A 72,089-nucleotide genomic window follows, 5' to 3' on the forward strand; every position below is an offset into this window, starting at 1 on the left:
TTAAAGCTTTGTTTCTATTCCACACAGTGTGAATCCAGCCCTGCTGATCCCCTCAACACACTCACTAACAACCAATCAATATATCATGAGCCACACAAATACACATCACACCATACTTACAGGGAGATGAGTGTGTGCGTGTGTGTGAGCTCACGCCCCTCCCCTGCAGCTCTAATACGGGTTTTAATGAAGACTCCAGGGGGGTCGGATACCTGTCACTCTGAATCGATCTGGCCACCCTCAGACTGATAGCTTCACCAACCTGCCCTCCACCTGTCTAGTGTGTAAGCAGGTGCTGTGCTTAGAACATCCACTGAATACTCAATACACAACATTGGCACACTGAAATATAAAAACATAATAAAGACAAAATAACATGAACACATCTATATCTAAAACAATACCTGTATATATTATTTTAACCATCAATAGCATCCCACATGAAATAAATAGATACAAAATTATATCTCCTGGGTGTCTCCTCTTAAGAAATATGCTACAATAATCTTGTGAGATCACTAACCTCTGGCATTAAAAAGGAAAAATCTCAAACTCTTACCAAATGTGACAGTATTCAACAATCGTTTGACTTTTATATTTTAAGAAAATATGAGTTCAACCTCTGACTTATACAATCTCTGTAACTGCACACATTTCTTTTGTGTGTGTGCATGAACGTATGGTTGAGCTTTTTAAAATTATCTTGTCAATTCTGTTCAATATTAAACATTCACTCAAGTGGACCAAAAAGACACAATATCAAGTATTTTATATGTATATGCGTGCGGGTGTGTTCATCTGCGTGCTGTATGCCAATGTGTATGCATGGCGAGCTTTACTCTCGACAATTCATGACAGCAAAGCGATGGAGAAAGTCACGATCAGCCATGTCAGTGTGAATGTGGCCAAGTGTTTCTGCTCTAAAATGTCACGTGGATCGATGGGGGGCTTAAAAAGGACCACAAGCCTGATGTGGTCCACCAAAATTATCTGAATCTATCCCCCAGCTCAGTTTCTCTCTCTCATACCTCATAAGCTCAATGCCATGGGGTCTCTAAGAGCCACCAAACACACACAAGATCACATTCCGGATAGTATTAGGATGATAAACTACCTGGCACATCCGTGTTTTTGTACTTGACAAAAGGGGTAGCCCCTCACTATCATCATGAGTTAAAACAAACACAGGCTTCAACAGAAAAACACATCACACAAAAAACTCTACACAGAGGTTAAAAGAAAAAGGACGCTTTCAGACAAATAGTCAGAAGGGTTTTTTATGATTTCAAAGTGCTGAACAGAGCCTCCAGTGAACCAAAAAGAAAAAACAAAACAAATCAAAAGTCAAGAGACATTGAAAAACAACTTTTTTTTTCATTTTTTCATGTTTGTTCTTCAAAAAACAATGCACAACTGGTACCACAAGATTTGAAAAAGCTATCAGATAAAAACACTTCAAAATATTAGTTTTGTATTGTGTATATATATATATATATATTTATATATTTATAATCTGTACTCTGTTCAAACTGCTGCCGTATCGTAAAGTAAGCGATTACGCCCGGTCAGAAAATGTGTCCGAGCCCTTGTAGGGCCAGCAGTCTTTCCAAAATAAATACAAGCAGAGGCGATGAGAAAACCATGCATATAATCCATTTGTACTTTTTGTAAATAAAAAAGAAATTTTTGCAACAATGTCCTTCATTTTAATAAATGGGGTAGACATTATAAACATACAAAAATGAGCATGAACGCGGAATGTTTCATTCCATCCCGTCCTCTTTCTGCACCCCTCTCCCTCCTCCTTCTCTTATCTTCTTCTTCTCGTTATTTAAGTGCTCGAAGCCCCAATTCTACTTCTAATAATTTTAGTCTGTTATCCTACCCCTAAAATCCCTTGGTTTTTGATAATTAAAAAAACACACTATAGTAATTTCAAGTCTGTGGAACTTCGTCTTTAAAAAGTTAGTGCGCAGACTGGGCTAAATCAACTCAATTTGAAACCTTAACCATAAAAGGCGAGTCTTAGTATTAAAATAATTTAGAGTTTGAAATAGGACTGGAACACACACACACACAAACACACACACACACACACACACACACACTCTCTCTTTTCGTTTACAATAGCACTTAGTAAATTGCACTTGTTTGCAGGTTTTTGGGGTGTGATCAACTGTGATTCTGGACATTAATGCACTCTGTCGTTTTGTTTGTGTCTCGAAAGCCTCCCTCAGAAACACTCCCACGTGGTTTCACACACACATCGACTTTGTATCTGCCAACAACAGTTGATATGTCATAATCTGGCATCTGAAGCTGGCTTTTAGGTCTGTGTGTATGTGTGAAAGGACAGTTTGCTTGCACTTGTGTGTTTATGAGTGTACATTAGTAACAAACGCAACTGATGTGGATTTTGCTGGAACTTTCGGACTGTCTGCTTACTCACACAAACACACATGTACCCTCTCGCACCAATAATACTTCTCCTGACGTAACACGCTGAGCTACAGGCCTTGCGCTCTTCCCAATGAGCGTTATGTCAGTCATACAAATACGCTTCATCCCTGTCCCATTTCTACACTATCAGGCGCAGAGCAGAGAGTAAAAGCGCTTATATGATTGGTATGTTTTCTTCTCATCAGACACCTTGGAGTCCTTTCCTCTGAGGATCTGGGGACTTGTGGGAAATTGAGTTCATTGTCACTTATAGCTACTAGCTCTGTCCCCATAAGATGAGTTTACAGCCGCTTGGGCGTGTCTGAGTGAGACTGTGGGCATTCGTGGTCATCAATAGGGCAAAGTGTCCAGAAACCTATCGATGAGTGGTGGGGGCGGGACCAGGTCCTCAAGCTTCAGGTAGAAGATCCTCTGAAAGCCTTGCGTGCGTTGAGATCGAAGCTCTGACCTCAAGCCAAGCACAGCTCCCACGGAGGGTTGGGCCTTGCCGGTGGAAGCCACACCTCCTGCCCCGACTGAGCTCAGGTGATCCCGCAGGCAGCAGATTAGCTTGGATTGCAGTTCCTCCACTTTCTTGGGCTCCTTCAGGCCAGGACATTGTTCTTAAGTGGGAGAGACCAAGAAAGACAATGAGTTTACATTAAGCATAACGTCTGTGAACGTAAATAAACACACCTGCACACACAAGTATGCAAGTTCACACACATTTTAAAGCATTTATTCAGATGCATGCAGCACAATTAGAAAGATTATCTGAACCAATGAGTAACGAAATTAAATTAGAATCTAGCACTAATTCCGTTACCCCTGCGATCCCTGAACACCAGCGGCCTATTAATGTGATATCAAAATATGACCCCACAAACACACAAGCCTGTCTTCATATAATACGTTGTATACATTTTGCATGTGTGTGGTAGAGATACACTATGGACCCAATGTTTGGCTTCAGTATGTCCCATTGTGTTACCATTTTTTTTTTCAGTTTGTGTTACTATATTAATATCGCCAGTACAGACTGGATTGAAAATTAATTAATGTTTGACTTGAAATAAGTAAATAAATAAAACCGGAAGGGAATGATTTTCATCCCATTCAGTCCTTTTAATTATTCTTCAACAGTTTTATTGAAAATCCTACCAATTACTTTTTTATTAAGTACTTTATTAACACAAAGTTATTCAAGGACAGAAAGCTTCTTAAAAAGTACTCAAAATACTTCATGTATTCTTTCATATAATGACTGAAAATGTCATTACATGGAGTCAGAACCTGAACCAGAATATTTAGATTCCTTATGATTCACTCTCTCTCATTTCTCACACCTGTGTGTGTGTTGCGTCCACATGACTATAGAGCGGAAGTGTGAGGTGATGATGCCTCGCTTTGGATTTATCAGTGCTTTCAATTCTGCTTGTTTGGACTAGCTGCATGCTCGCTGCATTCAGCCTACGTCCTCTCACACTCTCACTGCTTTCTCTCTCTCCTGGGGGATGATCGATGGCGCTCTTTCACCGCAGACACTTTTAGAGGGTCAATAGACTGAGTGGAGGACTGGAGAGTTAGAGAGAGATAGAAAGTGAGAGAGAACGAAGAGAGAGAGGGGGGGGGGGGGGGGTGGAGGAGGGCAGAGCTCTGCTGAGTAGCGCTCAATTCCTCTACAGAGTTGAGTGCTGCTCCATAGGGGCCACACACACACACAAACACTTGCACACATTCTTCTGCAGTCTGTGGTGGAGAAAAGGGAGGTGAACACGGGGCGCTGGATGAGTGACTGAGTAAATTGATTGCTAGACATCTCGTTTTGTTTCATTTTTGCCACATGCTGTTATGAAAGTTTTCTTAATGCTGGATCTTGGTCTTACTTAGAATGATTTATCGGAGCATGTGTTATTTTAAAAAAATGAAAATGTTCGAAAGTTTCAATAAAAATCCTCTGGAAAGACTTCTGCTGCACGTCCAGATTATTGGCGAGAACTAACTAATGGTTAAATGAACTATTATGGCATTATTTGATTAAAAATGTGTTAAATATAAATGTAATATTAATAAGTAAATAGTAGGTACTTTTTTTTAAATACAACCCATATGTAATGCATTATTAAATGTTTCTTGTCTATTTCTGAATAATCTGAAAAATGCTTTACCCCACATTGTCACATTAAAGGTACAGTTCACCCAAAAATGAGAATTCTGTCTTTAGTTACTCACCCTCTAGTCTTTTCAAACATGTATGGCTTTTTTTCTTACGAAGAACACAAATTAAGATATTTTACAGAATGTGGGTGAACTATCCCTTTAACAATGTTTCTGTAAAGCTTGTCAGAAGATCATAAAGAGGCTGTGTTTGTGATTGAGAGTGTGTCTGTATAAAGGGCTGTTGTTTTGCCTCGCTGTTAATAATGCATGGCAAATTCATGCACCTGCTGATCCAAACACACACGCATGCACACACACAAGCCCGCACACACAGTCCTACTTGGTCAACCAATAATAAACCATCTCAACCTAAGCTCACTGAGTAAAAGCGTCACACCCTCACTCTGTCTCTGCTGTGTGTGTCTGTGTGAGTGATTAACAGGGATTATTCCTGATGTTCAAGTGAACCTAACCTCCGTCAGCACCTGCCCCACACCTGTGATCACTGTGACAACCACTAGCAGCCGGACAAAAAGGGTGTAAAGATCAGGATAGGGATTACTTAAACTTCCTTCCATAAGGTGTGTGGGTCATTTTGCGCATGTTGTGGAGCCACGTATAGTAAAAGCTACAATTACCAGCATGGTGGGGAGCAGGCAACGGTCCCTGTGATAGCATCTGCTTAAAGGGATACTTTACTCACCATCTTGTTATTTCAAACCTATGACTTTCTCACTTCCACAAAGCACAAAAGAAAATATTTAAAAAAATAATGGCAACTAAACAGTGCCGGCACCCATTCCATTTTATTGTATGGACACAAAACCAATGCAAGTAAATGGGTGCCAGTTACCAACATTCTTCAAAATATCTTCTTTTGTGTTCTGCAGAAGAAAGTCATAAGGATTTGAAACGATAAAGAGGGTGATTAAATGATGACAGCATTTTCATTTTGGATGAACTATCACTTTAATAAACTAGCTGCTTCTTCCGTGAGAGAACAGCAGGTAAGTGTGTTGGGGAGGCTTGTGTGTTACCTGTGAGCAACACCAGGGCGCACAAACAGGAAAAAGCAGGCAGGTCAAGGTTGAGACTCTGCAGGTGAGCGCTGAAGTCTCGGATGGAGTCCAGCCACTCGCCGAAGCCCCGCAGACACTGCAGCCGATGCAGGACCAGGCCCGTACAAAACACAAACTTCTCTTCTGCCAGCAATGACCTGCACAAAAATGAGACAGAGGGAGGGGGATCACTTGAAGAACTGTTGTTATTTATACTGCTTCAAGGTGGCGTTTGAAGGCAGGAGATCAGTCGGCCGCTTTCATCTTTTAATTAATCAGCTTTCTTCTCTTTCCCTTCAGAACAGGTACCTGTTTCAATTTAGCATTTGTGAACCCTTAATTCTGCGTGTAGACACGCTATCACATTGCTGCGATACACACACACATAAACACACTGATTATCACCTCTCTCTGATTCATGTGATGACGCTCCACGCTCCGATTGGCTGCTAAAAATCTGTGTTTAAGACATACTGCACGGAAACAATTACCATAGCGACAAATGAAAGCCAGCACGGGGAAGAGCACATCAAAGATAGGAATGGACCTAATTATGCCAAGCTTTCCCAATTAAAGCTTTTAAAACATTCCTGAGATTAAACTCTTTATTTCTACCTCTCTCTCGCTCACTGCTGTTTCCTTCAGTAGAGGCTTTTGGGTCAAAGCAGTAAAGTCTTCGGGGTCTCAGTGTATACCGGGGTCGAAAATGTATATGTAGTTTTAATAGTGGAATAAAACCATCGAGGAAGAACGTTTGCGCATAATTGCGCTGAAACACCCAAACACTCTGTCCCCCACTCATATCTTGTTCTGTATCCACTCATCTCTCTCTCTTTCTCTTGCTCTCTTTCACTCTAAACCCTGCAATTTAGGAAGAAAAACTTCCTCTCTTTTTTCTGTGGAGTGCTGGCTTCTGCTGCATGAACTGTTCTTCATTAGTCCGCACGAAAAGCGCACACTCGTATAGTCAAGGAGGTGTAACGGAAAAGGGGTAAAGGGAAATACAGATATTCGAGAGTCATCTCCCTAGTCGCTTTTGAAGCTCTGAGGGGTAAATAATCAAAATATGTGCTTCATTAAAGCAACCTAATGGATTTAACCCAATACATGTGAATGCATATCGTAGCTTTCCGGCAGAAACCTTTTAACTTAATTTTATCCTCATTTTGTTTTAATAAATTACATCTATTATCTATCAACCTTCGTGCTTGTCTGTGAGTTTTGCTAACATTTAACCAATAACAGTATTAAAAAGAACTTGTGATACTACAAAACCGAGCCCTCTTAAGGGTGCATGGTATTATTGTTTTTTCAAACCTGAATTACTATATTTCTTCCGCAGAACACAAAAGAAAATATTCTGAAGAATGCTGGTAACCGAACAACAGGGTTGCCCATTGACTTCTATTGTGTGGAAACAAAAGCGTGAATAGGTGAAAGTGAATAGGTCCCGCCACTGTTTGGTTACCAACATTTTTCTAAATATCTTCTTTTGTGCTCTGCAGAAGAAAGTTAGTCATTCAGGTTTTAATTGACAATAGGATAAGTAAAAGATGGCAGAATTTTCTTTTTTGGGTGAACTTTCCCTTTAACACCAAGTTATCTTCACAACAAAGCAGCCAATTTCATGTTTTACTTCATATTTTGTGTTTATCTTCAGTTCAAAATTCAACATACATACTGTTAGTCTGTGTATGGAAAAATCTAAAAACATATTTATGTAAACAAGAGCAAATGTGGACATCAGAGATTTTTGGAACAAGCTATAGCTTTGCTATTCTAAAAAGCATTTAGAATTCATCAATAAGCTAATACTAGTAAAGACAAGGAGATATAATAAGAAAAGAGCGAAATAAAGAATACAAATGAAAGTCATTATTACAGAGAAACTTAACAACATTACCCTCAAGGAAAGAAACGTCCATATTGCTCATAAATTCGCGTCAGAGCAAGATGGTCTCTTTGCCATCCATTCAGTTATTCATTGGCGTCCATGTGCCATAAAATGTGTGCATCTCAATAAGCGCGTGTAGCGTGTGTGTTTATGAAATGTGAGATTGTGTTTTTGATGTTTTGTCTGTTTTCAAAACGTGTCAGAAAAGTAATGAATAATAATGAGAGGAAAATGTGTACGTATGCCCATATCGTTAAGTCTGTGTCTTGTGAGTTTGAGAGCGTATGTGACGTAAACCCGGATGAATCCCCCCACTTAAATGAGTCAGAACCCAAGTCTGCAGCTCCCTACTGAGGCTGTGACGCCACCACCCACTGCACTCCCTACCCGCACCTGCTTTAACACCATCAGAATGAGTGAGAGAGAGAGAGAGAGAGAGAGAGAGAGAGAGAGAGAGAGAGAGAGAGAGAGAGAGAGAGAGAGAGGAGAGAGAGAGAGAGAGAGAGAGAGAGAGAGAGAGAGAGAGAGAGAGAGAGAGAGAGAGAGAGAGAGAGAGAGTTAGTGCACTAGTGCTAGTTGAACAGGGAGCAGCTGAGCTGACACAAGAATCCACTTCCTGTTAAAGCAACATTAGAATGTCACTGACTCACAACAGATACATCCACACACACAAAACTATACAAAAACTATAAACAACAAATCACTTCTTATATGGATTTGAGCTGTACAGCAACGTTAAAAAAATGCAAGGCCAAAACAAATGTGCCATAATTTAACAGTAACCCAACTGTTTCTGACACACACTGTCGGGGGGAGAGGGTTAGTCTAGGGTGGCTGTTAAACTTAAAAAACCAATAAGTGAATTCCACTAGAGCATCCACACAGTGTCCATAGAAACCCTTCAGTGCTGAATAGAAATAATACATACGAACACACACACACTCATGGACTCGCTGTGACATAAATAGTTACTCATAGTAAATGCAGTGTGTTATATAATAGAAATCATGACGGGGTCTTTATTCACAGTCATAATGATACTTTACACCTCATACTAATTTCTGATGCAGAAGGAAACAGACTTTAATGACATCAATAACAGCATGGGAGAAACTGGTAGACAGATGCCACAAAATATTGAAATATTTTGAGAGATTTAAAGAGTTAAATATTACATCCACTCCCTAAAAAGGCCATTCTGAAAATGATTAAAATATTATTATTTACATGTTTGCATTTAACTGACACTTTTACCCTAAACAAATTTACACTGCATTAAACCCAAAATGTTGCTGTTTGCTGTCTGAGCTATAGGAAAACATAGGGTTTATTTTTATTTTTACTTTACAATTAAGGAAATACATTTATAATATCTCTATGTGAGTACCCTGGGAATCAAACCCAGACATTTTTGTGCCACTAAAATGCTTGTTGGAACACATACAAATCTGTGAAGTTAAGTATTACCTGTTGGCGAGGCGAAGCACGAATAGCTCAAGAAAAGCAGAGTCAATGAGCAGGTTCTGGTCATCATGGTGAAGCTCAGAGAATCCAGGCAGATGCTCGGCCCAGCAGCGAGTCACCTCAATGGAGCCTGTTAGCACTCTGTAGATCATCTGGATCTGCTGAGACTCAGACAGTCCCACTGGCTCCACCGCGCTGAACTACAGGAAGAAAGAATCATCATTCCACACATATTACCAGACAATTTATAAGAAAATATAACGCAACATCATTTTATATTAAAAGGATAGTTAATCCATAAATGAAAATTGCAACAGCAAAAGGATTTTCAAAACACACACACTCAGGTACCTGACTGTAGTCTAGTTCTCGTGGTGTAGAGTGAGAGTAGGCCCGAACAAGCGCATTGAGCAGGCTAAGAGGAGGTGATGGGGGTGAAGACTCGGTCTGAAGTGGACTTTTTGGTTTGGATGGCAGGCGACCTCTCCTCCCCTTCAGGTTATCTGTGCGTACCACTGTATTAAAAACGAAAAACATGTTTTAAGAAAATGCTATAGAACCTTAAAGTAAGTATTTACATTTATGAATGTGAACATATATGAGCCATATTTATCAATTAAACTTTATTTCCTAATCTTTTAAATTAGTGCTAGTCAAGTACCATCCTGTAGATCCACACATTTTGTGTCTAGTGTACGTGACACTAATTTAAGGTGCTGGTGTAAAGTTCGACATAAATATGTGCTGTGGGTCTCTTGGACAGGACATAGAAAGCACTGAAACAATTCCTCTCAAAGAATGTTGGATTGACCAGTAGAGGGCAGTTGAAATCTGTGCGTTTGGTAGTTAGAAAGAGAGGACAGAGAATGTCAGCTATAATAAGAACAATATATGTCCATAATGTTCCTCAGCCTGGATGGGAAATAATTACTAATGTGTGATCTTTTTGAACCACACCACATTCATATATATATATATATATATATATATATATATATATTCTATAAGAATTAAATGTCCCCATAAACACAGGCCTGTGACTCTTCTGTATAGCTTGTTATTACCGGCTCTGAAGCTGCTGATAGGATGTGATTGCAGAAACAAAGTACAGCCGGTAAACACCTCCATTATAGCTAATTCATACACAGACCTACTAACCAACTGAACCAGCTATGCATCAAATCCACATTAACGCACACCGGATCTTGATCATAGTGTGCACGCCTGTAGGTCTTAAACGATTAGAGGAAAGAGTGTCTATATCCTTTCTGTCAGACACTAACTAGAGGTCCAGCTGAGGTCATATGCACCCGGGCCCATTGTGTGATAATAAACTTGAGTGGCTTATCCAAAATGCATATTAGATTTTCACTTAGATTCATGTAGTGTCCCTTTGTATATGTGTTCTGATTTAAAGGTATATGTGTGTCTTGTGTGATGTGTTCCTTGTTTTTATATCCCGGTGGGGACCTAAACTTGAATGCACCAACTCATGGGGTCGTCCCCATGGGAAAGATATCTTATAAATCGTTCAGAACAGAAAAAAAGCAAAAGGTTTGCTGTGATCTTTAGGTTTAGGGGATACAATATACAGTTCGTACAGTATAAAAATCATTACGCCTATGGACTGTCCCCACGGAGATAATAAACCAGACCTGTGTGTGTTTGTGTGTTACCTTCTTTCACCATGCCTACACTGAGACACTTTTGGAAACGGCAGTATTGGCACCGATTTCTTCTCCTTTTGTCCACGGGGCAGTTTTTACTGGCCAAACACACGTACTTTGCATTCTTCTGCACCGTCCTCTGCAGCCACCAACAATATACAGGGAAAAGAAGAGAGGGGGGGGTGGAATGGTGAACGAACAGGTCTAAACATTTTATTTAGTTGGATTCCTTTACGGCTAAAAATTAAAAAGCTTGCAGGTCAGATTTTAATTACAACGTGAAAAAGCCCCAGCCCCATCAGGATAATTAGATAAAATTAATTTCCCGACATGCCTTGCCCGCAGGAGGGACACTTTTATTAGCGTAAGCCACTGACAATGAAGATCAGCGCGAAGCGTGCTGAGGCCGTTCCCGCGAGACATCCCGCACCGCGTGATAAAATTGTTTGTGAAACTCGCGGGTCAGCTCACGGCACCTCGGGGTTTTGGCGGACCGCGTCTTTGCAATAGCCCCCCTGGGAGTTGTTTTCTCCTCGGCTGGATATGCGCGATTATTGCTGACCTTATTAAAACGCAATCAAAACGATCTGCGAGCACTCCCGCCGTCGAAACTGTGGCGAGGAGGACATGTGCATGACTTGCGCTTCAAACATCAAGTGCACGCGCCAAGACAAAATATTAAGCGCTTGCGTGAGACCGGTAAGTTATATGGTGGTTAAGGCAATATCCAAAACAAACAAAAACAACGTTTTAACAACCTACAACTGCGGTCATTTTAACAACAGTCAAACTTAAATCAACAATACCGATTTCATTGTGCTGTTATTCAATTAGCTAGACTGCTAGTAGTTAAAAGTTCCAAAACAAACCAGAAAAATTCATCTTCCCATTTATTTTTCACAACTTTTTATGTATATCACGTGGTGGCAAGTATCAGTGAAGTTAATTTTTTAATGGCATAACGTGGCATAACTTTACACTGTAACGCATGAGATCAATGGCAACAACACCGTTTCATTATTTTCGCTCTCAACTTGTTATAATGTCTAAGAATGTAAAATACTAATCCGAAATTACTTGTACAGCCAATTTGATTCAAGTTAAACACTTGAGGCAATGCTTTATTCTCACTTTATTTGAGTTACTTTAGGTTATATAAAAGCACTTTTAATAAAGTCGATAAAAGCAAATCGTGATATACAAACATGAAATCAATGCACCTGCTCGGAAACTGGAATTCTACCATCAGGTGAAGCTAAGACACTTGCACCCACACAAGCCATTAATCCATTTGCACAGTCTCTAATAGTTCACTTAAACTGATTGTTAAAAATGTGAAAACTACCCCCATAAACACAATTGCACCAACGCTCATTTGTTATATGTTACATTTACAGCTAATAATGAGTTAACTTGATTCGAATTTGGATTTAAAACATAGTAAATTATTTTCACGCGCCCCATGAATATCCATGAATGTTATCGGAGTGAAACCGTCCTTACAGATCACACTGTGACAGATTTTGTCTGCCAGTCACAGCAAGTGTATACGGTCCACAAACAAGTTTAATCGCATGAATAGACATCTCATGGTGATCTTGAAATTAGATAAATGGCCTCATGGATGGTATAAGGTGACTACAACCTCGCTCTGTGTATTAATGTTTATTTATGCTGTAAATGATATCACACTGCAAACAGTGCAATGATTGTTATGGTTACAATAATGTATTTCTTTAATTTCCTGACTTGTTTAAATGGTAAAAGGGCATGTGAGGTTATAATTTAGCTGTAATTATCTCTCACTTTCTGCAATGGACACAAATTCGAAGAAAACTATGCAATGTATCTGTACAAGGACAATAGAGTGCTTGATTTGACCTGACATTGTCTATACTACAGTAATTTTCTAATACACGTAAACAGACACACAAAGTTGCGGTCCAGTGCACAGCAGGATCCGTAGGGTCAGTTAAGACAAGCAGTTGTGGATTCATGACATGTAACATGTGCTAATGGCCCTGTCGCACATTAAAACCCCTCCGGGAACTTATATCCCCCTCCGCTCGTCCTCTCCTTCCTTAATCAGAGATGATCAGACTTCCTCTCTCTCTCACCCTCTCTCTCTTTCCTCTGGGTGTGTAATTAGACGTGTATGTATGGCTGTTCAATAGAAGAGGTGGAACTGGGTCATCATTAATTGGTTAAGTGTGTGTCTGTTGCACACCGTCGGTGTATTATGAGACCGTGACTTCTTCCTGCTTTTGCGCTCTGCTTAAGACAAAAACCATATGCATGAACAAATCATGCTTTCCTGTTTATTATTCAAAACTTCATAAATGAACACATACATCTTTGTTGCAACTGATTTCATTAGTGTAAAGCTTGCCAAGTAAAGTGCTTGAGATAAGTTGTAATTCAGTTTTGCTACGGCAAGAGCTGTTAAACTTTAATTCCGATGAAGTGGGTTGTGGAGGTTTGGTGAATGAGCGTGCCTGTCCTGGCCCTCCATTAGGTAAATATTCAGAATAAATATTCCCACTCAGAGTGTGTTATGAGTCACAGAGCAAATTATGAACCAAAGAAATGACGTGAAAATAAGTGGAGTGAGCAAAACGGAGAGAAAAGATGTCACATGCAGATATTTGCCACTTATTTGTCATTTTCATTTTGACACAGCGGCCGCCATTCGTATTCAGATGGAAAGTAGAAGAGAGCGAATTGTGAATTGATTTAGTGCTTATTAATGAACGTAAAACTAAATTGCGACGAGGCGGGAGTAATGAGAATATAAATGCATTCCCCATTTTCTTGAACTAATGTACTAAGAATCGATGTGCATATTGAAAATAATAAGGTCTAAACTCTATTGTATAAAAACACATTTATAAAAAATGTTTAAAGTGTTTGCTGTCTGACAAAGGATATACAATGCCAAACAATGCACTTCCCTGCATTAAAAACCACCTGCTAATATTTATATTGTGAGTTAATGAGTTGCCTGAGATAATTAAATGGTTAGAGTGTTTTGTGAGTTGGTGGTGAGTAAGAGTGTGTGTATGCATAAAAATAAGTACGCTGATCGTCAAAGACTTGCATGTGTGCATATGTCATTGTTTGTGGATGTCATTTGTGTGTGCCAGTGTTGCAGTAGTGGCTACAAAGCCTCAGGCTTACCAACCCCTGCTTTTATTAATTACTAAATAAAAACTAATTGTGAAACTAATTGAAAAGAGGCATAATTTATTTCTGCACCAGACCACAGGCCATTTTCAATTATTTCAGCTCTGCGACTCTCCTTCACTTTCACTCGTCTTTCAACAATTTCCTTTTCATTCTAATGCTTTTATTAACTTTAACTGTGTTTATACGATTTTCTTTATTAAACCTTTATAAAGAAAAAACTTTTACCCATAAATAAATGGAAATATTTAAAATAACTAGTACCAAAGCCGAATTATGAATTTTTCTTAATAAATATGTTAAATGCAATGTTTTTTAAATACTATTCTTATATGCAATTTTTCAGTAATACAGTGTATGTGTGTTCCTGGCCGTAGCTCCAAGCTGCTGTATTTTAAGTGTGCGCCGCTGTCACACTTCTCACTGGTCACCGAGGGAAACGACCCTCACAGGCGCCGTGGCAACCGCCACTCAGACGATTTGTGAGAGCACTCAGACACACACACACACACACACACACACACACACTCTCAGTAAAACAAGCAAGCACTTTCATGAAAAGGCTGAGCAAACCTATGTCACAATGGTACATCTCTGAAACTGAAACTAAACATTCTTTCAGGCATTGTACAGGAAAACAAATTATTTTGCGTGCAGCTTCAAACACTTATGTCATATACATCGTAATCCCCCATCCCCCTAAAACTAAATGCACAAACACACCCAGCTAAAAAAATCACTATTCACATGGTGGGCTTCAACCTTGGTTCAAACACATGTTGAGTGTGTAGCAATGGTTGGTTGACCCTGAGCTTCACACTCAGAGAACGAAGTGTGATGGTTTCAGAGCTATGGGATGCTCTTCAGCTGAGAGCTCCTTTCAAACCACTAACAAAACTAATGGGCACTAATAAATACACAATTTACAAACACTACACTGACCGCACTGCCATGAAGAGAAAGGAAAAAGAATACTGACCGACACAACCCTCTTACACTCCATTTAATGACAGACACAACAACACAATCCTAACGTGCCATGCAATTGAGCACACACCGAGGAGCACAGAGCAAACAGCAACAAACACCATTTTCATAACACAACAATTATACTATTCTTTAAAAAATGCACCATGGGAAATCCAAATGAGAGGTTTCCCATCTGGTAAGTGTTTCCCTTCTGTTTCATCGAAGCTTGTTCTTTCACAAGTTCATTCAAGTTTAGAGGCCCGGATATTTTTTAGTCAGATGGTTATACTGTATGCTCTCCAGGTGGAATAAGACAGTGACTAAATGCTCCTCGCTTGTGTTCCTCTTTTTTACATCACCACAAATTATTGTTTGACTCTTCTAGTTGGAGATTAATAAGGATTATTCTAATACGTATTGCGTTTATGATTTTTGTTGTCTTTATGTTGTTCCAATTGCTTCCATTGTTTACCTCATTTGTAAGTCGCTTTGGATAAAAGTGTCTGCTAAATGACTAAATGTAAATGAAAATACGTATGCAATGTCATTCTTGTGTAAATATTAATAATAAAGCTGAAAACCTTTATCTATAAAGGGTGGGTACGTAAGTATTTTCCCCTCTGATTATAAGCGTATATTCACTACAACACTTAAAGACGTCCCTCTTGTTCGTACAGGGATGTCGAAATCTTACCTTGAAGAAGCCTTTGCATCCCTCACAGGTGCGCACACCGTAATGCTGGCAAGCTGCGTTGTCTCCGCACACCGCACAGGTCCCCTCTCCAGAGCTGTTGCGACTTGGGGGTGATGGCAAACTCTCCCCCAGGAGTGGGGGGCATGGGCCCATGCCCAGGGAGCGAAAGGCCAGGGCACCTGGCTTACCCATGTTCAGTGGGTACATGTGCGAGTGTGTATGGGAGTGTGCGTGTGTGTCCATGCTGGGTGGCACGTGTGACGATGAAGAGGAGGACGAAGGAGAGCGTTCGGGGCGCAGCGGGAGGCCGATGGCAGTGTCGTAGCCACTGTTGGAGGGTGGGGCGGTCTGCTCGTAGAAATGAGGGAAACGAGGGGTCTTCAGCGGGCCTTCAATCAGGCATGGCTGGGGTACAGGGGGAAGACTGTGTTCGTCCCATAAGAAAGAGCTGCTGGACGGGCCAGGGTGAAGTGGCGTGGGGGGGGTTGAAGGGGGCGACTGCTTAAAGTACATGGAGCCTCCAGCTATTGCCTCATCAGATGGTGCCATGGGTGGGTAAGACTCTTCCTCCTTCTTGATGATAGGGCGTTGAGGAGGGAGTTGATAGAGGCAGGACGGTTTGGGCTCAAAGCCCCCCTCAACAAACACATTAAAACTGGGGAGGGAAGTGGTGGCTGCCGCCGCAGAGATCTCCCCCCCACCAAGCTCACACTTCGCGTAGTCTGTCGCCATGAGGTCAGCGCTGTAGTCACCATGGTAACCAAAGGACTGAGTGGAGTAGCTGGACCCGTGAGGTCCAGGGCCGTACTGGGCCTGAACACAGGGCATGTCTATAGAAAAGGAGATAGAGACCAAATGACTAACATATTTGGCTTCAGGTGTGAAGACGTTAAGCATTTCAGCATTTTCTGTGAGTACCAAGTTAGTACATAAACCTTTCACCTGGAAACATGGGTTAGGCCATGGGTGGCACACATGCAAAAAGGTGCATGTCCATTCCTGGCCTGTGTCATTTGGAATAAAAGTTTGTAGCACTTTTGAACTAATTCTACATACAGATAGCTTGTCTACTTGGCAACATTCGAAATATGCATAGATTACGCATTTTGCAAAAAAAAACATGCCAAACTGAACAAAATGTTATGTTCAGGACAGACAAAAAAAAACAGTCAACACAATGCATAATATTAATACAAACTTTGAGTTTTTGAAACCATAAGTTTTTGGAAGCACTTAAGTGTGCCCAATGCACCCGTGGACATTTAATAAAAATATTAACAGCAAATAGAAATGCCCTTGTTTCTGTTCATCTGCTGTATTTCTGACCAAGAACTGCGCTCCAGGAATATAAAATCGCCATCGTTCTCCTATGTTATGTAATATACAACGGTCCGCGTAGATCCAGCGGTTTAAGTGCATCTGTGCATATCTACCCGAGTCATGTGTGAGTGTCCTTTGTTTGCTTATTTTCCCTAGGTGGGGAAGTGTACATAGACCCGACGTCGGATTGACGCTGTCGTATAGTGACTCGGTAATCCTTGCCCCTCTAACACGTCATGTGTGTTTAGTAAAATCAGAATGCTTATAAATTATAAACGCCTCTTTACCTGTGATGACTCGGAACGGTGTGCGCGCGTCCTGTTTCCTACGCACACAGGCTATGCACACGTACTCATATTGGCTTAAAATCATCACAATGAGAAGAATCTGTTTAATTTCAGTGAAATCTTAATTACTTGCAAACTAGACACAGGGAATCACATGTACTCAAACATTTGTTAACTCAAACAAATGAACGTTCCCTCTTAGTATTGGTTGTCTTTTTCAAGAGTTTTTAAAAGATTTTAATCATTCTTCTCGATTTTAATAGGAGTTGTTATTTTAACTTTGTCGCCCTCCAAACCAATGTATTATGTTTTTAACTTTACATTTGTACAGTCACCTGTTTAAGTAATAATTTTTGAAAATAAATCAATAAAAATCTCTATTGTTTACAAAATATTAGAGGTAAACATAAAGCACATATTTAGAATAAACGTTTTTAGGTATGAGGTGGTGTAAGGTGCGACCTCTTCATCGTAATAGAAACGAACGGAGAAATGGTTTGATGTCAGTCTCGTGCTGGATGGAAGACTCCAGGAGTGAGTCAAACTTTCTTGCCGACAACAGAAAAAATATAATGTGTGTGCACGCGTTGCGTGTGCACTTCCTTCCAAATTGTATAGTACTAAACATACCAAAGTTTCTTATTTATACCTATATTATATACCTATACTTTATACGTATTTATATATATTAAGTAACAAAAATAATATCACGTTTTAAACTATTTGTATTGCATATACAAACAATGTGTTTTAATAGGTTGGCAATTTTACAAAAAAAAGGTATTGTGTCAAAACAATTGCTTTTAAATACTTTTGTAATTTAATGTACAAGGCAGTTTAATACTACAATGTGACACACGTCTTTATTACTGTTACACCTTTAAGGCCGACATAAATTATGAAAACCAATCCCAAAATACACTCACACAATCTCGATTTAACTCTCTTATACGCTCACCATCTTTTGTGTGTATTCGTTTGTGGTTTGTTTGTACACGTGCAAACCCAACAACATGTCGATAGATCCATCTTTTCATCGTGACACGGACAACTCAAATGAAACGCAGCCATTACTTAAAACTCCAAATGATTAAGAAGGTCTAGACCACATAAAGTCATAGTGAAACGAGGCTTTATAGTTCTGTGTGTGCGCGCGCATGCACAAGTCAGAGAACCTCACACAAATACACACGCAGGCTTATAAAGAAAGCGCTTTAGATGGATGAAACAGTTTCTAACCTCGAGATGTGCATTTTAGATGGACAAAATGCAGCTGTTCCAATAACTGTGATCGCTTGTTCATTGTCAGAGTGCCATAGATCTAACAAACAAAACAAATCAACGACATCAAATAATAATAATAAAAATTACACAACATGACGCTTTAAAGTATTAATGTGTCTTGAATCAGTGGGACACAGAAAGCACAAATATATTTGTGCCAACCACACTTTCACTTTCCCTACATCAAGACAACACAGAAATTCTAACAGTAGCACACGAGGTTGCGATCGCACCATGAAAAACATTGGGTGTTATGATAGTATTGGGTGCATGTAGAAAAATTCAAAGGCTATAAAATACAATATAGAAGACGCCTCTCGTCGGCCAGTAAGACGATATCCAACCACTCTGCGGCACTCATGTTTCTAAATGGTTTCAAGGAGTTTGCTAAATGTTACACAAGACAGTGAAATGGTTTAAAAACAGTTAATATTCCGTGTTTTTTTGCGTTTATTTCCTGCACAAATAGACAAACATACAAACAAACCCATTATGTAACCTATAGCCTACTTAAAAAAATATCTTGGCTAATTAAGTATAGCCTAGATATCTCTTCAATCCACGAAGTCAGTTATAGCATGAAACATACAGACCAGACCAACGGTGTTGTATTTCATTTATTTATTTGTCATACTATTGTAATATGTATTTTAAAACATTACTACATGGTACTAAAGTTTCAAAGTTATAAAAGTCATACAAGCAAAAATGTTACCAGTCTTGACCTTACGAAAAATTGCCCGCAAAATTAGCTACAAAATATTTAGGAATCTTTTGAGATTCAATATGTAAAATGTGATGTTCTTAAAACTCGAAAAAGTAAGGCCTAATACAGTAACAGATGTATGATCTATATAAATATAAACAATACTCTCTATTATTAGTCTACAAATAAAATATATTTGGTAAAGCTCTTTAGAGTAGTATAAGATTTGTTTGGCATGTGGTACCTGTTTGGCCTTTTGCTCGCTGAATTGTGGTTGGTTTCTCGGGTGGAGGCTGCACGCGTCTGGGGTTCGGGACAGCTTCAGCACACGCGGCGGACGAGTAATCCGGTAGCCGGGACTCAATCCTGGGCTGCAGGCGCTCTTCCGAACCGGAGTCTAAAATGGGAAAGACGATTTAGTTCACCACGACATGTACAAAGTCACACGCACAAACATTGTTCTTGTTCAATGCCTAAGATAATGTAGATGGTGCAATAAAGATATTTACGAATCCTTTATATTTTTACACCAGCATGCAAACTAATTTAAACATGGAATTAAGTTAAAAGAAGGTTCCACTACAATGCTAAGTTTTTATTCAAAAGTAGATATCATTCGCATTCAGAAATTAAAAGTGTTACAAAGATACATCAGGTCGTTTAAATTCATTAACTGATATTTTGTTACACGTTAAAATAATTCACAATAAATATCAAAAACAATGGTCCGTGTGTGTCAATATTATAAATATATTCCAAACACACGGTCCTCAGAAAGTTGCACAACACAAATCACACATGATATTTTGGATACTTGGTCTTCAGAAATAAGCAACGTTGACAACAATGCTAAAAACCTACAACATTTAACTGGACAGCGATTGTTATTCAAAGCCAAAGAGAAAGCACACGAGAACATGCATGAAAGGACATACAGGCTATCACACATACAGAGCAGTCTGCGAATGCAATATTACATTTAATCTTTAGTTTGTCTTATTGTGCTGCACGCGAGCTTGCATGATATTAGATCAATGCTCAGCGTCTACTTAAAGATTTTGCCTTGCTGTTTGTGTTTAATAGCTGAAAATTATTTCTGCACTTAAGAGTTACAATATTCACCTGGGCACTCGCCGAAGTCGGACTATCCCCGTCCTCTGTCAAATGAACCCAAGCGCGCTACCGGTGAGTTTTTAAAAGCAACTAGCGCCCCCTCCCTGACAGAGGCGCGCTCACACAAAGCCAGCCCTCGCCAAAATCTACATTGAAGCACAAGCCAACAGTTTATCTCGAACCCCAAACTCTGCTAAATAATCCAGTGTATGATTTGAAGCCAGACAATACAGGCAGTGATTTGTTAATTGCATAATGACAAAAAATGAGATTTTTTTACTGGCTTTATAAAAGTTTGTTTAAACTAGTCTACTCTAGCTCTGAGTAGACCTGATTTTTTACTTTTTATAATTCCATAATTTGTCTTAGTAGGGTTATGTGTAATTGTGACATCGCGTATTTTAGTGTGTACGTCTGGAGTCGCTGGTCCGCTAATGCCCCGGTAACCTAGAGAACCGCGAGAGAGCACTGAAGCACGCGCTTTGTAAGAGGCGCTCCGTTCTGCGTTCAATAAGCGCGCAAGATAGAGGCTTCAGCAAAGACACAAAGGAAGGGACAGAGTTGAGATAAAGGGATGGAAAAATACAAGTACAGTAAATTAGCTTGGAGAACGGTATTTGACATCCGACGGGGACAGAGACCTGAGGGTAAGATGCAGAGATACAGCTTTTATCCTAAATCGCTTTGCAAGGCTCTGTACTCCCTGACCCGATCTCACGTGCTCTAGAATAAACATTTTATGACAAGAGTCGGATCATTATCCTAAACAATGTAAGAATGTATCATAAACCTTTCGAGGACACACCAGTCATCATTTATTGACAGTATTCTAATATGCCAATAAAAGAACAAAGCTGTTAACTTTAAGCAAAGTAATTCAACAAAATGTGCGGATAAATACACATTTGTTTTATTTTATTAACACTAACATAAAGCTCACGCCACATATATATTCAAGTTTTAAAAGCTGTTCTCCGACTATGAGTGAATCGGTGTCACTTCATACCATTACCAAACATTGGAATGTAAACATCGCACAGATACTCCGAAAATGCTCAGTCAGACTGTAACTTAGTCATGTCAAAGCCATGTAACATTGTGTAGGCTATATACAATAAAGATAAATATACATTCTAAATAACTAGATTATTTTAAATAACTAGATTATTAAAGGTATTTACATGTTATAAAGTGAGCATATATGTAAGTTATTTCAGCATGGGTTCGCGCGCGTCCTTCGCGACAAGATAGAATGAATGGAGCTAGCTTTGCCGTTTCATTCAAACGTGGAAAACGCAATACAGATGAGACTATACAACAAGACACTTTGTCTTCTTAATGTCATTACTAATACAAACGAATAAATGGACATGCACATGCCCGGGTCCAAATTTTGAGAACAATCTCTGGAGCGCGTGCCACTGAGCCCGTCTCTTACGGGCGCATCTCACGAGACTCTACCGGCACCGCGCGAGCTTTCAGCGGTTTTACCAGGGCAAAGAAGTGACATCCCATTTCCATGACAACCAGAGAGAATATTATACATTTCGCAAATTAAAGCCGGTTTCAGTCCATCCATCTACTACAGAGACATCGCAAACAACACAGTTCGCAGTTGAAGAACATTCAACAGGTCATAGGCGGACCAGAAAGTTTTCAGTAACATTTGCCTTTTCAAAAATTAGACCGGATGAAAAATCACAAATCAAAGTACAACCTCACAGTTCACTGCGATAACATATGCGTAAACTTTTTCAAATAACAATTCCACTTACTTGTTTTCTGTTGAGATTCCGTCTTTACATATGTTTTAAAGCCCTAATAATTCCTTTTGCATATCCAGAAGAATTCTGTAAAAAACTAAAAAGTGTTTGAATGAAGTTGCCTTTTGTAGTCGCAAAAAGTTGATTATCTTTCATTCAAATATGTTATTGGTCTAATTTTCCTCTTAGCTAAGAAGAAAAAGTACTCCGTGGTTCTGTAAGCTCCACTATTACAGTGTCGGCATTAGTAACGGAGAGGATGCGCTGAGCTGAAGTTGCAATGTGCCTTTGTTTATGTGGCGCGCTGAGCGAGAGAAAGTCCAATAGCAGATTTATGTGTGCCTGCCTTCTACATAAGCGAGCTTGGTATGCACTACGTCAATGTGACGCCATGGGAGAGGTGACGTCGAGCCTGCGCTGTAGTGCTCCCCCGGCCTCGTACAGTATACACATAAGCCGTACAGTCCATGCCAGGGAAAGAGAGAGGGGAGGAGGGAAGATCTTCTGGTTCATAGTTAAGAGTTGGCTAAAATGGTGCGGTAGACCCGGTTCAATTTGACGCTTGCTGGAGAATTTCTCACCACAGTTGACATAAATTCGAGTCATTTCCGGAGAATTTAACATTTAACCACGAATTTAGTTAGAATATATCTAGAGTCCCACATATCTATCAGCAACTGCAAACATATATCTTTTCCACACGTCTTACATAAATGCCACCCTTGCGTGTGGATTTTTCACGATTAAATCCCCCAACTGTGTAGTACTACAAACATTATGTATGAACGTGTGTGCATGTAAACTTACTCCTAACAAAAACACTGGAAGACAACCTCTAGTGGATAAATAGACAGGTCTCCTTTTGTTACCGTCTTAACATCCTTTACTTCTAAAAATCAAGCAAATAACAATGCAAAAGAATGACAAAAATATACAATTTCAGTTCAAAGGTGGCCAGATTAAAAATGCCTTCGGCGTGCCTACTAACCAAACTATCGCGTATAGTTAGGAAAAAAAATCAACAATGGCCAATCACAAGACGCGTAATTTCTTGGCCACGTTCTAATTCTGGCCAATGATCAGCTCTCGGAGGCGGAGTGAGGGCTTGACGCACTGAGGCGCGTGATTGACGCAAGCGATGTTACTAAATTTAGCAGCGGGCGGCTCGGCGGTGTGAGATAGCAGATCCTTCATTCATTGCGCCGGGGCGGGTCCGTTTATTTTAGACATTTGATTGTGTTCCAGCCAATCCAAATATAGTCGTAGACAGGTATTTTTAGCGGAAGCGTGTCCCCGTTACCTCTTGCCAGGGAACAACCTTATGATATCCCCATATTGTAATGGGGGAAAGTAGACTAAACCGATAGCCGCTGGTTATTTCAGAATGTTGCGTTTTAATCGTTGTTTGTCTCTCCGTTCGTAGCATGTTGTTTGTTTGTGTTATCTCGCGTGTGTGACGGAAAGGCACTGTAGTACAGGTTTGGATGTCACGGGGACTCGTTTCGTTTTTTCTGTATTCTACTTTCTTGTAGGTTGCACAGCTCGGTCTTAGCAATTCAGTAGTTTAGCCAGACTCGCCACAAAACATGCTGTTGTTGAGAAGGAAGGATGTCGGGTTTAAAGTAGCTGAAAGATCAGGTAAAGGCTGTATATGCGAAAATCATCACATATTTATACAATCCCAGTTCAGAGTGGTCTCTGCCATCAAAACCGTCCACTTTAAAAGGGCAAGCCGGCGTGTTTGTTTGTTTGTTGTACTTCGTTAGTAAATATGTTGAGCGTTTCCATACTGTATGTAGTCCAGTAGCACGTAAGGGGGTCTTTAGCGGTGGGAGACATGTTCCGCGCTGTGAAACCTCGGGGCTGGGTATGGAAACGGTGTGCGAGGAGAGGAAAACTCACTCGCTCCCCTATGCGCAGTTACTTTGCCGTCACGGGGAATCCCCTCTCCTTGACCTTCGCCCGCCTTTTGTGGACGCATCGCGGAGTTAATCGCGGTCAAGTGTTATATGCGGCTTGAGGTGTTTAAAGACAAAACGTCTGTTAGATATCGCTCAACACGCTTTCAGCGAATAAGACGAACGCATTTGATTTGTATAACTAAAACCAAGTAAAGACTACACTAAAACACAACAGCACATCTCACATCAATCGAGACAAATGTATTAACTACACCGCCCGTTTGCATGATGCCTACACCAAGTACACGAGTGCTTGAATTCTACCAACTTAATACTTTATAAAAATAAGTGATGTATAACGTTCTTTAAAGCAATACTTGAGTAAAAGTACAAATATCTTGCCAGAAATTTACTTTGGTAGAAGTAGTGAAAATAGCGTTTAAGAATTTGATTTGAGTAAAATTCTTTAAGTAGCCTAACATAAATATTGTACTTGAGTATCAAAAGTAAATACTTAAGTAGATATAATATAAAAGGTAAAGTAACTCTGAAGCAAATGTTGTTGATAAAAATGCATTTTTTTTGCATAAAGATCAAAAACTTACTTTGAAAATGTATTTGAAAAAAACTTTGAAAAAGCTCAGTAGTTTTATCATGTTGCCAAATTTCTAAACTATCAAAATACAAGTTCAGAAACCACATCTTTATTACTTGACTTTATATATTTATAAAAGGAAAGTTCCTTCCCACCCCCAAAATTATCCCTGAGAACAAAATCAGCAAATCTGTCTTTCCCTTTACTTCTTTCTTTCCTTGCATTTCCCTTCCAGTAACAACCTAGTCATATGATAATTCATTGAAACTGAAAAATGTGCTGTTTATCTTTAAAAGAAGCAGCACATTAAAACCTTGTGTTGAAATTAACCGCGGAGAGCAACTTTTTGGACTTGCACGTTGAGCTTTAACCAATGATTGGTTCAGCATTGTCATGGTGACCGGATTGCCGACTTACTATTGGAATTCTGTTTCCATGCTTTTATTTTGTAGTAAAGACTATGCTTATGGGAAATGTATCAGAGAAAAAGTATACATTTTGTTCAGGAAATTTAGTGGAGTAAACGTAAAAGTCTGCAGAAATATAAAGGTACATTACAACCCTGAAAATATTTTGGCCACTTGCATATTAAAGTGCATTAGTACTCACTTTAGAAATAGGATCACAAGCTGCTCTGCCAATAACCGAATAATCTGAGTCTCCAGTGTTGTTAACGTCGTCCTCTTGGTCAAATTCTGTCAACTTTGAAGTTGAATCAATTTTCACATATGCATATAAACATTTATTTATTACCTGTGTGACTTTTTGTCTTCTGCAAAACAGATTTTAAACTCCTACTCCAACTGGTTTCGTGAGGTTCTGTATAATAGAAATGTCAGTGATTGGCAGATATCCAAATAGTTTTTACAGCTCTTACTCACCATAAGAGACCTCCACATCTGAGGTAAAATGACGATAGTGACATGATAACTGCCAGGTTGGAGCATTTTTATAAAACAATTAGTAATCAAATAGAGTAGAAATGTTTCAGGTAAAAACAAACATTGCCACAAACTATTAAGTCAGTCAAATATTCACCGTTCTAAAAGAAGTACTTCAGGGGCAATGGGCTGTGTTATGCTATTGTATTAGGGAAACAAGAACAAAGAGGTCATGTCTGGTAATAAATCAATTCTTGTTGACTCAAATGTGTAAGTATTTCTCAGGGTATACAACATTTTTTAATCAAGTTAAGGAGTTAGATGGTATGGAATCTTGCAGGGGCTACAACCCCATGTTTGTTTATTAATGTGAGTCATTCCTTCAAAACAAACCAAACAAACAGCATCAGAAAAGGGCAGTTTCTAGGAGTGTATATACAGTAAATGAGATTTTACACGTACAGACTTGCTACTAGATGTACAAGGAATGAGAGTGAAAGACCAACAAGGACTATTTTATAAACTTATGACTATAGGGTACAACAACACTTAAAGCCCCCAGAAAATGTAACTTCGATCCCAAAATATGTTTTTATTAATTGGTTGAGAAGCAAGAACATTTATTGTAGTCAGAACAGTCAATATGTCCCACACATAAAAAATATTCTTGAATGTAAGTGTCTGCCAAATGCATTGATGTCAATAATATAAATATCATCATTCATTTAGAAATATGCAGTGGGAAATCTTGTGTTGCCATTTAGGAATTAAAGCTAATTCCCACGGATTCAACAAACCCAAACTCGTTGTGTGAATTAGCTTTTAGAATCTATTAGTGTTTCTATCTAGCTTAAGTAGTTTAAGAATGATTTGTGGAATTTTATAATTCATATGTATGTTCAAAAGCCAAACATAAAAAGTTGTATGATCAGATGTAGTTAAATGGTGAATAAGAAATGGACCAAGAGGATCATTCTTGGAATGCATCCTATGCATTGTCTTATACTCCATAGAGAAAGTTGTTTGCATTGTCTGCAGATTCAGATACTCTCCCACCATATTCTGCTCCTCTTAGATTCTGGTGTGTGAAGTGTGTAGGTGGTTGCATGCATCTTACCCTCTTACCACTCCCCAGTATTTGAGTTGCCCCCACTGCGTGACTGATAGTTGGACAGGTGTTCATAGGTAAAATGTACAGACTTCTTTTGTTGTCAGCATGTCAACAGTGTGATAAATGCTGTTTGTTGAGCACCGAGTATCATTATTCCTGCACGCGAGGACGTATTAGGCTATGTAGTGTATTATAATAACTTCTGATATTTTGTAATTCTGTAACTTCTGGCTTTATTGCGCACACATATATTATATGTAAATAACACAGTATTTGTAAGTTATGTTTCTAAATCATATTCCTTTTTTTATTTAGTTTAAGAGATGTATGACGACAATGGCTTAATATTTTAGACCATTGAGTACAGTGAAGTTTTTATGTCAATATAAAACGGGATACCCCTGTACAAACTTCCTTGGAATGTATGCATCGTAGTTTGCTCTAAGCTTTTCACGGAAGCAGACCATGACTTTGTAGGTTGTCTGTTGACCGGGTAAATCACCTCCTGAAAGACAGGACACTGTGAAAATAAAAACATTTTCAGATTATATCTCAAGAAGAATGTTGTTGTCGCATTGTAGGACACCTCACAGAGACTCCCAAACACCCACACATAGAGAAAAGATGTTGAGAAAGAACTGATGACTTCTTGAGTCATGAAGCAATGGTGTGTGATACAGTTAAAATGTCAGTGCGTTGGTTTTCTTTAATTCTTGCCTTTAATAGTGGGGCTTGACTTTCCTTTAAACAATGTGATCATTCACGCAAGAAACGTCTGCTGCAAGTGCAGATGGTGATGATATTGCATTAAAATTTTTTTTCAAACTGCATGATTTTAAGCTTATTTGCAGTTTGGAATAACTTTAGGGCAACATTTCTTCATTTACAACATTTTTATTATTTCATAAATTAATAATTAATATATTTAGAGTAAACTGCTTTCGTTAGTTAGTTTTGTTAGTTTAATTATTTTTGTAAGACGATGACAAAAGACAATTATCTTGTTCCAATATGTGTGATATGGAAAAACATTATTTTTATGAATGAATGAACATTTCATTGCTATGCTCACACAACAAATTTATTTATGTTACAGAGCTTTCACAGTACAGAGGAAGGGCTAAATAAAGCCGATAAAGAATACAACTTTATTGTAAAAAACATTCTGTTGCAAAACTGATGGAAAGTTTTTGGAATGTTTACAGTTTATCTACCTTTAATATGTCAAATTTGTCAATGTTATTGACGGTTTCAGTGGCGACAACATAAATAAATCTAATGTGGCCCAAACCTTCAGTAGACCCCCACATCAGTAATTGTTGGTAGTTTTATTCAAAATGATAATTTAAGTTCTATCTCTTTAGTTGTTTCAAACCTGTATAAAGTTCTTTGTTTGGTTCAAAAGAAAAATATTGGACCAATGCTTGTAACCAAGTTTTTGGACCCCGTTGACTACCCGAGTAGGGAAAATTACATATTCAAATTCCCCAGAACTGTTTGCTGTCATAAAATAATTTCTCATGGCTTTTCTGACCTTTCATCGAAGTTGTGAATCAGCATTAACATCTTGACATTTAAATCTGGGGTCAGTCACAGTGATACATATTCACCCGCCAAGGGCGTGTTGCTCACAGTTTTGCCATATTCATAGTTTTATTGATGATCACACAATCTTAAACATTGTGTGGGTTTAGACTTTTACCCATCATTGCCATTGTGAACTTCCAGCAACAGGTGAATACAGACTGCTCTAGGCCCATTGAAAATAAAGCAGACTTCATCATAATTATACTGGAATCACCCTCCTTCATTATGTCAAAGTTCCATTGGGTTTCATACCAAAAGCCTGACACACCTGCTTACCGACACGTACAGTGTTAAGCAATGCAAATGTGTGGGATGTTGTCACTAGTTTTGACATTGCGTAACATTCGCTGATCATTTACCATCTGAAGGATTTGCAGTAGAAGGGGAGCGCACAGGTTGAATGACTATGAAATCACCTTCCTCTTTTGTGATACCTAAACCTGCTTTGTGAACAAACGTTTGCCTTGAGGCTTTTTAAGAAGATACAATGTCTGCCACACACAGACACGCATTTTTTTGTTATATGAAACCCACACGCATATACTGTGTTTGTGACATTCTAACTATTAAGTAAACAGCAAATACTTTCACCCTCCTACTAAATGACTCAAGCTCATGTTCAGACAGGGATTCCTCAAATCACACTAGAAGATATAGGTCACCCAAAATTTAAATTCTTTCATTTATTCATCATCATGTCTTTTAAAACCTGTATATGACTCTTTCTACTGTCGAACACAATAGAAGATGTCTTGCGAAATGTCTTAGTGGTGTCTGTCTAATGGAAGTCAATGCAGGCCAAATTAGTTTGGTTTTCCAACGTTCTTCAAAATATATTATTTTGTGTTCTGCAAAAAAATGAAAGTCATGCAGGTTTGGAATGACAATGTATTAATTCATATAGTTAAGAGAAAATTGTATTTAAACTAAATGATTTTGCACCTTCTTATGTGTCTGACTTATTAAAGGAAAATATGCCAATATGATGCTTAAGATCTGTAAAAAACAGCTGTTTGTCGCAGCCTAGATCATGGTCAAGGCAAGATGTGATCGTGCATTTGCAATAATTGGAGCCAGGATATCAAATAGTCTTTATTGGCGAAAGCATCAAGTTACGTCTATGAGTTTAAAACTCAGTTGCAATCATATTTTCTTACTTTGGCCTTTTAAATCTTGTATGTACATGTATTAATTTATTTTATCAGTGTTCTTTTTTATGTTTTTCCCTCTTCCTTGATTTTTAGTTTAATTGACTATGCTATTTGTAAAATTTGAAAAAAAATTATTGATATAAATAGGCCTATACAGTACATCTGTAGTCAGATAGTTCACCCCAAAATTAAAATGTAGTTATTATTTATTTAGCCTCTTTTCATTTCAAGACTGTGTGACTAGGAACAACGGCGGTACCCATTGATTTGCATTGGTTTTGTGTCCATACAATAGAAATGAATGGGTACCATCTAATGATGTCAGATCCAGGTAACTTGATTATCCATGGGCGATGTCAAGCACAAAAATTTCCCAGTAGCATAGTGGTGGTTGATTAAGTCTACATAAGTAAAATTGATGTGATTGTGACTGTTTCCTTCAATATTTGATGTGGTTGCACTTATAGGCCTGTTGAGTGTATGTATGTTTACTGTATGCTTTCTAACAGGATATGATTCAGAAGTGCATGGTTTTAGAGTAGAAAGACGATCTCTTATCCAAACATTTAGACAGAGAAGTTGTTGTGTATTAAATAATGTTATTAAGCATTGCAGCGTCATCGGACCGTGGCTACACTGCGTGTTAGTTTCCCTTAACGTGCCTTCCTTCCCCAATAAACCAAATTTAACCCAAAATTGCAACTGTTTACAAAATATCCATAAAATACCATAAAAGTAGGCCAGGAGTTGGTCATTACAAAACCACTGCTCACTTAAGGCTTGTGTGTTGTTTCCTTTACTATGTAATATTACATGAAGACGATTAAAAGAGGCTTTCATTGCATGAAAAAGAACAGATTGGAAACTCTACTATAAAAACCATCTGATTTTGTTCCACGGACAACAGAAGGTCATATGAGTTTCGTAAGACAGTAGGGTGAATAAACGATTACAGAATCTTCATTTTTTGAGCGAACTATTTGTTTAACGTCAGATAAGGGTTTTGTGGGAAAACTCACTTTAAAAGCACACTGTACTTCTTCTGTCTTGTGATCGCTTGAGGTTTTGAGATGCAATAGGCTCTTTATTAAGTCCTTCTCTGTCAATGAGGAAGGATTTCAGTTTATCTCTCTTTTTAGCGTCAAGAAACAGAGAATACTATGTATAAGCAAACTCTTCCCAACACAAAACCCTTTCTCATGTATGTGGAGTTGAAAAAAAGCATTATCAGATGTTTCCTGTGTTTGGTGATACGATGGGTTCTTCAGTGCCGGATCAGTGGAGAGCTGGATGGCTGCCAAGTTTGAATCAAACCGATCTCCTCTCTGTAAAGGGAATTCCCCATTTGACTCCATTAAAACACTCAATCCTAATACAAAGCACACAGATAATCCACTGGTAGTATTTGCTATTTATTGAATGATCATGTACTCTAAAATGGTTGTTAACAGAGTTATGTAATGTTAAAATGTTAACAGAGATTATAAGAGATTTACCATTTTTAGTTATATGCTCCGTCTGACCGTCGTGAAGTGGGGTAACTCAAAACAGGTCAAACTCATATTTGATTACTTGAGATTTATCGGACTGGACCCTCCAAAAATCCTCAGGTCTGACATTGTTTAGGTCATTTTGGCTAGACAAATCTGTCTTGTCTTTATGAACAAATATAATATAACCTATAACCTATATAGTATAACCTTTTTACAGAGAATGGTGTAAAATATGTCACTGAATGATTCCATTGAATATAAAAAACGTAATGTAGTAAATATAGCATGTAGTACATTTTTATTATCAACATGCATGCACAAACCTGTGGTCTCTCTCTCTCTCTCTCTCTCTCACACACACACACCACTAAACCTAAAGATCGTATTAAACCTTTTGCATTTTTAGATTTTACAAAAATATTGTTCTGTACAATTTATAAGCTTTTTGGCCATGGGGAGCTCAATTTTGGTCCCCACCGTGACACGATTCCCCATGTGTTGGTGTGGATTCAGGTTAAGGTCCCTACCAGGATATAAAAACAAGGCCACAAAAACACACGCACACACACGCACACACACGCACACACACGCACACACACGCACACACACACACACACACGCACGCACACACACACACACACACACACACACACACACACACACACAGGAAGCTCGACACAGCAGGGCCCTTGTCTGTGATTTGGCTCCAGTGGTTTAGAACATGGTATAAGAGACTTAATCCCGCATGAGCACCTTTATCAACACTCCTACACTTACACTTCGGTTTTACTCTTTTATTTAACTTTACACCTTCCGATTATCACTGATTTAAAATGGACGGGAAGAAAAATACATTTCATGAATTATGAATTTCTTTGTTCTGTTGAACGCAAAAGAAGATATTTTGAAGAATGTAGGAAAGCAAACAGTTCTGGACAGACTACCATAGTAGGAAGAATTACAATTACGTAGGTTAACTATTTGGTTACAAGCATTCTTCCAAATATCTTCCTCAGAACAAAGACATTTGTACAGATTTGGAACAACTTGACGGTGAGTAAATGAAGACAGAATGTTTATTTTTGGGTAAACTGTCCCTTTAAATTTCAGATTTTCTGGACTGAATTCGATTTTATTTAGCATTTTCAGAACAAATTAAGAAAGAAGAGATATATGTCTGCATACTGCTGTGATGCTGTAGTCAGTGTTGGCCAGTAGCTGTGGTCAGGGTCAGCTTTGATTGGTGGCTGATGAATGAATTCAAGCTAGTGTGGGCCAGCCGAGCGTGCAGCCCATGGGCAGTTTAAGTTACAGGTAATGTCTCACTAGGAGCTGTCTGAGTTATTGGTCTCTCACAATTGTTTCACGATGCTTTATAATGTATATAGAATGAATCATGCTAGCAACTCATAAGTGTTTCTTTTAATAAACATACACAAATATAGATTAAATGGGGTCAAACTCAAGAATCAGAGAAAGATCAGATTCTAATGAGACTAAGATTCCTTTAACAGGGCTGAAGAATTGAAAGATTGTGGACTCCTAATAATACCTATAATTGGAACATTTGCTTTTTCTTTGAATCAATGGCTCTTCCAATATGAGAATGTACCTTGTAGTACACTTGGTAGAGCATTGTGCTGGCATGGGTTCGATCCCAGGGAAATGATAATCATCCCTCAAGTTTATTTTAAGGTTGTTTTTATCCATTATTTTTTGTTAATAACAATACAACACCATGTTAATGTTATGTTCATATTCAGATATCATATTACGCTAAGTAAACATCAGTGTACAATGTGTGTCTGTTAATGGAAAAACAATGGTAAATTGTTCTTTTTTCCATGTGGAGCACTTTGATGCTCATGGAAGTTCCTAAATGGAGGAGCGTCTAAAGAAAGCCAAAATGATATCTAGTTACACACGCTCTGTTTCTCACATATGCCCACACTCAACGCCTTTGAGAGTTTAGGAGGCAGGAGGGGGTCATAGAGATTGTTGTCATTGATTGTAGGTCATTACAGTATTAAGTAAGGGATAATGTACAGGCAGACAGGGCTTATTTTGCTTATAACACAGCTACTTGCCGTTTACATTCGTTTTAAGGTGAGAAACGACGTTTAAATGTCACAAACAGGCAAATTTGGTTTAATTCTTTGAAAATATAATGTCATATATCTTATGAAAATATATATATTTATTTTTAATTAGTAAAAAAAACTGAGGTTGTCATCTGGGAATAATTAACCTGCAAATGCCGTGACTGGTCAATCAGAATCAAGCATTCCAACGAGCCGTGTAATAAGCACAATTAATGTGTTATCAGGACAGAAGAGAAAAAGGAAACCAGAATTAAATACAAATATGAACGTTTCAGTTGCTGGTAAATTTGGAACGCGAGTTGTAAGAAACATTACGTCATCCTTAATTTGAAAAGACACTTAGTAAATAAATAACAGTGACTTTTGAAAGCTGCCATTCAAACCATTGCCTTTAATTAATAAGTTATAAATAAAATAAGTACATATTTCTTGAATAAATATATAATTCCTTAGTTCACCTTCCATCGGCAAAAAGTTAATTTTGGATCCCGTCTGTATCTGTAATACACACTGGAACATTCAAACAAGGTGTTGTGGCCAACTACCAACTTAACTTATCAGTTCATCTACTACAGAAAGCCTATTTAAATGTCCAACATTAACCAAGACGGATACAGTCTGTTTTTAGACATGAAAATATTTGCTTGCCTATTTATGTTTAATAGCCTTGTAAAATGGCCAAAGGTGAACAACATGACAACATCATAAGCACACCGCAACCTACGTAACAGAGCGCTATCTGGAAACAGAAACAGTATTAAAATCACCCCGGAATAATATCAGGAATGTCCAGCAGTCCTCAGGTCATATCAAATGTGCCACCACTAATGAGATCCATGACCATTTCATTCAAACCTCTGATGTGTTCTGCCCGCCATAGAATCGAGGGATGAGGATGACTCTGTTTCAGCAACTGTGATGGATCAGGCTGTCTCTAAATATTGGCTACTCACTGTTTATATTCTGAGAAACTTAGTCATGCTCTGTTCCTTCCCCAGCAATTACATATTAGGGACTTAATGTTTGTTATAAGTTGAATAAATGGAGCGGGTTTGTTTAGATATGCTGTCAAGTGAGTAGTGAGCGAGAAAGAGAGAGTGAGCGTAGAGTTTGGAGAGTGTGTTATTTAGGAGCTGTTTCATCAATTAAAAATGTAAGGAATGTATTCAGAGTTCTTCCTTTCTAGAATCTACCCTATGCTGTTAGAAATAAAGATTACCTGCTCTCTTCGTTGACTTTTAGACACCCTTAGATGACCACAAAGGATGTTGGATGTTTAACCATGGTTGTGTTCAGATAAGAATAGGAGACTAATAAATACTGTGCAGTAATCACATACAAAATGACACTTTATAGTGACTACTTCTACATCTAAATCAATTGGCACATTTCCAGATTATGTTCTGTGGCAACAGATAGACAAGAGATTACATTTCATTTTGCTGCTTTAAAGGCTTACACTCTTCTGCCTAAATGCTGATACAACGTTGTGTGAAAACATACAGTATGGGTCAACGTAAGAGTCAATGGAGATGTCAAAATATACTATATCTCACTCCTAAGTGCAACAAAATATGAGCAATCAAGAACTTTCTCTCTGTTTTAATATTTCTGTTTTAACACAACTTGATTCTTTTTCATATTTACAGTGTTTTTACCGCCAACGTTGGGCAGTCCATTGTGTTGGGTGGGTGATGCTTAAGTTACATCTCTGTCTCTCTCTTCATGTGATGAAAAGTCTCTAGCTCATGCCTTTCACTTTCCCTTTCACTCATTAGTCGCCATGGTGAATCAAACTATCATCGCCATGACAACTCAGGCCTTCAACAGCCTGCTGCTGAAGCAAACACGCAATGGTCTCCTACGCACGGCTGCCCAAAACGCCGCTTTGTGTGTTTGTGAACGAGAATGTTTGTGTGTATGCATATGTGTGTATGTTGATACACAAGGGGTGTTAAAGTCTAATTACAGAGCTGTGATTTATGCAATAGCGCAGCCTTGTTTACAAGCTATGTGCTACGCATTAAATTTGTCATGATTTTACAACATCAATTTTTTGGAGCACCTATCTATTAGAACACCTTTTTTTACATATGTGTATGATAGATATTTACAGATATAAATGATTGTTTTTCCTTTTTTATATGTTTTTACAAATCATTCTTCTTTTGCCATGTACGGCCAAATGGTTCCTTTTATGGATGTCACAAACAGCCTTCCTCTGTCTGGTTTACCGCCTGACCCCTCTTCCCTCACCCTTCATGTGACCAGCGTCTGTATACCTGTAAAAAAAAAGGAAGCAGCCGGTCATGAGTCTCCACTGACACACCCACGCACCTGCAGGTTACCTACGCATTTTCAGTCTCAGTCACAAGTTAGAAGGAACTGAAATAACTCTCCCTTAAACCCAGACAACTGTGAACCCAAGAAAAGTGTGACTCATAGTTTTAAAAAACAGGTTTAATTTATAAATATGTAAGTGGTTATTTAATATTAATTGAAGGGTTGATTGACTTGTTTTATGCTGAGCTCATGGGTTAAAAGGGAAAACATTGTAAAAAAATACATTTTGTTAAAATGCATATGCACATATTTAAATGTGAGTTTTTAATTTAGGCCATTTGTCACAATGCTATTTAAAATCAACTGGTAAAAGCTTTCTTTTATGCACTTATATTTTAACCTATAATATTGTCTATACAAAATCAATAGGCATGTTATGCGTCACCTATCCAACTACACACATCTTCAGTTCCCCTATCAGAAATAAACTTAGAACCGAATATAGACCCAGTAAAACAATGCGCTCCCTGACACAACACCCTCTTTCTGCATCTCTCTGTCACACAAACAGGCAGTTTCTTGTCTTTTGTGATGTGCAGCCCATCATGAATGCAGCTGTCACACTTTAGTTGTTGTGCATGTATTTATGTGAAACATGGAAAGTTGATTGTTGCAATGGTTAAATTCGTAGGCGGTGAGGATGGCAGCTGGTGACTCTACTGTACAGTTGCCAAATGTCTACATGAGTGTGTGCGTGAGGGGGTGGGTTGCGCACAATGGAAAGTGAACTCTGTCCACGTGACGTTTTTGGTGTTTCCTACTTTCACCAACCAAGGAACTGTAACCCATGATGATGAGAGAACCATTAACATCCCTATCTCTCTCACTCTCGAATGTTTGCTCTCTCTTTCTGTTTCCCTTTCCCTCTTTTATTATCAGTCTTGCTCATACCTTTTCCTTTCACAGCATAGCTCTGCCTCTCTTCCTATCGCTCTGCTCCGTGCGTCACATGATCCAGTGATGATAAACCATGTTTGGGCGGAGACTCTGTTGCTTTTTATGAATGAAATGTGTTGTTTACGCTGACTGAACTATTTTTGTGCCTGTGTGTGTGTGTATTTATGTATTTATGTACTCTATATACTTATATATATACCTATGTGAGTGTGTTACCGTGTATGTGTGTGCTCAACCACAACTGCTTCCTTCTCCTTTTTCCTCTCTGCTGATTCACTCTGTGAATAACAGCCCTCTGTTAACTTTTGACACATTCGCTAGCACACACAAGCACGCACGCACACACACGGACACACACACACTTTCAAACAGTCACACTGACAGGTTTATATTCTGATTTCTAAATTTGTTGTGTGTTTACTCATTGGGTCTATGTGTGTGATAACGCAGCATCCTGTTTCCAGTGGGGGCTTGTGTAACATCGCACTGTGTTCCCAGTGACGTGTGTCTGTGTGTGTATGACAGTTAAAGGATATGTATTCCACTGTGAGAAAACCACTGAGAAGATCTGTATCTACCCTGAAATATTTCACTTTCTCCTCTCACGCACTTGACTGTGCAGGTTCACAGTTACAAAACGCTTTTAAGCTGTTTTTAAAACTTAAAAAAAATCTTATTTGTATATTAAAGTGATTTCATTATATTAAAGTTCACCCAAAATAATTTTTTCTTATAATTTCAAACCTGTTTGACTTTTTTCCTTCCGCAGGACACACAAGGACATATTTTAAAGAATGTTGTCAACTGGCACCCATTCACTTGCTTTGGTTTTGTGTGAATACAATAGAAGTAAATGGGTGCCGACGGGGTTCAGTTACCAAACTTTCTCCAATATATCATGAGTTGTGTTCTGCGAAGGAAAGTCAAACAGGCCAATCAAGAAGGTGAGTAAATGATGACAGATCTTACATTTATGGGTGAACTATGACTTTAATGAGTTGACACAAATGTATTTGGGACAGCTGCCAGGACACACAAATAAACATGTTTTTCAAATACAGGCTAGTTTGCATATACGGTCACACGCACATAGTAGGTAAATGGTTCTAGTAAAATATACTCTAACCAAACCTAACCTATATGTAGTGTTAGTATGTCTGGCATATATGAGATGGCAATGCAATAAATGTTTAACCCATTTGTCAAGAAGATTATTTCCAAATCTCTATATATTTGTTTGGTTGAAGACAGAAAGATATTTGGACAAATGCTTGTAACCAAACAGTTCTTGGCCACCTATGACTACCTAAGTAGGGAAAATGACAATATTCAAAAGAACTGTTTGTTGTCCTGCATTCTTAAAAATATCTTCTTTTGTGTTCAACAGAAGAAAAAAGTACTTTGGGTTAATAGCTGTTTGGTAATAAGTATTCTTTCAGATATCTTTCTCTGTGTAGATTAAAACCAAGACATTCATACAGATTTGGAACAACTCGGCGGTGAGTAAACGATGACAGAATGTTTATTTTTGGGTGAACTATCCCTTTAACACTCATCCCAAGCAGGTAACGCTTGTAGATACTGTATATATTTAAAGTCACAGACCTGTCCTGATTTTTGTGTGTGAATCAGACCTCTCATTTATTCTAATAAACTATCACTACACTTTCAACAACACATTTCTGCCCACTTATCACCATAGATGACCACTGAAGAACTGTTGTTTAGAAGAAGCAGAAGAATCTAGATTTATAAAGAGTTCATGCACATTGATTTTCAGACAGTCCAACCATAAAAACTGTGTGTGAAAGGAAGCAAAAGGAGAAAGGAAGGGTTGTGTATTCTCGTTGTTCCTCGTTTGTTCTGGTGGAAAGACTATCATCGTCAGAATTGTGACTCACAAAACCACAATGCCCCTCTCTCAGAGTGAAGTCAGCGATACCCCATCAACAAACGCGCACGCACAAAAACATACACATTTACGCTAATAAATAAAAGTGCAGCCAGATTCTGTGGAAATTGTACAGATTGTTTATTTGTTGTCATGGTGGCCAGTGTATGTCTATGTTCATACAGAACATGGAAACTAGCAGTAACACATACTCGATATCTCCACCGACCAGTATGTAGGACAAAGCTGCCCGAAAATGGCAATACTCTATTGTCCATTGAAAAGGTCCTGTGTTAGCTAAATGTTTCAGGATGCAAAAATACAAAGAAATGGAGTAGAACTGTGATCTGGATTTTTACAGAGTGGTCTACGGAGCAATTCTTTTCTGACCTTTCCAAAATGCCAGACAGAGACGATAAGAAACACACTCAGAATGTTAGCGGAAGTAACACAGGCGTATATCACGTTTGTGGTTTATGGCGTTCATATTATTTCACTGTAGTCCGGTTGTGGGACTAAGATGGTGAGATGGCTACACCTGTTCTCCTCAACTGTGTTTTAAATGGGTCAGTGAGAGGAAAAGATTTTCACTTCACTTTAGACTGCTAAATCCTGTTCTGTACAAAAAATGTTATTCATAGGAGTGACAACCACATTTCTTACATTTACATTTAGGCATTTAGAGACGCTTTTGTCAAAAGCGACTTACCAAATTGAGGAAACAATGAAGCAATATATCTTAAACAAACCGTTCACCAAAAAAAAGTAAGTGATCATTTACTCGCCCTAAAGTTGTTCCAAATTTGTATACATTTCTTTGTTCTGATGAAGACAGGAAAAGACATTTGGAAGAATTTTTGTAATCAAACAGACAACTATCATAGTAGGTAAACTTGCTTTATAAATCTCTCTGTTGACAGCTTTCCTACAGAATGTAGGAAAGCAAACAGGGCACATTCCTACTATGGAAGTCAATGGTGGCCAAGAACTGTTTGGTAACAAGCATTCTTCCAAATGTACTTTTTTCTTTGTTCATCAGAACTAAAAGTAGTTATACAGATTTGTGGGTGAGGGTGAATAAATGATGACAGAATTTAAACTATTTCCATCTCGATGCGCGTCGCCCCCTATTTGCGCTGCTACATTTCAAATAACGAATATGCAGGCGGAAAAGATGCAAAATGTGAATCGGGCCTAAGAAGGCAACGATAATACAAGAAGGGCTCTAACAAGTTACCAGGATTCACAAGAATGCTAGGCAGTACCTGAGGTATGAAGATTCGTTTTTTAAATCATATATATTTTTATTAGCTTCTTCAAATGAGATCACTTCTGTAGAAGAACTATATATATATTATTTGTGTTGTTATTGTCTTACCCTCATGTCGCCTGGACCACAAAGAGAGAATTTCTGAAGAAAGAAAGTTTTAACTGTCTTCATGCAAGTACAATCGAGCTTCAAAATAGACACAAAAACATCATACAAGTCATCTATACAAGTTTTTGTGCTATAATCCAAGTCTGCTAAAGTCTGAGGGGAAAAACAGAATAAACCAGCACATCAGAACATGTACATTTGATTAGGAAAGAACTACAGAACATAATAGAAATGGGGTCAGTCTGAATGTGTTTATCCTTCAATGCATCTTTCAATGTAGAAATCCAGATCTTCCCGCTTCCGCTCCTTGTCAATGAATGTTATGGATTTTATGCACAGTTCCCTTGATGATAGCAGATCTGATCTAGTGGACTGCACAGAGTACACACAATGATGGTAATTTAACCCCTGCCACGACACAATTTACAAAGTTACACTGTGACTGCAGCATATTCAGTACAACGCAAATGAAAAGGGATTTATAAAAGGAGGGATGATAGAAAATACAGATGTCAAATGAAAAGTTGCCTCTAGTGTATTGTGCTGGAGGGAGTATGAGAGCTTGGACTTCTTCATTTCTCCTTCGGGTATATCTGAGAGAAAGCGAGACCGCGGGATATGTGGAGAGACAAATAAAAAGTTATCAAGAGTGAGACAGTGCTTGGTGACTGATGATACACTCCCGGATGGATTTATTTTAAGAGTCCTATGTTCTGATTTACAGCCGTGCGTTTGCTGATGATTCTGTCCTAAAACAACAGCATAACCAATGCTGGGTGGCCTCTGCATACTTACGCAGAACTTCTCAGAATGCTGTGCGTACATATGTGCGTGTGTTTCCGGTCGTAGCGGCACAGGGATACAAAGAGGCTCATTCAAGTCCAATGTGACTGATCTGTTGGTTGAGATATCGACAGAGTTCACACACCAGACTATCACCAGAGTTTGGTAACTACGACCACGATGGAACGGGAAGGTTGAGAATGTTCCATAACTTGGTTTATATAAAATAAGTCAGGTCAGGCGAGGTTACACGCTTGCTCTGTTCTTGTTCCCTGTGAGCGGCCACTTGAGGCAATGTATTAAGGCGTTGAAAGTGATGTAAAGGTTTTGAAAGAAAAATAGATTATGGAAATGCCACTTGTGTTCATATATGTTCTTACGCATGCAGAAGAATGACCTCTTGTAACCTGGAAATGGAAAGATAAAATCTCATTGTGTGTGCATGTGACACTGGTAAGCTGCTAATGGAATTCTTGGTCAGCAGGAGGAATAAAGAGGAGGAAATCCAGTCAACACCGAGTGATGATGTGGGGGACACTTTATGCTCTGTGACGTGAAGTCTGGATTAGGATTACACAGAACCGAGTTAACACACACACAGGCTGATAAGGGAATTCCATCTAGGATTATAAGGCACATAAGGTGGAAGAACGTAAAACAGACCTTTTTAAATGCTTTTATTAAAATAATTTATTAGTATTTGTCTTTATCCCTGTAACAAAAGACACATTTACCTAAGAATACATTTTTTGCAAGATAATAAGATCACTGTTTAGGTACCATATCTTATATTTTTAAAGTAAAAATAATCTTTAAAGTGATGTTAAAGAATCTTTTTGTAATTTATAATTTGATGATTGAAATGATGATGTCCCCTTATTTCTATTTGAAGCAAGGCAAAATATATTTTACTATAGATTTTATTTTACAATGTTATTTATTTTATATTTCAGAATCATCATACATTATAAATATGTATTTTTTTGGTATATTTTAACACAAAAATATTTTTAATTCATAAACTGATTAAAAGATGTTTAATGCTAAAATGTTTTTTACCTTATTTCACAAAACCTCATGTACACACTTGGCACACACACATTGACAAGGACTTTCTATATCGTACAATTTCTAAATTCCTAACCCTCACAAACTTAACCCTTCACACATTCTGCAATTTTCTGCAAGGAAATTTCCCCACAAGGACAAAAATGACTCAAATTACTATATTTGATCGAACACAAAGTGTGTCATAATGTGTGCATATGTGTAGGGCTGCTCGATTATGACACAAATCATAATCGCGATTACTTTGGCCAATATTGAGATCCTGATTATTTAACACGATTACTCATTAACCTTTAAAATAACATTGAAAATAAAAAAACTTTAATCTCTGAATTTGACTGAAAAATAAATGTAAAAAAATAGCACTGCTGATCCACTGTAAAGGAAAGGTGTGCGCTGTGGATTTATACTACAAGAAAAGAGAGGATCCCTGGAAAATGGAATGTGGCCCAATAATCATTTCCCTCGATCATTTTCTTTTTGAAATTGATGAAGGCCAAAATTGACGATTTCCATTAATTTTTCGATTAATTGCACAGCCCTACAAATGTGTGTACTAGATTTGCACATACGCGCACACACTGATAGTGTTCCCGTTAGGTCAGGCTACCCCAATAAGCCTCTTATGGCAATCCTCAGAAACGCACTCTTCCTCCCTTGCTGCTATATGCAGAACAGTCCGATGCACTCGAACACAGTGAGAGAGAAGCTATTAGGCAACAGGAACGGGGGAACCCGCAGCTGAAACAGTTTAACTAGGACTACCCTGAGATCCCTGATCCACTCATACGTCACACCTAAACACCCTCACTCCTAAGGCCGCCTTAAGAGTCTTTCCCCGTACGCACGTTCAAGTCTATACAGGGACACCACTTAGGAAAGGATTTGAGATGGAAACTAGGAGTAGAAACGGAGAGGGCAAACGCTCACGAAGGAGTTGGATGCGTGATGTCACTGAACCTGTTCTGAGCTTCCGGTTCTGTGATGTGGATATGCTCATTTACATTTTACTACTGGTAACACCTTTTCCAGTAGATCTTGGGTTCGAGACACAAAAAGTCATGGTACTTATGCAGGCACAAAAATGCTTAATTCAATGCTAGTGACCTTATGTTGCGCATTGTTTAAACTAATAGGTTAATAAATCGAGAGAAAACACATCCCTTTTCTTTACGTCAAAGAAAGACTAAGCCAAGCACAAACACCTGGTTGTCAACCGTACTCAGCCGCCTAATCTGCATTTGGAGCATGTTTGTTCTGTGTTCCAAGCTGGTAAATCAATCTGCTGTTGTTTGTGTGTTTACAGATTTGTCAAGAGGAAGACACAAGATGTGATGTAGGCAAGATTCAAACCTCTGCCCCATGAAGACAATGGCTCTACAGTATGTAACATGCAGCACCAATAGAACCACAGCTCCGATACTTCCTGTTGGTCAAAAAGGTCAGGTTTTGTTACAATAATTTTTGCAGTATGATTTTCGGTATTTGGTTATCGTGGCCAAAATAATTCATGGTAATAATACTATTGCAATACTGTAACTATTGTTTGTTAATGCTGTTTAAAAACTATCACTCAAATTCAACTTCATTGTTGTTTACTTTGTGTTTTCTCTTTTATGATTAATAAATCATATTCTAAAGAGTCTAGGGAGGTTGAGAGACAGAGAGGTTGTAACCATTGTATTCATTATTAAATAGTATCAGAGTATCAGATGGTGCTCGATTTTCTATGATATTACACATTTATATATAACACAAATATTGCACAATATCAATAATCATGGTTATTAATGTTACGCTTATTGTCAGTATCTATATAATTTGACACATCCCCGGTAAATAATGTGACTATAATACAGAATTAAACAGTTTTTTTCATGTATTTTTAAAATACGGTACAAAATGCCAAATTACAGAAGAATTTACAAGAAAAACATGAAAATCATGTAATTTTACGTGAAAAAAAACATTTAATGATTTTACTGGCGCCTCAGTTGCCAGATTTCTTTTTACAGATTTTCACGTATAGTGTTTTGAAATTCTGTAAAAAGAAGTCCAATTACCATTTTCATAAGCTTTATAAAACAATCAATGAGTAAATTCTTAATACAGTATCCCCACAATGTATAAAATGTTGGTCTCCATGAGGTAAACTGCTTATAAATCAAACTAAATCATGGTTATGTGAAAATGTAAAAATGCTGAAATGTTTGTGTAAGGTTTAGGGTGAGGGGATAAAATATACAATTTGTAAAGAATGAAAATCATTATTTTTATAGAATGTCTCCATAAAACACAGAAACCCAATGTGTGTGTATGTAAGAGCTTTAGATGGCCCAGGTCTGTGTGTTAATGATAAGCCAGAGTAGCTCTGGGTTTGGAACGAGAGGCTCATGTAGCAGAATGGGAATGGGCCGTGGGCTCTGGGTTCTTCTTGTAAGTCAGTGTGACTCAGAGCTCTAGAGTGTCTCTGTCTCCTTACCATCTCTTCTCATAATCTTATTAGACCAGCCCAGCAGCACATATATTAATAAGACACACTTCATACCTCTCTTCCTCACCCACAACCTTCAGGCTGTTTTTATTATCAGAAATGCATTTCAAATGTACTATTGTCTCATCTACTGTATTACAACTTTAAAGCATGAAACATGTAATTATTTTTAGCATTTAGAAAAAAAAGAAAAATGTGCAGGGGAAAAAGTGTGTTTTACATCTAGTGAGCCACAAGTTATGGAAAGTTGAAAGACGGAAAAGTTTATGCTTTTCTTGTATTTCGTAAAAATAAGAATCACTCTATAAGTCCCTCTTTCTCTCTCTCTCTCTCTCTCTCTCTCTCTCTCTCTCTCTCTCTCTCTCTCTCTCTCGCGCTCTCTCTCTCTCTCTCTCTCCACATCTCTCGTTCTCTGTCGGTCTCTCTCTCTCTCTCTCTCTTCAAATCTCTCGTTCTCTGTCTGTCTGTCTCTCTCTATCCCTAAGGAGAGTGAATGAGATGATTGGTTCTGACAGGCCCAGTCTGAGATGGGGGAGGAGATTAGAGTTGGGGATGTTGTTTGGGAGGGAGGTAGGGGTGATGGTGATTTACCGATCCAAGTGGTACGTTCCCCCTAGGGGAAATGCCCTGTTCACTTGGTCCAAATACGCACACTCAGTCAACCCACCCATCTTCACTAGACGAAGTCCCATCATCAGGCATATTTAGAGACAACAAATCAAATTGTTTTAAATGTAAATATTAAATTTTTAAATATTTATTCCACCTCAGAATGACTTGTAAGTTAATTTATTGTGGAAATGACGTTTGTACATATTGGTGCTTTCATTTCTTAGCGGACCATATTTGTATTGATCTCTGGAACACACTCTATTGACTTAAGTTACAGACAGCATTTTTGGTTGTGTTTGTGGATGCACTTGTGATTGTGTGTAAACAAACCCACTGTATGGAAAAACGCATTTTGCTTTGCTGTTCCATGTGTTTATTTTCCATTTGTTACAGTCTACTTTACGTTCACGTCTTAGTTTATCATGTTAAGAGTCTGAAGATGGATGGAAAAAACTATTCAGGTCAGCTCTAGTTTTTCAACATGTGTTATGATTTTAAACACCATTCATATTTCATTATGAACTTTAATGTACGTAATAACTTTATTTAACCTTCTGAAAATCTATGTTTTTGTTTTTTAGTAACACAGAAGCTTTTATTTTCCACTGTTAGGGAGAACCAATACATAGAAAACATAGCTAGAATAACATCTATAAGATTTCCAATAAAGCTACATGGTTTTAATGGATCTTAGTGAGGAGTATTATTGAAGAACCTTTTTATTAAGAATGAAATAGAATTTCATGTCTGGGTCTCTCTCTCTCTCTCTCTGCCATACAAACACACGCACACGGATAAATACACACATACCTTGCTCAAGGTCAACAGCTCTGGGTCGACAGTATTAGTCAGACATTAAAGATGAGTAAAACTCGTTGAAATAATCAGCACTTCATCTGGATTAATCCAACATAGCCATATGCCCTTGCCAAAACTCTCATTATAACACTGCTGGAAGCCAAAGAATGTGCACTTTGTGTGTGTGTGTGTGTGTGTGCGTGTGTTTATGCTTAATGTACGCACACATGGTTTTGGTCACTCTCTAAATGTGTGCAAAGTCAGTTCAAGTGCAAAAGGTTTGTACGAGGTATATGTTTGAAATACAGAGTATATGATCATGCATTACTGTTTCAACCATGTGTGTGGTTATGTGTACACTGATGTAGCTGTAATAAGATTATGTTTAGTTGGCAGGAAGACTACAGTGCCACCGGGTCATATGAGGTGATTCGACAGAAAACATCTGAGAGTGTTTTAAAGCCAATTACACATATGTTAAACATGAACGCCCATTGACAGAAATAAAGTGCATACATTTGATCAGTTATCACTGACTAAATATTTAAATAAATAAATATTTTTATTTGTTTTTTGTCAGGTATACCAAGTTGTTAATTTTTCTTTAGAATTCAAACTTAAAAAAAAATTGATTATGCCATTTCCAGTGTATGGTTAAATCTTACAGTATACTCCAACAAAGTCCTTTTTGCCTTTTATCCCACGAGCTGTTCGTAATGCCTGATTAAAGGTTGAATTGGGAAAATAGGTGTAGGCATTAGCTAATGTAAATTATTCAAATTCAATGTCGAGATTTTGCATCACTTCCGGCCATAGCTGCATGCATCCCTTCTAGCAACAACCCACCAAAAACTGTCGTGGGAAGAAAAAAGGGTCAAGAATAATATTCAAATATTGAAAGTGATGATATCAGTCATTGGACACAGGTAAGAGTTTACACAATAAGTCCATTTAAGCCGTGTGTTAAATCTTTACGAACCATTAGCGTCTTTGAACTTTGTGAAGAGCACAACATTTGGTGTGCGCCTAGAAAACAACATTTATTTAGTGTATTTTACAACCACTGGATGACACAGCTTATTTCTCCAGCCCTCTGTGGGATCCCACACAAAAAAAGACATCAAACATTAGAGTTGCTATAACATTCTAAATGCTTGTCACTTTGGTCTGACTCTCAACTGTTTGTTACTGTATTTAGCGCAGTTAAAAAACTGGACTGGCAGTTAGAGTTCTCTGTGAATGTAATCATTTATGTAGGCTACTACTGAAAGTTGTTGTTTACAGCATTGAAGCAACTAAGACATTTAGGCTGCAGGCTACAATGCTTTTTGGGAAGCAACACCCATATGAATTACAAAACCAGTTTTCTCACTGTTTGAGCAACTGGGCACTTTCCCTTCAAATGTAGCAATGCACATAAGATGGAGAGAGATAGAAACCTGATGACTGGAATGCGCTGGCTTCTGACAGCTGTACTGACTATCATACCTTGTGTTACAAGCGTGTGTGTCCGTCCCCGCAGCAGTGTTGTGTCAGGGTCTTTGCTCATCTCTGTAATGCCCAAGGCTTCAGCTCTCACTCACGTCTACAGAGAACACACAGAGACACGCATTTACTTCCGAGGTCTACGGGCCTATAATATGCAGCTGCACACCAGCGCTGCTTTGACTGACAGTATAATAGAGTTCTTCTGTTATTTGTGCTCAGCCTTTGAATGAAACGTTACGGTTTTTAATGAACCCCAAACACTCCAGAGACGTCAGCCTTCAATCTCAATATTACAGCTGTAGTCATATCGGCACTCATATTCAAGTTTTTAATAGCCTAGATAAACTTACTTTATATGGATTGCGGTGTAAAGTCATGCGTTTTGATGTGGACTATGCATACAGTCATTCCACACTGAAACGTGAAAAATATTCTCTCTTGTCTGTTGTGTTGGTGTGTGGTTTCCTTTTCGTTTCATGATTAATATAGAAGACAAGAACAGTTCAAGGTAGAATTTAGTGGAGAGGTTATATAAACTTAAAGTTAATTTATTATCATGTAGAAGACACGTTCAAAATAAATTGTAATTTATTTGAACAATTCCTAACAGTTCAACTTTTTGGATGACAGAAACTGAATGCAAAACGCCGTTGTGCGGTTATCAACATTCTTCAAAATATATTGATGTTCTGCAGAAGAATGAAATTTAAACAGACACGTTTTGGGTGAATTATCTCTTTAAATACCCATATGAGCAGGATCTTCCATTGGCCTGGGTAATATAAGAGAGGGTTCTCAAATGTGTGAGAATGTAGCGATCATTTTACAATGCGTGATGAAGCCGATGCGTAATAGGTTTAATCTGGTGTGGCTCTCATTCCTCAGGCATGTTCAGACGCAAACCCATCACTTACCCTCATCTCAGGAACGGGTTCAAACTCATACATAAATCAGAACTGGGATCTTTATCCTTTTGGATTTGAATGTGTGTTCATTCCTCATACCATACTAGGTCTTGTTGGCTTGAAGAACAGTGTCTGTGTGGGAGTTGCCCCATAATTCTGAGCACAGGGAATTCCTTCTGTATTCCTTTAAGAGTGCGCAGCTACACTTCCTGATTCACGCGAGCAGTGATGCTGATCTAGTAACCTTTGCCAATGTGTTCATGCTCCAAGTAGGAACAATTCTGGAATGCATGAGGTATTTGGAAAATGATACACAGGTAAGCAACTTGTGAGTTTATGTGATACGAGGAGTCAGTGGATGTGACGTATTAAAGGCCTCTAATTTACAACATGTAATATAAATCATAGGAGTCCACAGAATGTGTCTGTGAAGTTTCAGCTAAAAATACACCACAGAACTTGTATACTGTGCCCTACAAGTCTATTTTTGCCTGTGAGGAAAAACAGGCTGTTTTGGTGTGTGTCTCTTTATATGCAAATGAGCTGCTGGTCTCCCTCCCTTTACAGCAGAAACCGCAGGGTTGTGCAGGTGCTTCCAACAGCACAACTGAACAGAATGGCCATTAAACGTATGAGAAACACTGTCTCATATTTAAAAATCAAACACAATGTTTTGTATAAGTGAGAGTACATAAAACAAAAACGTTAAATCCGGCACATTACTCTTATATGTAACAGTTAACATGATAAATCATATCTATAAAAAACTAAAACATGCACCCTATGAGTTATGTCTTATACGTGCATATTGTTTTTATACGTGAAATGCACGGGACAAGCTCGTTCAAAAGGACCTTCTTTGATAAGGAGGGCCGAGGAAAAGCTAATGGTAATCTGAATTCCACAGGAAGATTTACAAAGACGTTATTTTCTGGCATCTACAACTTCTGACACTGCTGGTACTCTGAGTGAACCGTGCTGGCTGCGTGATAACATTTGTATCTAGTTCAAAAAGCTTTCGCACACAAATATGCAAGCATTCACACACACCCCTTAAAAGAATCTGCTTTGATCTTCAAATTGTCATCGTTGTAAATTAAGTTGTTTGTTGTTAAATTAATTTTACTAGTATTTTACAATAAGATACATGAAATCTGCTAAATAATTGCAATACATATTTCTGCATAAAAAATTTATAATAAACCTTTGTGCTTGGGAATCTTATAAGATTATGTAAACTGTTGGCTACACACGATAATTTATTGCAATTTCAAATTATACTTATATGTCTATGTGGCTAGCAGTGCGTGACTAGAGCCATGAGGGAACGGCGCAAGGCCGGTGATGCGAGTGAAAACGAGCGCGAGCACCGGTCTCACATCTCTCACGGAGGAGATCCGGAAGCATAAGAGAGGAGCGACAACAGGGAAGGGAGAGAGGTCCAGGCCTGGACTTTATGTTCTGTTTGATTACGTTTATTATATTTAGAAACTGTATATCGCCCAATATATTGATTATCGTTATATGTTAAATCACTATCGGTTATTTTATCGGCCAAAATGTACATATCGGTACATCCCTAAGTATATTGCATTTCTGTCGGTAGAATTACACATTGGACCATTTTTCGATTTTATATGTTTACCTTTACACGTTGTGGAGATTTTCCATTGACATAAATAATTTTGCCCCAGAAGGAGGGCATGTTTAGAATATAAACCCATACAGGTCAGATCAAACCACAAAAACATTCCAGCCTGGGCAGGTGGATTTTATGTGTCACTTTAATTTCAACCATAATTTTCAGTCACATACTCTTCTACCTAAAAAAGCACAAAGGATATAATGGAAACTCCACATCATAACTAAAGATACTGGTACATTAATGATGTAAGCATTTGTGTAAAACCAATATAGCTGATGTGGACAGATATACATGAGGATAACATTTTTGTTTGTTTGGGCTAGAACTTAAATTATATTAAGTTAAAAGTGGTGTCTGTGTAGTATTTTATTTTTACAGATGCCAACTAACGAATATCTTAGTTGATGCCAGAGATACTAAGATCAATCTGTCCATATAATGCACTGTAACCATACCCCTGTATTATGCGTGTGTGTGTCTGTGAGACATTAATAGCTCCGATGATATATCTAGCACACTGCGTGTCGTCTCAACTCCTGATTCCTCTTCGGCTTGGGTGGAGGGACTGGGTGTACTTTAAGAACCCCAACCCCACCCGGCTCTTCCAGCAAGCTGACAAATTCTTCTATGGCATCCTTGGGTGTGTGTGTGTGTTTTTGCAGCAGGGATCCCTTGTGACTGTTTCCTGAGTCCAGTACTCAAAGAACATGCCAAGGGTTTGCCCTGCCTTAGGGATATGAGGTGACCCTATAACATATCTTGTGCCACAAACACAAAAGCTGCAGCTTTATATTACCAAGCATGCTTTCAGCCTCTATTCATTGTGAAAGCCACACACTCTTATTATGTTAACAAAGCCTGTGCTGGCTGCTCTGTGGTGCGGTGCCGGTTCAAACCTAGCTTGCAGTATGTCTTCTGCACCTGCTGTCCAATGTAAAGAACTATATATAAAAAGTTGTCATATAGCAGCAGAAAACCTTTAAAGGGATAATTTTGTCATCCTTGCGTCTTATAACCTGTACGTAAAATTTCCTAAATTCATATACAAATACATATTGTATTGCTTTAAAGTAAATATTTTTGTGATTTTGACCTGTCAACCGTCTTCATTTTCTGCAAATAAAAGCAAATATATACAATATTTAGATATTTGATAGAAAAATTGTTAATAGTTCACAAAATTAAACAAATTATAATTTTACCTACACACATACAAACTCAAAACTCGACTGAAATACACGAATGTGAAAGTTTGTGTTACCAAAACGTTCACGCTTCACCCATTACACAAGGTATATTTCAAAAGAATGAGCTTTAAAGCCGTACAATCGCTGCACGCTTGAGAGAACACAGGAGCGCAGGTATAAAGTTATCTTGTAGTTTTACATTTCAAAATCTTCCACAAAATCTCCAGGCCTCCATTTTATAATACCCTCTTTTTTCCTCACTAATCTAAAGGAAAAGCCGACTAAGATGTCACCAACATGAAAGCTGCATGTGTACACAGACGGATATTACATTCGTACGTGTGTCGGTCACACAATAAAGTGTTCCGTCATAAGGGGGTGCTTTCGTGGACGTTGAAACCCCAAAACTGCTTGTAACCGGGCCAGAAAACACTGTGGGCCACTGCTTTGGGATGTTTTTCACATCTGAGTTCAGCGTGAGTTCAGCTCCTGAGAGAGGAGTGTGATCGTATCCATATGCGTCTGAATTTGTAAGAGGGCTCTCTATTCCCCAGACATTGGTGAAACGTATCGCTAACGGTGCAGCAACGCTAGCCAAACTCTTTTCCCCGAGTCTTATTTTTAACTCTACCGCTGAGACAAAGAGTCCAGTCAGTGCTGCCTCTGAGAACCAGGCCACAGGAGCCCGACCAAGTCTAGCTGCGTCACACTCTTGCTGTGCGTGTGTGCGTCCTGCTCGAGAGCAGACGCGCAAACGGGTCAGAGCGTAGGAGTGGAAAGTGAACGAGAAAGGCCTGGCATGGAATCATCGCCGTGGTGAGAGCATCAGGGGCAGTGGGCCATTGTGATGATGTCATTGATGGAGGAAGTGGTTTGGGAGTTCAGTGATACAACACAAATGGCAGACGTTATACAAATGCACAAATACACCCCTGCCCAAGGGTTCTATCGCAAAATGTAAAGGCAGCGCCCAACCCAACAGAGGATCTCACCTAGAGTATGTCCTCCACTACCTGAGAGAAACACAATGTTGCATACATCACATCATTACATAACCAACCATCCAATGCACTTCCATACAAACACACACCATACAGGGCACTTGTTTCCTGAACCCCATAATCCCCTTTGGTAACCGTTCCTCTGCCAACTACGCCCTCACTTTCTTCCTTTCCTTTCCTTTCTTTAAATTTTCCCCTCTTTTTCTCTTTTTTTCCAGTCCGTAGTGACGCACTCCTCACATAATGAAACTGTTAAACAAGAGGACAGGCAGATTGCTCTCTCTCTCCCTCTCTCTCTCTTCCAGTCTGTGTCATTCTCTCTCCCTCCCTTCCTCTTCGATTCTCTTTCAGGGTGAGTAAAACGATAGTGCTGCTCTGTATTTGTGGGCTGGCTGCATTCAGAGAGAGGCTATTTTTAGTCTTGGCGGAACTATTTGGAGGCGCTACTTGTGTCATCAGCACCATGCCACGCGCTTGCCATCATATGGGCAGTATTTTTACCCAGCGAGAGAACACTCGTACGCTCCCAAACTCCGAAACTCATGTTCAGGCTCACAAGTGAACAAGCATGTGCAGACAGACATGAGTATCAGCATGAGAGGAAAACAAGAGGGCAGGGGGAGTATGAACTTTGTTGGTCCCACCAATTGATTGGATGACCTAGTATGAGACTCTTTCTTGGCTTTCTTTACACACAATCTATTATTTACAAATTTTTCTCCTGTTAGTTATTTTCTTTTTGTCTTTATCGCATGAGGCTGAAAAGTCATGAATCTTTAAGTGTTTCTAAACCTGTAATTCATCATCTTAAACAATGTGATACAATGTTTCTGACAGTCTACTCTCTATGTTTGTGTCTTTTGCTGGTCAACCATGAGCTGGAGCTCCTACGTAGTCACTGACTTTTAAACCACAGGAAAACTGTGCAAGGAGATTTCTAATACAATGTTTTTGAGGTGAAGCGTATACAAAACCTATAATTGAAAGGACGTGTCTGTCTGGGTCTGTGTGTATTATGTTACGGGATATGTCGGTGTTACAGGAGTCAGCCAAACGTGACAAGAACATTCGAGAGGATTTGTAAAGACAAAGTAGCTCAGATTCTGATACATAATAGATGAAGAGCAATAAGCACAACAAAATCCAACATCACATGACTCTCCCCATTTCATACAGTCTCACCCCTTTACAATATGTAAATACTGTAGAAACATATTTTCTATTTATATTTTTGACCAAAGAAACTGTTCATTGAATAGTTTGTGTTTTCTGGGAATTTAACCCATGCTCTACCAAATGAGTTAGAAAAACTAATAGACCCAGCTGTATATAAACAGTATGAAAGGAAAAAGGATGACAGAATTTCCTTTAGACCTGTACAACCAGACTTCAATCTCGCAGTGTCCAAAATAACGTTTAGTGCCACGAATAAGATGAATGGATTAATGTAATTTCATTTTTATTTTGTGTGAACTGTCCCTTCAACACCATGTCTGCCAAATGAATAAATGTAAATGTAAATGTCAGATTTTAAAGCCCTTATGAAAATGCTTTTTAGCGTATTGGTTAAACCATGGTTACTTTATGTAGTAAAACCATGGTTATTTTGTGGTAACCTTGATTTAACTATAGTAAACATGAGTTTGTAGTCTCATTTGTATTAAAACCATGGTACATTTTTGTAAGGGAGAGGCTTCTTTCCAGGCATAATTTCACATTCATATACACATGCATGTACGCATATAAACAGATACACTTCATAAGATCAGCTTACATTTGGCAAAATGCACGCAAGCCGAAAGTAAATTTGTAGGTGTATGTGTTTTCATTACGTTTACGTTTCTTTACGAAAGCTGAGGTCATTCGCAATGATCGTCTAGTAAAAGAAAGCCAAAAAATAACAATGAGAAACCTCTCGGGCCAGGGAGGCTTCCTGTTGTCAGATGGACAACTGCCCAGACTGTGGTTCACGGGGCGTCACAGCAGCGACCTGCTGAACGTGTGCATGATGCTGTGATGACGTGCTCTGAAGTCAGATGAGAAAAGTTGTGTCAGAGAAACGTCACAAAAAGTATTATTAACTGTCGTCTCACTGCTGTGGTCAGCACACGCATGTATGTTTGCGTGTACACTCGTCTGTGTGAGACAGTGTGTTTTGATCATGTATGTCATGTAGAGCCAGATTTTTCCCATTTGTCCCACGATAATCAGGTCCAGCTGCTGTGGGCGGAGCTTGTTGACCAGCCCAGCTGTGACCTCACAGCAAAGTATCATCTCGGAGAGAGACGCAAGAAGATGTTGAGATACAAACTCACACACACTGGACATTCTGGAAGCGAGTCACGACATTCCACGAGTCCCTGATGTGCAGTGGTCAAGCTCTTCAAGGGTTACGTGTCTGTGGAAGTGTGGTTAGCCACAAACGCTGCACCCATGTCATGCAAGCAGGACTACGTTGTATGGAAGTCATAATGACGTGTGTAACCTGTTCTGCAGATTATCTCAACTCCAGTGTTGCAGCACTGTAGTCTTGGACTTGTCTCTGGGGTACTATGAAAATAGAAAGATACGGCAAGAGTTGTTATGTTAGAACTTTGAGTAACTGGTCCTACTCGCTCCGCTCTGCACAGGCTCGAACCAGTATCAGTCCGGATAGGAGACGGGCGCTCTAAGGATTAGGCCAAAGACCTCAGCCTCTAGCATCTGTCGCAAGAGCATCTCTGTTGGTCGGGGACTAAGGTTTACTTTGCACAGCTCTCTCTCGCTGGCGTCCGTTACACTCACCCTAATAAACCTCATTTCCATCCGGGTCACGGCACCCCTGTGACTGGTCCTACTCGCCCCATTCTGCATAGGCCTCGAACCAGCGTCTGTCTGGATGGGAGACGTGCGCTCTAACGAGGATGCTAAAGATCGCAACCTCTAGTCTGCCGCTAGAGCGTCCCTGTTGGTCGGGGAGTGAGTTTTGCTCGCACAGCTCTCTCTCGCTGGCCTCCATGGCATTTGTAGCTAAGGAACACATGCATATACTTGTTTTGTCAGGGCAGTTTTATTTTGCATATATTTATGCACTTTTCCTTCCTCGAAAGCATTTTAAAATCGGGTCAACTTAAAGGGACAATACTTGAGTAAAAGTACAAATATCTTGCCAGAAAATTACATTGCTAGAAGTGAAAGTAGAAAATAACTTGAGTTAAAGTCTTAAAATGACATATAAATATTGTACTTAAGTATCAAAAGTACTTTTTATATTAAATCTTAAGTATTTATAGTAAAATTGAAGAATAGCTGAAGGGATTGTTAACTCAAAAATGAAAGTTCTGTCATGAATTACTCTCAACAGGTTGTTTCAAACTAAAATGTATTTGTTCTGTTAAACACAGAGAACGATATTTGTAAGAATGTTAGCAATTTTCTGTTCTGTGACCAAATCATACACACCATAGTAGGAAAAAATACGTTTCTTTTGCTCTGTTGAAAACAAAGTGAGATATTTGGAATAATTAAGGAACACAAACAATTCTGGGATACATACATTTTCCTACTATGGCAGTCAATGATGTCACAGAATTGAAAATTGCTAACATTCTTCAAAATATCTTTCTCTGTGTAATTTATACAAGTATGAAAAAGGGTGAGCAAATGATGACATCATTTTTATTTTTGGGTGAGCTATCACTTTAATAAAAAATTGAAATTTACAATTTTGAAAAAGCTCTGTCTCAAGCTCAGTAGTTTTATTTGGAACAACATGTTGCCAATTGCTAAACTATCAAAATACAAGTTCAGAAACCACATCTTTAAAACTTTACTTTAGAAATTATAATTTTATTAAATAGTTCCCTCCCACCCCCAATATTGTCCCTATAAGAAAACAACTTGTAAAAAAAATCAGAAAAAATCTGTCTTTCTCTTTACTTCTTTTTTTCCTTGCATTTCCCTTACAGCAACAACCCAGTCATATGATAATTCATTGAAACCGAAAAATGTGCTGTTTATCTTTAAAAGAAGCAGCACACAAAAACCTTGTGTTGAAATTAACCGTGGAGAGCAACTTTTTGGACTTGCACTTTGAGCTTTAACCAATGATTGGTTCAGCATTGTCATAGTGACAGGATCGCCGACTTGCATATTTCAGTTCTGTTTCTATGCTTTTATTTTGTAGAAACGAACATGCTTAGTAAAAGCATACATTTTATTCAGGAAATTTTGTGGAGTAAAAGAAATATGAAGACTCAAGGAAAGAACAGATACTCCCAAAAAATACTGTATTTAAGTATTGTTACTTTGTTACATTACAACACTTTTCAGAAATGAAAATTCTGATGTTTGAAAATGAAAAGATTTTGATGTTTCTCAAAATCTTCCCTTGTGTTCAACCAATCAGAGTCATATACAGGTTTTCAGTGACACGAGAGTGAATAAATGATGACAAAATCTTTATTTTTGGGTGAACTATCCCTTTAAGGAGTCTGTTTACTTACTGCTAATCACAGTTGTAATTTTAACTATGTACATATTTGTGGAAGCCGGTGAAACCTGATAAGAACACAGGTTTGCCAAATTATCAGATCAAATACATGCGCACACACTGCGCACACATTCATCAGCGAATTAAAAGGTGGTTGTGTCTTATATTACCTTCCCTGTTTGATCCCTGTATTTGTTTACAAAAATGGAAAAGATAAACGAGGATATACCTTCTCGTAAATAATCGTATCTCTGTGCATGTGCACTGGTGCAAGGCCTAATTGTTTTACCGCTCTGAGTCTGTGTGTGGTGGTTTGCTCTTTCCATGTCATCCTGCATGTGATGCATATTTTATAGGTAGGGAGACCCTAGCATGAGGTGACACTTTCCGGAGGCATGCACTGATAAACTCAGGACAACCGCCAGCTTTCCACAAGAGCTTCATCGCACAACCACACAGTACAAATAAATAATTACAGACAAAGTTTGTGTTTCCTGCAGCCGCTTATGCGCGTGCAAATGTGTGTGTGGTGTTTGAGAGTTCCATGCAGGGTGGAAAGGTGAGAGAATGTTAAGCAGCAGTCAGACAGGTCTAGCATGTCGTCTCTCTTTCTTAATGTTCCCAGCCAAGTCACTTCATGCCCAGCCACTTGAGTACAGGCCTGAGCGGTGGGGGCCGGGGAATCTGCTGCAGGATTGAACAGAGTTGAAGTACATTAGATTGAACTAAAACGAAAAACATTTTGTGATTGACGCACTCTCATGCTTTACGCCCTCGTGTTTTACCTAAATAGTTTTCTCTGGAAATGTTTGAAGAATTTTGCTATACAGCTTTCGTTTTGGCAAACAATCAAGCTGGCCAGACTGTTTTTAGCGAATACTTTTTTCACTTACTTTTCTCCACAATTTTTTGTTTTTTTAGAGTGACAGCCTCTGAAAACTAAGAGGAGCCATTGCTGGCAAAAATCTACCTTTATGTTTGAAATGAAAATATATCAGCATATTGGTTTGCTATGAGGTCGAATAAATGCTAAATGTTCATTATTGGAGTGAGCTTCAGATGTTCTTTACATCTTCTGTAGCTCTTTCCCAACACCACAGACACGGGTAGTTCTTTAAAACTGCCATTTATTTCTCTTCTTTGTGGCGTTGCGCCTTTACGCCATTATACAACTTACGCCAAAAGTCAGAGTGAAATAAAACATTTACAATGCCTTTTACAATACTTTTTCATGAAATATTGCAGTGTTTATTGTAAATGCTTTATCAATATGGGTCGTTATCTTTTTTTAATTTGTGTGCCCTCATAATCTTAAATTAAAATCCTTCCTGCAATGACTATCCATTTTAAATGACGTGTGTTAGACGGCGTGGGCTGAGCATCCGTTAACTCCTCCCCTTCAACTGTCAGTCTGCTGCTAGTTCTATTTCAACATTAGAGCCTCATCCGCTCTTCCTTTGTCCATCACGCCAACCCTGAAGTTGGTCATCAATTAACATTTGTATCTCAAAATGCATTAAACAAAATTAACAAATCATGAACAATGAAACATATCATACATCATTATTGAACACAAGAGCACCTGCATCTTCCCAAGTAAAACAATGTAAAAGAACTTGAGCCGTTAATAATAAAAATGATTTTGTTGGAAAAAGTTCTGCATCTGCTGAGAGAAACATTGAATTTGTCTTGATATTACTGTGAGACTGTTTTTGACTCTTCTTTAGTTGAGATGCTTTTTCTCACGCAGAAACAAATCACGAAAGGCTCTAAACTAACTAAAACGTATTAATTCATAATAATCTCCTCTACAACCTGTTCTCGAAAAAGCTTAATTATGCATCGAGGGCCACAGGCACACACCCATACAAACACACAATATTAAAATAATATTACTGCCTCCATCAGGGTTATTGCATGCCATTCTTCGTCGACTCTAAGCTATCTATCTTTTAAAAGAACAAGGTAAATGTGCAAGTTTGCATTTTCCTCGCCCGTTAATCATTCAAAAGCGCTGTGTGCAGCCGCGGTTAGATGGCAGCTTGGCGTACCCCTCCCTTTACTAGCCCCAGAGCCTCCACTGTTGCCCGCAGCCAGGACATCAAAGTAATCAACCTCACCTGACCAACCACACCTCTCAGCTGAACATGACCAGCACCTTTTTATTTAAGCCCTGAAAGCAACATTCTGTACTGGAATTATAATGGGCATAATTCAGAGATCAAAGTTAATTGCAGCAAAGTACCTGTCTTTTGATTCGAGAGCCGCTCGCTTTGGAGGTGGGAACTGAAAAAAAGATTGTTGTTTTGAAATGTGAATATCAAAGGATGTGTGATACAGGAAAAATTGTGATTTATTAAAAAAACCATTAAGAGGAGATACATCACTGAAAAAATGGTTTGTTGGAATTACTCAATTTAATCATGCACATCGGTTGCACACGATTTATTTCAGTTTTTTAACACACCTTTTCTTGCTATTTAAAAAAAGTTAAGCTTAAATCGTGTTAAATCGTGTACATGATTAAATCGAGTAATTTCAACAAACCTTTTTTCAGTGTTATGACACACCATGATACACTGGTGTAAATGTTTATCAGTGCATTTAAAAAATGCATAAAGTCTCAAATATCTAATATAAATCTATGCATTTGGCTGGTGTTATTATTGTGTTATTAATTCTATATGGGATTTGATCGCAAAACATTTGTGCCCCTTGTAGCCTTGTTTCCTGGATCATTTAATATTGAACTTAAAAATGTGCCCATTTTAAGACACTATTTTGAAAGTTTAATAAAATAATGACACTGTACAATAAGGTTACTTTTGTTAACATATGTTTATTGTTAAAGGGATCGTTCAGCCAAAAAAAAACATAATTTCAAAAATCATTCCAAAATCCCGAATTGTTTGGTCACTAATATTCTTCAGAATATCTTCTTTTTATGTTTTGCGGAAGGAAGAAAGTAATTCAGGCTTGGAATGAGTTTGGGAAATTATATATATTTTTTAACTTTGAACATGAACAAATGTAATTGTATTGACATTAACCAACATTAACAAGGAATGCTTAAAATATTGTGTATTGGTTCATGTTATTGTGTGTTACCAAAAATATACAGTTTATGTGTTGCTTTGTCATGCGTCTTTAAATGGATGAAAAACAATTGTCCCTATACCTCTTTATTATAAATGTAGGCAACATGTCTTAGCCAAGCAGTTTGTTATGCATGCTGTGGAATTATTAGCATGTGCGTCAAGTTTAGGTTGTGCCTTTCCTCTATCAATAAAATAAAATGAAACAAATAGCTACCACATTTGTTGAATGAAAACCCCACAAGGGAGCATTATTCATTTGTTAAATATGGAAGACAGCTGTGTTTTGACTTCAAGAAATTACAGATACAGTTGATTGTTTAGACGTTCCAGAGGGCGCTGCTTATTTGGCAGGATGTGTATGCTGCACCAAATCACCCTGACAATGAAGATGAACTTGAAGAAAGTTTTTTGAGAGAACACAGACACACAAATGATTACTTTGATGTTGCTGAACGCTATAGCCTTTCAGTAGTATTAATACTGGTTTGATACCCAGAGAATACATAAAAAATGTAAAGCTGAATGAATTCCTAATGTATAGAATTCACTACAACAAAGTCCTAGGAACTCTGGCCCAACGGAAAGATTAAACAAAACGTTGAATTACTCAAAAAGAACCATGTAAAAACAAGTCCGGAGTACGCCAAAAGGCATAATAGTGACCCAGTTGCAATGTGAGAAATACTTTTCAAAAGCTTTTAAGACCACATTCAAAGCAATATGTGTGGCGCGCCTATAATGATGCCATCATCATAAAAACACCATTGCTTCAGTGAGGTGTGATAGCAGCATCTTTCAGAAGGACAATACTCCAGCCGTTGAAAGCAATTTAACTGAAGCTGAGCATTAAAATAACCTAGTTAAAGCTCTGATCTCAATCCAATTTGTTGAACACCGTGGTCCACAAGCGTAATTTGACTAATCTGCAAAATATGGCGCACACCTGCCTTATATAATGGGTCAGAATCTGTGCAATGCATGCTTCAAAATGTGTGCTGAGATTTTTTAAGTTTTACCGTACCATGCTTTCAAATAGTAAATGTTTTCAGATTATTTAAAAAATGTTCTCTGGGTGTTATGAAGGGGAATAGATTTACCTCACTCTTCATACCGGCTGAGCTTTACCCACTGAAATGTGATACAAAACAACTGGGATAAAAAGAGAGAGAGTGAGAGAGAGATGTACTGTACCAAAGCTGACAAGGGAGAGAAAGGACAGACAGCAGGACACATTGTGTTACTGGTGTTTGTCTGTGTGAGAGACATGACAGTGACACCTTGGTCTTATGCCCATCTCCTGCTCTTTGACATCAAAGGGGATGATGGTTTGGAAGGAAATGCAGCACGCATGCATAATCCCTGAAGCATTACAACAGTCAACATATGTCTGGACAAATGAGAGAAGAATGAATATTAGAGACGTCTTTATTCTGTTATTTAACCCTTGGTGTTCATGTTTTGGTGACTCAGCAATTGCGGGTATAGTGGGCCGACAGCATTAATTGTTTTTTATAAGATTTTATGTAAAAGTACTTTACAGATGTTTACTTTATCCCGATTACAAGCAACATAGATTGGAGATATGTTTTATGTTTGTCATCTTTTTTTTTGTAAAATAATTAATGAATTCTTTATTTATATTTATTTATCTTAATATAATTCATTAAATTATCTTGAATCAATATAAGTGTTTAAGGGTTTGGTCGATAAAAGCAATTTTTCACCCTAACAGCGTTTGGTCGATATTTTGAAAACAGTCAATGATCAAGGCCGATATATCCTGTCAATCAAAACAGCACAGGAAAATGCAATGAATTTGTGCTCTGTTTATAGAATATGTTAAGAAACATCACCAGTTTGATGTTTAATTGTAATAGTCATTATATGAATTACCAACATTCAGAAAATTCTGAAAGATTAATTTAATATTCAGAATCGGTATCATATTGGTAGATATCACTCTCTATCTAGAATCGGTGCATGTCTAATTTATAGGTATCTTTCTATTCCACTTGATTTAATTTTTCATAACTGACATTGTATTTATCTTTGTAAGTATAAATGTTGTACTTTTTATCAAAAATTATACAGGGACCTATCTGTAAATGTTTTGGCAACACAAATATAGTTTTGTTGAAAGTACATGAAACTGAAACTGAGAGAGCGAGAAACTTGAGTACAAGTTTGAAAATACATTTTCATAACACCTTTGAAAAAAAGATCTTTATCACTGATGTCAAACCTGGTGTGATGCAGTTTGAGGCGGAAAGTTTGAATGTGGTGTGAATGAGATTTTACACCAATAACAATGCTTTCATTTTCAATTTGTTCCAAACTGAAGGATCAACTTCATAGTGGTGTTTCTGGAGTTTTAAATCCTTGGAATGATAATGTGTCTGGGAAGTAAAAATTCATAGGTAACAACATTTGTACCTGGCCTCTGTTACAACTTTAACACTCACATGCTCTGTCCTGCCCTTTGGCCTCCTTAAATTCAAACTGAAAGTATGTGTTGTCTTGTGAGATGCCATCATGACCCCACAGGACCATGTGTTACAAATACCTCAACCTTGTGTAACAGTACTCAGTAACTCTTTGGAGCTCTCACATGAGGCAAGCCCCTCTCACGTCTCACCACCTGACTGTGGTCCTCAAGTGTACTGAATGCAGTAGTGGAAAAAGCGTGCCCTAAAAATAACTCTCACACACCTCATGGATAGAACAGAACATGCATGGGAGGCTGTGGGGGGATAATATTAGAAAGCACATACAGTAATAAGAGTAGCTGAAGCCTACCAAACTGTCTCCCCATCCTGCCCCATTTTAATCTGTGATCTGTGTAACTTGGGATCTCCTCGTGCCACCAACGTCACACAAATGTAGTCACAACTCCTCTTCAGGTCACACGTAGGCACACATACACACACTGCATTCCAGCGACAGTCACACGCACAGCATCCTCACTGTTGGCTGTGCTACATCTTCAGCGTTGAGTTCACGACTATTTCTGTCTGTCTGGAGCTGGAAAAAAGCAGTGTAGAAGGAAATAGAAAGCACGAGAGAAAGATCCGTGGAAGGTGGGGGGTATTCGGCCCTCTCTGCCAACAGAATCACATTCAGCCAACTAACTGTCTGTCAGGGATCCAAAGTTACAAAAGGTCCAGATGATCCGCTGGGTTTGATTTAAAGAAGCAGAGCGCCAGCTGACTTTTGGCCATTCGCCAGCTTTCAAATGAAGAAGTGATGACACATTATCGCTGTACATCAGATGATGATATTGAGCTCACTGGCCTGCGATCATTCGCTCGTCTTCTGTCAGTTCATGTGGTTATCCTCGCTAACCTGCGTGGCTGTCAGTCTCACCCTCATGAATGATTTTGACAGATTTGATCAAAACTGTCATTTATTTATGAGTTCTGGCTGTGAGCCAGGCTGCTGCTTGGAAGGGTTACAGCAGCGTTTAGTTTGTCTTACGTACCTGCACAGTTAGAGCAGTAAATCTTAAATACTTTTGACGGGTAGCATACCGCATATCAATCAGGATTATTAATATGATTAAAGTCACTTTATAACATAAACAATCAACACTGTGGGTGTAAAACTGACCCATTAAGCAGAATATATGTCATTTACACAAGGTTAATATAGTTGACGAAAAACTATTCCACTCAATTTCTGGTCATTGAAATCAAATACAATATCTGTGTAATTATTAACTAAATGATTATTAGAAATGTTGCCTCAACAATTAACTGAAATAGGTTTGATTTACTAAAATGATTAACTCAACATAAATAAATAAACTTATACTAATTCTGAAATCAAATTAGCGACATAAAAATGACAAAAGCACATGCTAAAAATGTAGAAAACAAAACTATAATAACTCTGATTCACCCTCATTTATAAATCTTCACATTACGCACATTGGGAATAAAAGGGACACGGCAATATCTTCTAACATGTGACTTTAAAAAGTCACTGCTTCATTCTTTGAACATATGTGTGCTCTTAACTTTAATATTGTGGAATTACTAGGGATGGATCTGTGTGTGCACGTGTCCCAAAGGACCTTTGTAGCACTAGCCTTAGTGTAGGATCGATAGCGTCTGTCTCTCCATTCTACGCTTTATCAACCATATGATCCATTAAAACCAGCCACTCTCTACCACCACGCTTCCCTACACACACAAACACACGCAACCATGATTCTGCTCTTCTCCCATCATTCCACACCAGTTGCCTGCTTTGGGTCCCTGAGGAGAGTGGGCGATTCCAATAGGGCTCAAACTCAGTGAGCCATATATTTTAGCAATACCAGACAAACACACATGATCGCAAATGGATGAAGATAGAAAATGAAACAGAAATACACCCAAACATCAGAGACATGCAGATCAAAGAGACAAATTAAAATGGAGGGCAGAAATTAGCTTTCATTTTGACTTTTAGTGCTCATCATGGCTTTGGCCTGAACCAGAAATGAGTGAAGGTGTCATAACCACAAGGTGTGTATTTGTAAATGGGCGATTCTTTAATGTGAGGAACTTATTGTTGCCAGGGATGATTTTAAAGAAACCTCTACTGTTACTTTGTTATTTCTATTTATTTATTATGCTAGTCAATGAGCAGACAAATAAGTTGTGTTTCTCATGCATGTTTCTTGCAGACATATGAAGATTTATGGTAAAAAGAATTACACACACATCACTGTATGTTATGTAGGGTATATTGTACAGGCAGCCAGTCGTGATCAGGACCCAATATGTGACGTTCAAATGTCACGAACGTGCAATTTGGTTTAATCATTTGTAAATATAATGTCATATATGTTATTTATAGTTCATTGGTAAAAAAAACCTGTCAAAAAGATTCGCTGCATACGGGTTACTGTGTGTTAGTTTTGAGGGGTTGTTATCTGGGAATGACGAACCTGCAAATGTCGTGACTGGCCAATCAGAATCAAGCATTCCAATGAGCTGTGTAATAAAAAAATCTAAACATTTGTGCAGGTGTGTCTTGTCTCTGTTGTATATCTTTCTCTACTCATGCAAACATAATCTTGTCATCACCTCCAAGCTGTTACACAGACATCCTTACTTCATTTCTTTTCAAGAAGACAAACCAAATAGATTCTTTCATTGTTGTTATTCACATGTTCACAGAAAAAATTTGTGACACACCTGGATTGGTATGCAACGTGCTACTTGAATACTGGGTAGGCCTTTGCTAAAGTAAACATGGAGGATGAAAACTGATCCTGTAAAATTTAACCGCTTGATTTGCAGTTTTCTTTGGTCAAAAGAAAACGGTAGGCTGTGTTGTAAAAAGCTCATAGTTCCAGGGAAATTGTGTGTGCTCTTGATCAGCCCCCCTACAAATTTCCCCATGTGGAAGAAGGGTACACCTCACCAGCGTTTGAAGGTGGGGCCTATCTGCGCTCTATCCTGGGCCACATCCTCTCAGAATAGGCATTTCCACCTCAACTTGCCACTGTCAGTTTGGGGTTTCCACAAAGAGCCACTCCACACATCACTCCCTTTTGCTACTTCGTCACGACAGTTTTTCAAGAGTAGTGTTTTTTAAAGTTTATAACTGATGCTAAAGATGAGAACCTGTAAAGTGATATTGCTGGAGGAGAGTGGTGAACACTTGACCTATTTAAGATGTTATCTTGTCCTCTGAGGAAAGAAGAAAGAAGAAGAGAGAGAGATTTGCATTGAGCAGGAGCCATGCTGCATGCAGTGTGCAGCATTGATATCTGTGTTTTCTCTGGGGCTGTCCCTTTACACAGGCAGTGGTTAGGACTCAGGAAATGGTTACAAGAAAAAAATAAAAATATAAAAACAGAAAAAAAAACTTGAGGTGTGAACACATCCAAACATGTTTTCAAATTTCGAAGAAACTTCAGAAAGAAACAATGCAAACTGTGTACAGAAATAAGTGAATACATAAAAATGTGTTTAAAATATAAATATTTACATTTATATGCAACATTCATAATCACTCGTCTTTTAATCTGAACAGAGATTTAAATGATTATGTTTATAAACACTGCATGTTGGCCTAAACTAGCACATAAATCAGAGGACAACAAATAAAACACACAACTCATCGTCCATACGGATCCATTTTTAAATTGATACTGAATAAATCTGACTTGGTTAGTAGCTGTCGGGATTATCCTGAAGCAGATTCTCAGATAAAACATGAAAAAATTAAGAACGCTTGTGATCTTGTAGTGTGGTTCATAGTGCCTCCTACAGGCCAGCCTGAATGCTGTTGATAGATGGGTGTTTGATGGACAAGGCATATTTTGGGTGCTCTATAATAATAATTGTATTTAAGTATATTTGTGGCTATTAATCATTACGAAACTCTTGAAAATGGAATGTATAATCTGAACTGGGAGATTCAAAAGAAAAATTGTCAAAAATTGAATGAACCATTTGATGCTAATACCGCAATAGTTTTAGACATTACTATTAGATTAAGCAGCAGTTTCCGAGAGAGGGATTATTTTAAAACAGGACTAGGCCCAAATTAAATTCCAACAATTAAGTATTTTTCTTACAAATATGCATTTCATTCTGAGACAACACAATGGCACAAATGTATTTTAAGAGGTCAGAGCAAGTTTGGACATCTCTAACATTTATTTTAGTCTAGGACTACTGCAGTTGGTTTGTTGTGTTTTGAGCCATAACTCAATACATTTTACAAACACATTTTTAAATAAATAAAAAAGGTAGTTCTCATTTTGGAACCAAACTATTCATAGTCCATACTAAACTGCTCTAAAACCTAAATTAGCATGTCAACACAGACCATACAAACATTTGAATTCCATTTGTTTAATTTCAGCCGATTAAAAGAAAGTCTTTGCATTCGTTTTGTGAACTTTGTGCTTCACAGGGCAAAATGTTTGAACTGCACAGACATGCTTGAATAAGGTGAGGTTTGATGGGCCGTATTACAGGATCTCTGGAATTTGGTCTAAAGCACATTGTTACATCGCGTTAGAAAGGGGAAATACCTAACCAGCTCACACAATAAAGTGGAATGTACATTTGCATTTCACCCACAATCAGCAGATATGTAAATTACAACCTGTGCCTTTTCCCATTGCTCATGGAAGACAAAATAACTGCCGACAAATTTTTTATATTGTTTTATTGTACAATTTTACATTTTTAGTTTTGTACAAAGGTTTTAAACAAAAACAAAAAAACTAAAAGATGTCCTGATCTGGTGATGGAAAACAGAAAAACTGATTCAGTTTTATAATGACTAAATGGTTGTAGTGACTGGGTAAACTCTAATGTGTGGTGAACACCCCTTGAAATGGAGGTTATAATAAAGTGAAGGGAATTGGGTGTTGATGGTCAGAGTTTGGTCCAAGTCCAATGGCTTAAGATTCTGTGACAGATTTCAGGGTCAGAGTTCAGAGGTCATTCAGGCTTAGGAGCGGGTGTACTTCCCCCATATGTGCAGCATGAATACAGATGCGATAAAAAGCAGACTCATCACCAAAACTGGTACTGGGCCACTGCAAGGAACAAAAAAGATTTCTGTCAGAACTCATTACCAAACATTAAAACAGAGACATCTAGTGGAGGACAGACAAAGAAATAAAAACAGAACCTTGACAATGTCTTAACTTTGAACACCTGACATCCCTGATCGCAATTACCAAAGATTTACAAAAAAATACAAACCAAGTAAAAATGTATACAGAACTTATTTATAACTGGTGCAAAGTTTTGTCTGCACCAATTTCCTCCCAAAGGGCCAATCAGGACTTCTCGTCGTGATCATGTGACAGAGGAGGGGTAATTAGGATTACAAATGTTGCCAAGTAGGATACTGTTAATGATCTAGGTGGAAAATGTGGAGCTTCTTTAAAGCAGGAACTGACCATCCCTAGGGTCGCTAGGCAGCAGTGTAACCATGCCGACTGAAGGCCCACCCCCAGGCTTTAATTGATGTGACCTTTTCCAGCAGAACTTTAATTAAGCTCCAAAACACACACACACACAAACCTAAAGACGCAACCCCACACATCAATTCTTGCTCTATAAGAGACATTCGACTGTAAATATAACCACTGTCTACAACCTCAGATTCATCTGAAAATGCACACAGAGAATGAACCGATATAACGATTTTAAGAATGCTGAACAAATTAACAAGATGAACGTATTAACAAAATGAATATAGCAGACACTACTGCGGTCTATCACTGTTCACTTTCAAGTTCAAGCTGGAGTAAGAATATGCTTCCAAAAATACAGACACACATGTGCACAGCTGAGATAGAAAACAGCAGGGGAGACATCAAATGAAGACGAAGGTTGAGCCCATGAGGCCAATTTCCTGTCGTTAAAATTTCATGTTTATCCTTATAAATGCTAAACCTCTCAGAACCTGCTGCCCCTCCCTTTCGAGTCACTTCCTGTAGAGCTTAGAGGATGAATAAAAAATGAGCGCCTGTGTATCAGTGTTGATTCTTTGCACATTACAAGTCTAGCATCCTATTTTGTTCTTAAGTTTGACAAAGAACAACTATATTGATCTATGGCGTGACTTCCTATCTGTTTCAGATTCAGTTCTATCTAGTAGAATTACAGGTAATACAATTATTTTATTACAGACAACAGTATTTGCGCAGATGCCTTTCATTTACTGTCTGTCAAGTAAGGTGATGCAAAAGACGACTATCTGGAAAACTACAGACATTTCTGTGTAAAGGCATGGGACCACCGGAAGCTGCATTAACATTTAATTCGTATCGCACTTTACTGATGAAGATACAGATATAAGTATGAATGAATACATCAAAATAAGAAACATTACAAGGCATGAAGAAAAATAAAACAATGACATGAAGAAAAACCTAAAATGGTTAACATCAAAAGAAAATAACTATAACTATACTGCTTAAGTTAAATAAAAAAAACATTTAAATGTATATATTTGTTTTAGACTTAACATTTGTCCCAATGATATTTGACTATCAGTATACACAATTAAATATTACGTGTACTGTACTCACACTTTAAGTCCTGGTGAGTCTTCAGTGTAAAAGCGCCACATTCCTCCTGTTCCAGCTGATGTGGACCTTCCTGCACTGCGTGCACTACTGCTGGGGGCTTTCCTGAGTAAACCACAAAATAAAACAATCAACACTAATAAAGGTAACAGATCATTCTAATTTCTTTCCGTCCCAAATCCAACAGTAATGAGGTGTAAACAAAACAATTAACTTAAGTTTTGTTGATCCAATCATGCAGTTAACATGTAACGCAAAGGAAACCACTAAATCTTCTTTGTACAAACATATTGAATAAAGTAAAGCAAAGCTGAGACCAGTCTGCAGTCTTTAATCAATGTGTGTTTGATTGCGATTTTGATGCTCATTCAAAATGCTCTACCTCTGTCTGGCTGAGGTACCAGCAGTGCGAGGGGCCACTGTCTTACTGGGGGAACGGCTGGAGGCACCAACATTTGTTGCACTAGCTGCAGGCCCAGGCTGAATCGAGGTGAGGGGCAGAAGAAAAAAAAAGTTAGTACATCAAGTGCAAAGGAACTGTATAATATGCATGTGGATTTGGTAGCAATAATCATTTCTCTATGCATCTTAAAAATATATAAAATAATTAATAGAATAATGCATTATTGCCTAGCTAGCACATAGATAATGTAATGACCGTTCATACATGACTACTGACCCGTTATGCCAAAAAGAGGCCTATCATTAAAACCTAAAAGAATATCATTATCAAACTAAATATACTTATATATTTATTATTGCCTTATTATGAACTTAAGCAAACGGTAGTGTGATGTTTTATGGAACTAAAATCTGTATTCATGCCAAGTGAGTGGGCCAGATTCAATCTAAAGATCTTAAAAAAATAGCCACGTCTACCAAACTGATGCTGTGACTGAAACAAGTCCCAAAGAAATGTGCGATTAATGGCACAACACTTAACATTCCTCACTTTGTGAAAACTCATCTTATCAATACAGCTGTAAGCACTTACATAATATTAACAATTCCAGTGACGGCGAGTTATTACATAGCGTGACTAGCCAGACAGCTAGCTTTCCGGACATAGCGGTAAAGACACAGAGACTATCGTTTGTTGTATAACGCTGCACTTCAAAGATCAACTACGAAGACCTTGAATAAGAAACTTACCATTTTGCGTAGTTTAAGATGTTTCAGGAGTCTAGAAGAATGAATCTAGCTGAACTGCCTCTGTTTCTGAACTCCAGCCGATTCCAGACCACTAGAGAAGAAAGACTGTTGATGACGTCTCACTGAGAAGGCCACGACAACATTTGAAAGGACCCTCATAGGAGCCGGTACAGTGCCTGACCTGAATAGGCCGTGTTTAACTATTTGAATGCATTTAGGGCTGATTTAAGAACTCAAATACAATATAAAAGATAAATACAATTAATAATATTACAGTAAAAATAAACATGAACTGCTAATATCGCTTCTTTTTTGGAATTTATTTAGGCAAATTAAAGTGGGGACAACGCAGGACCGTGATCTGACGTGTCATTTGCGATGGATGATGTGTACAGATTTCGGAAGACATTTTGGCTCAGTAAGGAAGCCAGTTTCACTGTTATATCTAATTTGAGAACTTTGTGCCACTTTAGCTATTCATACGGGCAGCTGATTTATTAAAGGTAAGCGTTTTCTCTTCGTAATTTTGAAATTGTTTCCTGGCAGCCAACTGTTCTGACAGCACTTGTATGTAAATAAGATATAATAGTGTTGTAATGTTTGTATAGTAGACACTATATTGCATTATAAGCGGAATTACTTTTTCAAGTTTTCGGTTTAAGATCACGTGTCCCGTTTATTTACAGTTATATGTAGACATGTGTGGCTGTAATGTTAGCACAGTATCGGTATAGGCATTCGAGATTATGACTTTGGATGTTACACTCAGTGACAAACGCCTGGATGCGTATGGCCTGTTGCAACAGCATAGTTTGATCAAAACCCTCCAATAAAAAAACCTCTTTACATATAGCATTGATATGCGATAGGCGTAACTATCATTTGACTGTGTCTGTGGGTCTTGTTACATCAGGATGGTTCGGGTGGTGTTCCTGCACCCTGATCTGGGTATAGGTGGAGCAGAACGTCTGGTGGTGGATGCAGCTGTAGCTCTGCGCTCTCGTGGCTGCAGTGTGCAGATCTGGACTGCACACTATGACCCCCAGCACTGCTTTTCTGAGACTCTTTCGCCTGACCTGCCTGTGGTGTGTGTGGGTGACTGGCTTCCCACTAGTGTGTTTGGTTATTTCCACGCTCTGTGTGCATACATACGTATGATCTATGTAACGCTCTATCTGGTGCTCTTCAGTGGCGAAGAGTTTGATGTTGTCTTCTGTGATCAGGTAACAATTATTAATAATACGAATTAGTACTAACTCTAGATAATGTGAATATTTAAACCAAAATATGACGTGAATCATGTGAAAAAGGGACTTTCTGTTTAACCATGTTTATTATATTTATGTGATGGGTATAGTACAGTCATTAAGTAATAGTTCACCCAAAAATAAAACTATAGTTGTTGTTTATTCACATGTTCAAAATCATTTGTGTCTGTGGAACACAAAATAAGATATTTTCACAAACGAAGATAGTTTCTATGTATGAAAATGTCATACAATGAAAGTCAATGTGGGGCTAGGCTGAGGTTCAACTCAAATTGTTATGCTAATATTATAAATTGTACAATTCAACAAAAAACACAACAGAAGCATTTTTACTAGTGGTCTCAGACATTTGCACCTCAACTGTATCACCTATGCTGTAAATTAAGTATTATTAATCTCTCCCCCTCTTTCAGGTTTCAGCATGCATTCCCTTTTTGCGTTTGGCACGTCACAGGAAGAAAGTCCTGTTCTACTGTCATTTCCCTGACCAGCTATTGACTCAGCGTCGTTCTGCTCTAAAGCGACTGTATCGTGCTCCTATCGACTGGTTTGAGGAACTGACCACTGGTATGTCAGACCGCATTTTAGTCAACAGCCAATTCACTGCTGGAGTCTTCCAACAGACTTTCCCCAAACTGGTCAACGTCCACACCGACGTCCTGTATCCCTCTCTTAACTCAGCAGCTTTTGATGGTGAAGTAGAGGGCCTTAGTGGGCTAATCCCAGAGGGGCGGAGCTTCCTCTTTCTGTCAATCAATCGTTATGAGCGCAAGAAGAACCTGCTGTTGGCGCTGCAAGCACTAGCAGCTCTAAAGGCACGTCTCTCTGCGGGCGAGTGGGAGCGTGTACACCTTGTGATGGCGGGCGGTTATGATGAACGTGTGGCTGAGAACGTAGAGCACTACGAAGAGCTGCGCTCGCTAGCATCCTCTCTAGGCCTGGAAGACCATGTGACCTTCTTGCGCTCCTTCTCAGACAAACAGAAATTGTCATTGCTGCACAGTTGCACTTGTGTACTGTACACACCCAGCAATGAGCATTTTGGAATTGTACCCATAGAAGCCATGTATACGCGTTGCCCGGTTATTGCGGTCAACTCAGGTGGGCCGCTAGAGTCTGTAGCACACAGTGAAACAGGCTTCTTGTGCGAACCCACCCCTGAGCGGTTCTCTGAGGCCATGCAGAAGTTTGTAACAGAACCTAAACTCAAGCAGCGTATGGGACAAGCTGGCAGAGAGCGAGTCCAGCAGCGTTTCTCACTACAGGCCTTTACTGAGCAGCTCTACAGTCACATCACCCAACTTACCCAATAACACTCTGTCATCATATGCTTTATAACATTATGACTCTTTGCTCCGGACCAGCACACGGATCCATTCTGGTCTGGTTGCCATGGAGGGCCTAATGAAAGCATGTAGTCTCTAATGAATGAAAAGAGCAGTGCGCGTGTTTGGAGAGAACTTGACTTAAGAGTGCAGCCAAGAGGACAATACCAGCCGTGGTCCAGGCTGCGTGAGAATGTGGAGAACTCGTCTGACTGAGAGGTTAATGAATTATGGTGTGCTGGACACATTGATCAAATGTGTCATGACAGGCCTGAGGACTGTGCATGTGTATTTTATACCACAGGACCATTAGAGAGTATCTTGGGGAGAAATCGATCGAGAAGTTTTCTTCGTTCTGCAGTGTCTCTTCTTTTGTTAAGTGATAACAATGGAGGACATTACGAGTTATTT

At 38.5% G+C, this 72,089-nt stretch overlaps 3 protein-coding genes across 5 annotated transcripts in view; 1 reads left to right on the plus strand and 2 right to left on the minus strand.

Moving 5' to 3' along the window:
* Positions 1 to 1,524: 1,524 nt before the first annotated feature.
* Positions 1,525 to 20,271, minus strand: nr4a3 (nuclear receptor subfamily 4, group A, member 3). Its single transcript, XM_079469079.1, has 9 exons — positions 20,248 to 20,271; positions 19,370 to 19,522; positions 18,375 to 18,456; positions 15,529 to 16,358; positions 10,692 to 10,821; positions 9,367 to 9,530; positions 9,019 to 9,215; positions 5,637 to 5,815; positions 1,525 to 3,062 (listed from the first exon to the last, which is right to left on the minus strand). The coding sequence occupies exons 3-9, from the start codon at positions 18,436 to 18,438 to the stop codon at positions 2,791 to 2,793; spliced, it is 1,836 nt and encodes a 611-aa protein (XP_079325205.1). The 5' UTR covers positions 18,439 to 18,456; positions 19,370 to 19,522; positions 20,248 to 20,271; the 3' UTR covers positions 1,525 to 2,790.
* A 45,766-nt stretch (positions 20,272 to 66,037) lies between these two features.
* Positions 66,038 to 69,263, minus strand: sec61b (SEC61 translocon subunit beta). The gene is made up of 4 exons (XM_079470565.1): positions 69,086 to 69,263; positions 68,316 to 68,413; positions 67,937 to 68,038; positions 66,038 to 66,430 (listed from the first exon to the last, which is right to left on the minus strand). The coding sequence occupies exons 1-4, from the start codon at positions 69,086 to 69,088 to the stop codon at positions 66,343 to 66,345; spliced, it is 291 nt and encodes a 96-aa protein (XP_079326691.1). The 5' UTR covers positions 69,089 to 69,263; the 3' UTR covers positions 66,038 to 66,342.
* The window catches only part of alg2 (ALG2 alpha-1,3/1,6-mannosyltransferase), a 3,848-nt gene continuing 750 nt past the window's right edge, over positions 68,992 to 72,089 (plus strand). The window contains exons 1-4 of one of the 3 annotated variants that reach the window (XM_079470562.1): positions 68,992 to 69,252; positions 69,413 to 69,503; positions 69,999 to 70,308; positions 70,767 to 72,089. The exon at positions 70,767 to 72,089 is cut by the window's right edge and continues 744 nt beyond it. In XM_079470562.1, coding sequence (XP_079326688.1) covers positions 70,000 to 70,308; positions 70,767 to 71,666 — 1,209 coding nt within the window. In that variant the 5' untranslated portion in view covers positions 68,992 to 69,252; positions 69,413 to 69,503; position 69,999 and the 3' untranslated portion in view covers positions 71,667 to 72,089. Of the gene's footprint in view, positions 69,253 to 69,412; positions 69,589 to 69,998; positions 70,309 to 70,766 lie in introns of those variants that run through there. The other 2 variants (XM_079470563.1, XM_079470561.1) reach the window with 2 other exon arrangements.

Source organism: Barbatula barbatula, assembly GCF_947034865.1.
Source record: "Barbatula barbatula genome assembly, chromosome: 12".
NCBI classification, from domain to species: domain Eukaryota; kingdom Metazoa; phylum Chordata; class Actinopteri; order Cypriniformes; family Nemacheilidae; genus Barbatula; species Barbatula barbatula.

Excerpts from the sequence above, each read along its gene's own strand:
- nr4a3 (XM_079469079.1), bottom strand. The coding sequence starts at position 18,438 with ATGAACAAGCGATCACAGTTATTGGAACAGCTGCATTTTGTCCATCTA. Across the intron at positions 16,359-18,374 it reads TCTAAAATGCACATCTCGAG|ACATGCCCTGTGTTCAGGCC; the intron begins GTTAGAAACTGT and ends CCTTTTCTATAG. Across the intron at positions 5,816-9,018 it reads GTGCTTCGCCTCGCCAACAG|GTCATTGCTGGCAGAAGAGA; the intron begins GTAATACTTAAC and ends ATTTTTGTGCAG.
- sec61b (XM_079470565.1), bottom strand. Across the intron at positions 68,039-68,315 it reads GGTACCTCAGCCAGACAGAG|GAAAGCCCCCAGCAGTAGTG; the intron begins GTAGAGCATTTT and ends TGGTTTACTCAG. Across the intron at positions 66,431-67,936 it reads GACTCACCAGGACTTAAAGT|TGGCCCAGTACCAGTTTTGG; the intron begins GTGAGTACAGTA and ends TGTTCCTTGCAG.